Source organism: Scophthalmus maximus, chromosome 19, assembly GCF_022379125.1.
Source record: "Scophthalmus maximus strain ysfricsl-2021 chromosome 19, ASM2237912v1, whole genome shotgun sequence".
NCBI classification, from domain to species: domain Eukaryota; kingdom Metazoa; phylum Chordata; class Actinopteri; order Pleuronectiformes; family Scophthalmidae; genus Scophthalmus; species Scophthalmus maximus.
Window position 1 is genome coordinate 20,093,202 of NC_061533.1, and position 72,089 is coordinate 20,165,290.

A 72,089-nucleotide genomic window follows, 5' to 3' on the forward strand; every position below is an offset into this window, starting at 1 on the left:
AAAATAATAAGAGAATAATTGAGAAAGGGAAAAGAGTAAAATATACAGTGTTGTATCAGAAACCTTGATTCTGTGTTTTACTAGACTTAATTGATTAATGGATCCCTTAATTGATTATTTGGATGATAGCCTTAATTTATGTCTTTAGTGGTAAATAATCAGCATGTGATCATAAAGGGAATGGATTGATGTGTTCAGTGGCTGCACCATGCTGAAAGATCCCAGCTACGGTGGTTATATTAGGTGGTTGGTTTGTCATCTTCATAATGAATACACGTTGACATATCACGAATGAAGACATCTCCAGGACGAGAGCAGCTACTGGGATTCAAAAATCCACGGTCCTCAGGACCGTCAATAAAGTGTTCAATGCCTATCATTGAATTTGCTAAGATTTCGAACATCATGCATTGATGTTTTATCTGAAGAAAATTACTTTGATTTGTATTTATGGTCACTGCCACCTGCTAATTAGTGCCTTAATCCAGTTTCACTGGAGATCATTTTAAACGCACATAGTTTCACATATTTGATCGCATTTGGTTAATTAAGGAAGTTGATCCTATTTTTGAACCATGTATGCCATCTGTTTTCTTTTGATGTTTCATTGTATCCCTGTATATGATGTATCATTTTTATAGAAAACTTAAGAAGTATTATTGGCGATCACAGTCTTTTACTCTGATTAGCTGAGAGGTTTGACTTGATTGCCCGCTTGATGCCTTGCTATGGTCGGAAGGACATTCACACCTTCGGGGGTGCTGTCCTGGAGACTGGACGCTTGTGCGTTGAGGCGGGGTCAAAATTAACTGAGCCTAATGCGCTTTGATTTCTGTTTGCAATGATATTTTTTGTCTTTATTTTCAAGTGCTTCGTGTTTCAAGAATGACACCTGTCCTGGTCCTTATCTTTATTAATGTTTGTGTGTTGAACAAGTCAACAAAAGGGCGGAACTGTTGAGGAATTGTCGTCTATCCTCCCTGAGAAACTCTTAAGATGAGTCTTCTCAGGCCCCAAGAAAAGGTCATCTAATCTATGGCAAGCCGAAACAATCATTTATCAGCGGAAGTTTCTCTCGAGGTGTCATAGTCGCGGGGAGATGATGACATTACTCAAAGCTAAATATACTACAGCCTGTTGATCTGTGTAGCGAACCGGAAGTCTCCTTAGTATTGAGCTCTTATAATAAATACTTCTGCTTAAGACATCCACGGTTTCTGTCTTCCTGAATCAGCATTCACCCCATTGATTATTCCATTTCATCTTGCACTGGAATTTTAGTGTCTTTCCCATTTCCACTCATTTTCTTTTAAGGTACAGTCAGTGTGTCGGATTTAGTAACATTTAGCAGTGAAGTATTGCAACCAACTGAATACCCCTCCCCTCACCACTTACAAGTGTTTGGCAGAACCGGAGGTGGCCTTTCAGGTAACATGAAGAGTTTGCTTTGGCCATTCTGGGCTTCTGTAGAACATGGTGCATCTTGGCAGACTGTGTGGAAGAAGAGCTGCTCCTGGTGTAGATATTATAAAGGACTAATTTCAAGGTAACAAAAAGATTGATAAATATTCTTAAGTTTCTCTCTTCCTCCTCCCAACCAAAAATGTCAAATTATATATACATATATATCAAGCTCATTTATGAAATCAAATGTTTCATTTTCACCAATGGAATATTGCATAGTAAAAATGTAATGACGGTGAATAAGAATTGTTGCAGGGAGGAATAGTTTATTGGTTTTTGAACAACATGGAAATTACCTGAATTATAGTAAAAGACAAATGTCTGACATGTTGATAACACACCTTAAGGGAAAGAAGCCTTCACTTCATCACTTACATTAGTTTGGCGATTCCTTTAAAGGACAGTAGTTTCATCATTAATAGAAACAGGACAAAAAAGCTCATTACAGAACAATTTGAATTGTTTGTGACAATTAAAAATTTACATTATTTACAAGATATGTCAGTGACTTTGTGTCACACATTCATGTCGTAGCTGCACCTTCACTGTACAGGAAACTGTCAAACATGATTTTTTTTAAGCTATAAAAGAAGCACAATAACTGCTTCACTAGTACTGCAACCAAAACATTTCACATCACATCTCTCATTTTCCATCTTCAGGAGAGATAAAGACCTTAATTGTTCTTAAAAATTGTTATTTGTGAGAAACTTACAGAGGTTTAAGAATTGATCAAAGACGATAGATATACATAAACAAATTTAAAAATGTTTTCCTTCACCCACATCATCTCTGGAAAAAAAACGTAGTTCCTTTGCTTGATACAGATGAAAGATGAAAGATAAAGCAACAAATCTTTCACTATAATAATGACAAAATGTTTGATAAACTCAGACATGTGAAAAATTGCAGATTAGACACTTCCCCTTTGTCAAAGGGGTCAGAGGTGAGGGTTCAAGGTCGGCGGTCGTATTCGCTGATCTTCCTCTTGATGTGCGACAGTTTTGACCTGAGATATTTACACCTCTTCTTCTTTATCTGGTAGCCTGGGGACTGCAGAGGATAGAAAATATTCAAGGAATTAGATTTTGTCAAAAAATATATATTTTTCTCTATTTTCAGAGGACTATATTTTAGATAGATAGACAGATAGATACTTTATTCATCCCAAGCTGGGAAATTCAGGACCCTAACCCTACCGGAAAGAACAACACAATTGGAAATCACTGTGTATACATTACCTTCTTGAGATTCTTCAGTCTGGTGTACTCACTCATGGCATCCTGGGATTACAACGATATAGGTTAATTACCTGAGGTGACCACTCAGAGGAATTCACCATCACAGATTCTCAGTCTTTTCTGAACCTTCACCCAATTTTTGCTCCAAATATTAAAATTGCCCCCAGATCAAAAGATGTCTAGACTTGGCAATCGCATTGCCACCGTTTTTGTATTTTCAATCATTTAGGGAATTCCATCAATTACAAACGCATTAGGGTTGCCGTGGTAGTCGGTGTTCAGACGCACACTGATTACATAACTTGCCCACTGTCTATGTCATTTATTTCATATGAATAAACCCATTTGGTTAATTTTTGTGTATCAGCTGAGGCACCCACGTTCATCTAATAAAGAACTCAATTTAATAAAATATTATTATAGTAACTACAGAGAATTAAGTAAAAAAATAAATATAAGGAACAAATAGAAACTTCAACTAGACACACCAAATATAATGCTCTCCTTCACCCAATTCCAACAACATAAATAAAGGAATGCCACATTGTCACTGATCTAAACCTAATTGTATTCATAAACATGACCACACATCGGAGAAAAGTCCTTTGAACAACGGTAGCATAGTCCCATCACTTCAAGCAGATCCTTGAAGATCCTACTGGCTCTGCTACACTCACCAGGAACTGTGGACTGCCCTCAGGGTGTCGGCCTAGCTCTCTGTCCAAGTCAGCCAGGTACTGGTTTATGCCATCCAGCTCAGCCTGCAGGTCCTTGTACTCCTGGTGATCCCGGTCAAACTCCCGTTTGTAGGTCAGACGTTCTTGCTCATCCACAATGGAAGGTAACAAACTGCAGACAAGAACACAATGGGCTAAACCTGTGCAGCTTTTACGCTAATTAGCTATTGGTGGCCTCTATTAGAGCCTCTAATAGATATTTGTGGCGTACAAACACCAAAATATTTTTCGTAATCATCACTATCATTGTCTATCAGATTCTTTAACACTCACGAGCTGAAGTCCTCCTCCTCCAGGTCATCGCCAGATTCTGCACTAGTGTCATAGTCCCTCAGCCTGGGCTTCAGGCCGGCCACAGAGCTGCTTATGTCCGAATCTCTGTGAATAGAATTTTTGATTTATAAATATTGGTTATTGGCTATTTTTCAGACTTATTCAGAAAAGCTTCGGCACAGTGTGAATATAGTGTATTCAGACAATGACACATTTCTTATTGTTTGGTGAACAGAGACCTACTGGCCTACAAACAAACAGCAGGCGCTTGTGAGGTGTAAAGTAGGATCACAGCTTACCCTGGCAGGTAAAGAGGTTTGTTGTGGTCCAGTCGGTCAAGATAGTCCCTTGAACCCCCGACTTTGGCATTATAGTCATTCACCAGTATCTCTGGATCACCAGACACATTGTTCACCTAAACAAGAAACAAGGTCAGACATTTCTCATGACTTTTAGTTACTGAAGATATCGAGTGTACAACAAAACTCACTCGTCAATGTCCCAAAAATGACAAATAATCAGTCTGGTCAGAGCTTTCACTTTGTTCATCTTTACACACTCGTGTGATTTTTTGGGATTTTTCTTTGCACTCTGCTTGGAATCACTGTCACGTTGGAAAATCCCTGTCCTGGCAACATTCTTGATATTGGGAGTCATTACAAACAATCTCCATGTATCACCTTCAGCACTATGCAGTCACTGTCTTGCCCAGGTCCACAGCAAACATGCTCAACACCAACACTATTTATTTTGGTTTAACTAAAATGTGCTGCCAACAGGCCTCTTTTCATTCTCTTTGGCAAACTGTAATCTTGCAGTTTTGCCCACAAAGGATGACTCCATCCTATGTTCTTTGCATAGTCTGATCTATCACTGAAACATGAATTTCCACAGATAATCCCTGGGCCAAGTCAGAATAAACTGTATTTCAGTTTATGTTCAGAAGCCAGCTGATGCTCCTGTGCCCTCCCCCATCTTCATGGAGTCTAACAGTTTGGTTTCTTAATTGTTCAGGCAGCTCCACCAAGTGGAGCCCGTGTTGCATCAGACACAACCCAGGTCCAAACTGAGGAAGCTGTGGTGTTTACAGGTTCCTTTACAACCTTGTTCATTTAATGGAAATCAGAGGTGTGATCACTTTTGTTGCTTTGAGGTTTTCCTGTGTGACTGTATTTACAATGCAGTCCATCTGACATGATGTAAACAAGTCACAAATGATAGTTATAGTTTAGTGATATTGCCCAGGGGTGTTGTTTTGTTGTTTTTTCTATTTAACAATATAATCCTCCTCTCGTTCCTCCAAATTTAAAACATCCTTTCTTAGGAGGGGTGGTTCTGTTTTGGACAGGAAACTTTTCTTTAATTGTAGGCACACAGCTCCACACAGAGTTTTTCATTGTACTTGTCTTCCATAAGTTTTGAATAAAGTTTTCTTTTTCTTAAAGCCTAATGTTAGCGCAGTAAGATTGTCTTAGCACTACTGCTGTTTTCCCCACAAATTCTCCTTGACCTCTTGACATTTTCCATTGAGCAGTTAGGAAAGGAGATTTAAAATATATATATTTGGCCACATTCTACTTTGAAACATTTTACCTTGCTAAAGCAAAAGAATCCACATCAATCTCTGAAGCTTTTTCGAATTTCATTACATAGATATCTTTCTAATATTATTTTTCCAATCCACTGTTTTCTTGCCTGAGGTTTCAGCCAGGTGCTCCTAAGGCTCTTCTCATACTTGTCCTCATTAAGGTTATAGAGACCAGTTCTTAGCATAAGATAAACACTGGTTATTTGAGCCATTCACAAGGACCAACCGGTTCGTCTGCTTTTCCGTGCTTGCCTGAGTACCACTGATACCATTAGTACCTTAGTCTCAGGAAGCCTGAGACAATGCCTCTCGACTAGTATGACTACAGCGAAAGATCCCACACCTGGAATGCAAACTATGCTGGTATGAAAGTAGTTTTCAGGTCAACACTTTTCTTTGTGCCACTGTCCTAAATACGCAAAACATGACAATTGGAAATGTATAAGCACAAGACTTAATAATTAATGCTAATTTGTACATCCACTCGCTAGGATTTCAAAGTGTTGTGTTGTTTAGATGTTGTAGTTATTCACAAGTTTTCAGTTTTATAAAACCTCATCCTGACAGCGCAGCACGTCATGCTACTACTAAGAATGACTTCCTGACAACACCCAGAAACTGCAAATGAACCCTCCTTCCCCTGCACACACACACACACACACACACACTCTCTCACACACTCTCACACACACACACACACACACACACACACACACACACACACACACACACACACACACACACACACACACACACACACACACACACACACACACACACACACACACACACACACACACACACACACACACACACACACACACAGAAGCCAAGTCCTACCCCTGAGATAGCCCTTTGAAGGTGTGTCAGAAAATGAAGATGCACTAAAATGTCCTCTCTACAAGAACAAAAGGCCTTTGCAATATGTAGCCATACAAGTACAGAGCAACATGCAGCCACAACTCACCCACTCCCCGACACTGTTGTGCGGACCATCTGTGATGACCTTCACTTCTTCCCAGAGAATGCGCTCTGGGCCCCAGCGTCTCATCTTTGAGCGAGTCTTGACTGCAAAGACCAGCAGGATGATGAGGGCAACAAATACCAGGAAGCCCAGAACAATAGCGATGGCCTGCAGGAACCACAGGACTTGATGTTAGTGGGGTGAAGTTACATTCACCAACATGGATAGTTATTTCCATGCTAGATTATAAAAAAAAATGGTTGACATCACTCAGGAACAACAGAAATTAAACATTTTAAAAACTCTAAAGCAACATATCTATCTAGATACAATGTTCTGGTTAATAATCCACAGATGAAGTAGCTGTGAGACTCTGTTGCCTGCTATCCGTCAATGTGTTTAAGGACATGAGCAGTGTGCCTACAAATCTTAATGTATCCATGTAGTTTGATGCTACAAAAGCTGTTGACTGCCTGGATGATAAGTGAGGCCTTCAAAAACATTTTAGTGAAGCCTTAGCAATGATAAGGTGAAAGCACAAAGTGAATTAAAGTCAATGGGACTGAAACGTGCTTAACCAAAAAAAACACGAAAAAAACAACAAAATTGATCTTGTAAGACATTTGAAGTTGCCCAGACCTGCTTAGTTCATAACTGTGACATTTAAAATGGAAACACATTTATCTGTGACTCAAATAAATAAAATCTAGGTTTGCTATGCTTTGTTCGGAACTCTAAAAAGTTGTACTGCAAAAGACATCACCTGAACTAATCATATACTCTCCGATTTGATTTTCATAAACTATTCTTCTTAAAAATATCAGGGAACAGGATGATGTGCTCTAATTTATTTGAACATCTGAACAATTTTTGTGTGATTATCTGAGTAAACAAGTTGCTGGATTCACGTTTGTAAAGGAGCTATGCAATCCACTCTGCCTCACAGAGCCCCAAACACAGCCACAGCCTCCTGTCGAAGCATATCTCACCTCCTGGGGCTCCACTACACAGTAATGGTAGAGGTACTGGTTGAGGAAGATGCCCTGAGCCTGGGTCTGTGTCTGGTACTGGGCACACAGCTGGCGGATCTGGCTGTAGTACATAGAGCCTGTGGACTGAGCGGTTGGGTTCACTGCCACCAGGTACACAATGGTGGCGATGATCATCAGAAATGCTAAGATGGCACAGATGATGATGGTTGCTAGATAGAACTTTGGTGAGCGTGCAGCATTCTGCCTCGAAACAACCAACACGAATATGATGAGCACAGCTATAAAGGTAATGCCAGAAATGGCAATGATAAAGCCTTTGCCAGCTTTCGGATCCATTTGCGTTTCTCCATAGCCAGAGCCATAGGAACCACCGCCAATGCCACCACTGCCGCCTCCATACGAGCTGCCGTAACTGCCGCCATAGGAGCCACCGTATGAACCACCGTATGAGCCGCCATAACCCGGCATCAAGCCAGTTCCACCTCCCATACCCATGAGGCTCATATCGTAGTCCCAGGCCATGGTGGAGGCCACACAGGCAAACACAGCCACACACATGATGACGATGATGATGCACAGTATCTTCATCACGCCTGGTGGTGAAGTCCAGCGATAGAAGTGCAACATCTTGTCTCCTGGGTAGTAGGAAAAGGCTGGGTTGGACATGAGCTCACTGTGTCTGTGTCTGCTGCTATGGCTGCAACAGATGGGGACAGAGGAAAATGGTTCAGTGTGTGTTGTAACATTACAGAGTGATATGTCAGCTCCTGGCTCAAAGTCAAGGCCAACATGCATGCTAAATGACATAAATAGAACCCAGCAATTCCAGTAGTGCTGGACAAACCTGACATGAAGTGGAAAACTTTTACTTCTGACTAATTATTTATTAAAAAGGAAAAGTTCAACATGTTGCCTGAAGCCTCATTTGGACAGGACTAAAATTACAGGGGAGGGTTAAAATATTCACTGTGCATCTTGGTAATTTAAATCATTGTTCTGGATGGCATTTTGACCGTGGCAAAATTGCAGAATGTGGTCTATAATACACATGGACATACAATAGGACTAGCCAAAAGAGAATAGCAGTGCCCCCTCGCGCCAACATAACACCAACATTGACACGATACAATTTTTCATTGTAATGGATAACACTTGGGCCTGTATGTTGGTGGTCATCTTTTTGTCCATCAGCTTAGCAAAAACACTTCTGCCATTTTAATTTCCAAGGGCAAAAAACAAGAGGTAATTGAAGCTTTAAAAAGCTTCAATTACCCCTACCTCTCCTAGACTAAGAAATACGGACTGAAAGGGGCTTTAGATCGACATCTATCTCATGTTCAGGGATTATAAATTGGAAAAATGTACATCAAACATATTCAAATTAAAGTGATATTTTTAAAAAGGCAGAAAACATTACATTCAAGAGGATGAATCCATGCATGTGCAATTCTGGAATAAACAATCAATTAATTGACTAATTGTTTTTTTGAGTAAACCAATACTGAAATGCTGAACCAGATCAATCAGGTTGAAGGGCCACCATCACCACATCCTGGGAACAGCGCCGTATCAACATAGTAGTGACTTGTAAAACAACAACAGCTCCACAATGTGTTAATATAAAACATATTTGTTGTGCAGTTTAGCTGTACAGCAAATATAGGTGATACAATCATAACTGGACAGCTTTAAGTGCAGGTGTAAATGAACCCAAGACGCATTTTGGATGCGATCACGGACACATGGACAGCTGTAAGTGGATCAGTTCAATTCTGGCACTAGTGGGACTGACCACTTAGGACCGATCGGCTCAGCTAAAAGATCGAGGTCACGTGTCCGTGATCGCATCCAAAATGCGTCTTGGGTTCAAGACGCAATATGTGAGGTATGAACTGGGCCACTGAGACTTGAGGGTGGCAATGCAGTAGTGAGGCACAGATGTAGGTCAACTTACTGTTTGTTGCCACTTGGTTGGTATGGTGGGGGGCTGCGTTTGTCGCGCGGCATACTGATATTCAACTGGCACTCACCTTGCAAAAAGACAAAGAACATAGAAAGAAAATAAATAACTACCGTTTCATGTTAACCATCGGTATCACAGTCAGATAAACTGTTCCCTGTCATGTAATCCTCCTTGGCCATGTGCGCCATCACATTTCCCACTTAACTCAATACAGTGGCATCTAATGCTAATTTTCAGACCATTTCCCAAACGTCCAATATAAATGTAAGTGAATACCACAATTTTCACAAGCATTTTGACTGTGTATCGCATTTTACATTTCTATTCAGATTGAAAACAAATTCATAGAGAAACTGATTGAATTAGGTAGTGCATCAATGTTTTGATCCAAAAAAGTATAAAGCGTACTGATATGTTGGGCTGGGTATTGCTTGAAAATGTTCAACACTAGTGCCAATATGATGAGTGTTGATATTAATGCTAGAGCACGACTGAAGTGTTGGTCAGCTGATTGTTTCGGTTGATATGAGCCTTTCACAGGCATGTTAGAATCAGTGTTTATGTTTGCATAAATGCCCTGAGATAAATTATTTTATAGAATAAACTACGCAGAAAAGATTAGAGTAATTGATAAGTTTACATTTTCCGTTTACATGTAACATGCACATTTTTACTTAATTCAAGATGTATATATTTGGTTGGATTTGGGTTTTTCATTTTATATACAGATGACAGCCTCCATTCAAAGCTTATCTTCAGACAGTGACCTTCCTCGGCGAGCCGCTGTCCAGATACTCCACCACAGGAAGAGCCTCGCGGTTTGTTTGTGGTGAAACAAAGCAGCAGTATCACTGTGTGGACATATACTGAGACTACCGCAGGCTATATCACTTCAGTGGTCTGTGAGATAGTTTCTATTTACACTTAAAGTTCACACAAAGTGAGCCTTTGAAAATGTTCGCTTGAGGCTGTCCTGGGACAAGACCAGAGTTTAAAAACACAAAATAAAAGGTGCTCCACAAACGTAGGAATAGATGAGTCAATTCCCGGTAAATGTAGTTTAGCCTTTCAAAAGGCGTCGGCCTAATTAAACTTGTGATATTTTTTCGCGAATGCTACTGTTAACTGACCATTTCACAAACACTTTAAATGCTGTAACGCGTCAATACTCTGCACAGTTAATTCGTCTCTGTCACAAATCAAACTTCGTTTACAATATTCATTCATATCTATTTTTTTTTAAATGTTTAAAATTGACCCACCTCGTATGATGAAACCGTCTGATCACGAAGCGAACAGTAGCGACGATGAAGCGCTGAGTGCAAACAACGCAAACAACACAAACTGGGCGCGCGACCGCATCGACTGGAGCGCGCGCTCTCCGTGTACAAAAAGACGCGCCTACAGGTGTGTGCTTGTCACGTGGGTTGCTCCCCAGGTCTTACAGGACTGACCTGTTTCCCCCTCCGCACTTCCACAACAGAAAGAGGAAGAAGCGCCGATCACCCCACACCCAAATTCCCTGCTTTTTTTTTTGAAAATGAGCATAAGTGCCCGTATTTCAATTTTAAAACATTAAAAGTTAGTTATGTTTAAGTAGAATTATACATTATATTATTCACTCAGTGTTGTCGAGTCTATATTTTCAATGTGCATGAAAATAATTGTACAAATTGTAAGAAATCATGCTTACTAACTGAAAAAAGATGTTGGTTATTTTACAAAATAAAAATGTTGGACTCCAACAATTCAAATATGTTTGTGACAAAGTGTAGAGAATATTAATTTGTAAATTTAAATCTAACAGACTTAATAAAAAGTTTTAGTATTTAGGCTGTCATGTAAAATGGCTCCAGTGTTGCAAAACCTGACCCCAGGAAAACAGTGAACCTCATGCTGGGAGAAAACAGTCCTCCAGCTTACATAGGAGGATGACAAGAGTTATTTGACCTTTTACTAGAAATTCATCTTTTCATAAGGGATTTGTAGTACAGGCCACATCAGCTGATGCTTCTTGTGAATAACAAACTAAAAATGTTGGAGTGTTTTTTATAAGTAAAAGTAGCTCTAACACACCCATACGGTCCGATTTCAGTAATTAGACTTCAGGTTTACTAAATCCTGACTCCAGGTGGCTTTTGATGATGCCATGATAGGCATTTACACACCTTTTCCAACCCACTCTCGGAATATTTAATGACATTTTCAATATGTACAAGAACAATACAAAGACTTGTGTGTTATTGGTAAAAACTAAAATTGCTTGTTTGAACATGTTTTAAGCAAATCTATACATAAAGGCAGGTAATTCAATTGTTTTTACCCTTTGTTGCCACAATTTCAACTTTACTGGGGATTAACAACGATAAATTAACAAGGTTTTCTCATAAAGAAATGAAAAACATAAATTCTCAACATACAGCTTTGATGTAATTTGACAGTTTTTAAAGCGGTCCTAACTCCCCTCATCTATTGTTTCTACCCTGAACTAACTAAGCTTGAATGGCAACAGTGAATGTCAAAGTCACAAAAACTGTGCATTAATTTCATGATTAAAGTTTTTTTTAAAAAGACGGTTCATTCACAAAATGAAGTATATAAAAAGGTGCTTCACTGGCACGAAAACGACAAACATTGATCAAGCACACATGAATATACAAATATTTTACAGATGGAGTAACTTTATGATTCAGTAACAGGGTGAGAGACTTCATGGATTCTACCAAGGAGAGTTTTTAGTACAGTCTAAAAATCTGAATCTAAAATGTAATAACATGATAAAAAGCAGATGAACCTCCACCGTATGACAGTGTATCTAAACACAAAAATGAACTGTTAGTTAAACTAACATCCTCAATCTTTAATGGACACCTCTTACTCTTCTCATATACAGCAGCCTTCATCACCATCGACATCAGCCTTTCTTCAAATGATATTTTCAGGAAAGACTTTCGAGCTAACCAGCTTAACCAGTCCCAATTTCTGGGAAATTAGTTGTGGTTAACTGAAGCCAACACAAGTATCCATTGAGCTGTACAAACGTGTCCACTGCACAACAGCCTCCAAAGAGGGGGTTTGGCCTCTTTGATGGAGCCAGTCTAACAGTTGCCTCTGCCTCCACTCTTATTTGCTAAGCTGGGCTACACACATTCCAAACTGGAGACGCAGAGATAAATAGGAACTCATATTCATCTTCTTAACTCTCTGTGAAATGTTCTTTGAAATGTGAAATCTCCACCAGGGTATGCTGTATGCACAACATGGTATAATATAAATAACATCTCTCTGGAAGGAAATTTCTTCCAAATGATGTTTCTACCTGTGAAAATTATTGTTCTGTCAGTCACGATAGTATAACTACAGTAACAGCAGTGATGGCATGTGCACCCTTTTTAATGTGACAATGGCACATCCACAGTTAGCAGTTCTGTGCTTACCAACACTGAGGTCAGTTGTTACCTCAGCACCACTGCTCTGTCTGTGCCAAAGAGCTGGTGGTCTTATTTGTCGCAGACTTCACATGAATTCCAGGTGAGTCCATGGCAGTGTTGAACATCGGTGTTTATTTGCCGCCGTTCCAGTCCGCCACCTTGTTGTACTCATGAATCTTTTGTTTGATATGAGAGAGTTTGTTCTTCAGGTACTCACACCTCTCCCTCTTTTCCAAGTAATTTGGGTCCTGGAAAGAAAAACAAAAATTCATTCAATACATTTCATGTTTTGCTTTCGCTCCCAGTGATGACATTCCTATGCATTGAGGCACAGTGTTCATGGTCGTCGACTATAGAATACAATACATTTGAACTCGTATACATACAATACAAGTTTTTCCTTATGTAGTTTTCAGTAAAAACTACATACATCAATGGACCTGGAAGGAAGGATACGTTGGGTCATGGGAGAAACAACGTAAGTACAGAAAGCCATGTAAGAAGTCATATCAAAGTTCCATGTCAAAGCATAGGGACATTCCACAAATTTAGTATAATCTGAAGTTTAAGCTTTTGTTAATGTTATTTATACATACAGTGGATTCAAAAAGTGTTCACACCCCTTTACTTTTTTCACATATTCTATGTTGCAGGCTTAAAAAAGTAATTCTCCTCCATCCTCAAAATGTCATTATGAGAAAGCAAAAACTGATGGGGTCAAGTCAGCCTCTCCAATGTGCTCACTGTCTGTGAGTTATCTGTTTCCATGAGACACAACCACAGCATTTGTGCACCATCCCTCGTTGATAAGAAGTCCACCAGCACCAGTCTTGCTAGACAGTGAGGATTTCCTGTCAGCTTGGCAGCAAGTTAGCCCGTCCAGTTGAATGGCAGTGTGAGGAATGTTAGGATGTAGTCATGTTTCAATAAAAAACAAACACACAATTGCTGCATTTCATTTTGAGTTTAATGTCAAAGTCGTATTAATTCCAACCTATTATCCAGGGAGCACATGGTAACCAACAGGATAGATTAATATAGCCTTTAGGCAAGCCTGAGTACCTTCAGGAGTGCAACCATAGACTGTATAAAGAAAATGGACATAGTCACTGTGTTCATAAAATGAAGACGATGCAGAAGTTCCTGAGCCTGTATTCTCTGGAATCACCATCAGAGGGTGACTCACTGGTTAGTTTCTATAGAAGTCTATGAGAAAATGACTCTTCTTCTCACTCATTTATAACGTCAGCAAACATTTTCCTGAGGAGTTTATGGTTCAAATCTCTAGGTCCAAGTCTTCTTCAACAAGGCATGATATTAATTTTGTAAATTGTGGTCTCATTTAGAGTCAAATTACACTTACGAAATGACTGATAGATTAAAAATAGAAAAATCAGGAACCTGATGTTTAATGTTACCTTCTTCTTCCACTTTTTTAATAATGCAAAAAAGGAATAAATAACCAGGTGCATCGTAACCGTTCCTGCAGGCTGATGACAACATGGTTACATTCTCCAAGTGTGACTCACCACTTGGAGAAAAAGCACAGAGAATGCCTCACTCAAAATCAGGTACCACAACTGGGTTTTGGTTTGTTACAACTCATGTGACCATGAACTTTTTATTCTCAAGTTGACTTATGCTGTGCTGTTGTATTTTGTGATGATGTGATCTTAAATACTGAAGTTTAACAAGTGGTGGTACCACCTTTCAGTGGTACTGAAAGGGGGATTCAGTTTGGGCACTTTGAAAGGGCAGAAAGCGGCTTTAAACCATTTCATGTATTGTAAAAATCAGCAAATATTTAATCATGGCCCCCTAGCTTTTTCAGTGCTTGAAAACAAAAAAAATGGTGTGGACCGCACCTCACACCACTATGTATGCAGTTTGTAAACATCACTCCCCGACATCTTAAGAGATGTGGTCGCGACAAATGCTATGTGGTAGCGACAATTGCTAAAAAAACGCTACGTATTAGTGCTTCAGTCTCACATACCCGAGGGAGCAGGTCTCCCTCATCACCACCTCATCAACAGTGATTGAGGTGTCACTGGGGACACGCGACCCTGCAGCAGGTATGTTCGTAGGAACGCTGGGGCAGACGGAGAGTCTCGGTCTCAAACTGATCAACTGGCTAGCCAATTGTCACATTTATGGGAGGTGTAATTAACACAAACTCTCTTAGAAACACCTACTCAGTGAGTGGGTGGATTATGAATTACATTTTATGATGATTACTTACAGCTTTCTTCCGCTGATATTCCATCAAAATGCCACTGATCCGCTCCTTATCCTGAAACAAATTAGCATGTTAGTGGACATATTTATGCAGAGTTTATGTAAGTCTGTTTCTGTTTGTCTGTGTGGATTTTGAGATTTGTACCATTTGGCTGGATGGCCGTGAGGGAAGGTTCTGAATCATCTCGTCCATCTCTTCAAACTTTGTGGCCATTGCCTGGACCTCAGAGTGCAGCTCCTTGTACTCAGCGTACTGGTCATTGAACACAGCCTTGTACTGGTCCCTCTCCTCCTCTGAGCGTATGCTGGGGTATTTCCTAGGGAAACAGGACAGAAAACAACACATTGTCTTGGTCTACTGGCTACATTCACACTGCAGCTTCTCAGCAGCAGGGACAGGGAGACTGGTCAGAACAGAGTGAAGGATGAATGCAGCCAAATGTTAAGAGGTGCCCGAAGAAAAACTGCTCCAGGGTGAATGTGATCTGAGCCTGAGGTGACAGTCCACCTTTGAGTATGACAATGATCTGAAACAAACCAAGACAACACTGGAGTCTCCTCAGGACAAGTCTCTGTCTGTCCATGAGTATTCGAGACCAGGTCCAGACTTAAACCAGAACATCTGTGAAGAGAGCTGAAGATGTCAGCTCACAGACACTTCCCATCCAAACTGATGGAGCCTGAGAGGATCTGCCAGGAAGACTGAGCTAATCTGCAAAAAACTAGACTTTACCTTAAGACTCAAAGCTGTAACTGCTTCCAAAGGAGCTTCTACAAAGTACTGATTTAAAATGGTAGTGAGGGATTCTAAAGCAATACACGTTTTGTAAAAATCTGCAATATTTCCTCACACAGAACCGACAGCTAGCGGACCGCTAGCTAGCCAATAATAATTTGTCTGATAGCCGACACAATGTTTTTTGTTTTGTTGTTTACTTGTACGGCTGACAAATCGGTGCATCCCTAGTAAAATCAACAACAAAGAGAGAGACAAGCTTTCTCCAGAATCCGCTAACGCCAATTTTAGGGGCAGTAATAGATATATCCCATGTACATATTGTGAGAGTTTCATCCTTAATATGTGTCACTGTCACAGTTTTGATGCAGGGTTTCTTTGGTGTAAGCTCTAATTCGAGCACTGCGATCTAGGACCAATGTTTTGGCTTGATGACAAAAGAAATCCCCTGTCCACTTATCTTTGGCCACATATCACACAATGTGTAAGGACTACGCAAATGCTTAAAAACTACACTATAGACCATTACAAAAAACAAAATAAATAAATGATCACAGTTTATACGCGTTTAAAAAAATGTGTTTACTTCCTGTGGCGGCTGACCTGTGTGACGACGTGTGCCACATAAACGTTAGCCATTAGCTATCCTGGTTAAAGATTGGATACGGACAAGGAAGGAGTTCAAGAAGTTTAAAGTACATTTTGTCACGAAAACGCGCAAGAAGTGACACAGGGAAATATGCGATACACATGCAAAACAGGAACTGTTTGTCACTTTCACAATGGACGTCAAAAAGAAAAGCAATCAATATTTCGCAGGACACTCTTATGTTGAAAAACACAGGAAGTAGTTTGAGCGGAAGCTCTGTGTTGTGCGGACGGAGAGAAATAACCTGATGTGTTAATATGTGGTTCCGTATTAAAGCAGCTCGGGGTTACGCTCATCATCTGTTGCAGTGAACACGCTAAACATGACAGAAACAAACCCGGTTATGAAAATGACCATTAAAATTAAATTCAAATAAAAACTTACGTGAGGTCCTTGACTTTGACAGTCCATGTTGGCCAGCCATTCGCTTAAGTACTCATACTCCTAAGTCAAGAAGGCAATGGCATTTCATTGGTCAACACTAGGGCTGAAAGTTTTTGGGAAAATATGGAATTGCGAATTTTCTAACAGATATTGCGTTTGCGATTTGATTTGCGATTATAGTAAGCACACGCGCGCACGCACACAAACACTGACAGAATGCGAGATGTGTTAAAGAGGAGAAGGGGAGAGAGCTCTCTCTCTGTTAGCAGTCTGTCTCTTTAACGAGGGAATAGTCGTGGTCTCAGACAACTCTCGTGTGGTTCTGTGCTCGTCACCACTTTCACTGATTTGTTAGCCGTACACTCGTCATGTAGCTGCTGTGGCGCGGTGTCATGCGCTGATACAGATGGTGGTGTAACCCCGTGAAGTAGCAACAGTAGCACGGCTTTTTAAAACCGACGTGCTGTTCCTCTTCGAGACTAAAGTCTCCGCTGTATCAGTTTCCGACTGTTCTGTCGAGCTTGAGGCCATTGCGCAGCAGGTTATAGTGCAGCGTGACTGATGCTTGTTCTTGGAACCGAGTGCTACATTCGTTCGCGTATCACGTGACCCGTGTAAACGCATTCCTTGCAGTTAGAAAATTGCGTTTTATCATATCGCGATTACAAACTTCAGTCTTGTGATTAATCGCGATTAATCACAGCAAATTGTGCGATTAATTAGTTGTGAGACTGACAGCACTAGTAATTTTTTCAAAGCGGATTTTGAGAACCTGCCTACTAGAATTCAAATGTACAGTATGTCAAACAAGTACAAGAAATTTTTCCTATGCAGGGAGAAACATTTTGGGAAGATGTAATACTCACGCCACATAGTCGGCTATGACAACAGGTTTGGGGATGTATCCAGCTGGGATGTGACCTTGAAGGATCTCTGGTTCTATAGTAGGAGCCGCTACAGGGTTGTTTGGGGTATCCATGATGTCTGGGTGGATGGTGGGGAGAGGAGTCTGCTCTGAGGCCCTAGAGCCCGGACCCAACTACAAGTAAACAACCAAAGACATATGGTCAGTTCGTGGACACTGTGTACAAGCCAACGTCAACAAGAACAACAAAAAAGCAAACCCTGATACTTACTATAGACAGTGGGACTGATGATCCAATAGTTCTCATCTAGTTTTTTTGTGAATAGAAGAAGAGTAGGTGTGTGGTTTTTTTCAGGTTTACACAGTCAAAGTTTTATCAGAAACAATTCAATGGCTTATTTTAATTGACCCCACAAGTTTTGTATGAGCAATGAATCAATGTACTTTAGATATAGCGGATCCAGATTTTTAATTTGGGCTGCACCAAATTGCACACACTCATTAGTCTCCTAAATAGGCCTCATTTTCATCAAGATCAAGTGTGTGGTGTTTGGTGTGTGCGTGTTTGTGTGCGCGTGTGTGCGTGCATGCGTGCGTGTGTGTTTGCAGACCTCCTCTGCCAGGCGCTCCTTCCTCATCCTGGCTTCTTCATGCCTCCACAGCTTCAGACACACTCCTGCACTGATGAAGTAGAGCACCATGGTGATGAAGAGAAAGACGATGGCTGCTGTCTGGCCGGCCTCCGTGCGACAAAATGCCCCGTTTATTCCATTATTGAAGACTGGTATGTTGCACAGCCCCCCTCGGGTGGTGTCCCTCACATACACTACCCCTGCTGATATAAAAAGCACTGCCAAGACCAGGTTGATGGAACACTCTGTGAGTGGCCACCAAGAAGAGTCTAGAAGAATGGCTCTGTAGTACATGGACATCCCAAGAACGACCAGAATAACAGTCACTATCCATGCAAGACCAGCCACAACCAGGACAAAAGGAGTTTTGGGGCCTGTGTAGTAACCCCCCCCATATCCACCAGTACCTCCACCAAGCCCCCCGTACAGCTGTGGCCCAGAGTATCCGTACATATTGAACCATTCATTGTCCTTATGAACATAAGCACAGACGCAGGCAAACACAGCCGCTCCAAGCAGTAGCTCCACGCAACCCAAGATTCTCAGCAGGCCGGCCCAGGACTTCATGTAAGCGTAGCGCAGGTGATACTCTTCCACCCGCTCCTGATAGGTCTGGGCTGAGAGATTGGTGGGCACTGAGCTGAGTGCTTCAGCACCCAGCAACAGGCCGTCATGCTCCTTGTTGTAGCTGGCCCCAGAGCTGCCGTTGCGGTCCCAATAGGAACCGGGAAGGGACGGTGATGGAGGGGCAGAGTGGGGGGGTGAGCAGGGGACCCCTCCCGTGGTGTGACAGTTGTCACTCTTCCTGGACGAGGGTGCAGGCGAGTGAGGGGAAGATATAGATGGTGGAGGTATGGCCTTACCCTTGCTGCCACGGTTACTGCTATTGCCACGGAAGAAGTTCTTGACAGAGTCGGGGATGAAGCGATGGACTGGCTTAATGTCCATGGAATCAGAGTTGCCCTCGGCTGGGTCATCATGGCTGGAGGGGGAAAAAGTATCAGGCCCAACAGCTGGCTGATCAGGTAGAGGGGGAGGAGGAAGGGGGTCTAAGCTGACAGCCGGTACTGATCCATGCATGGGGGGCGGGGGCAAGGGGAGATCCTGATCCAGCCATAAGGAATCTACAGGCACCTGGTCATAGTGAGGGATCTCCCGCACTCGGTCGAACCTGGTGACAGAACGAACTCCTATTGAAGACATCCGTGCAGGTCTCTGTGCTCACTGTGAAGAGAAAAACAGAGCTTTCAAACAATCTGCTGCCAACAGATGGGTCCACACTAACTTTGAAGGATACTTCTATTTTATTAAAAGTCAAATCATACTTTATTGTTGTAGCTTTGGACATCATTTTTATTGGTTATGATAACATTGTACCCCACAAAGATGAGATGTAGTTGTGTTTCCAACTTGATTCATCATGTGACTCCCTAAGTTTTTTTTGTGATGTCACAGTTTAAAATGAACTTGGTGATTGAAATAACTGCTGATATTAATGATAAAGCTACAAAGATAAGACCCTATCAACCAGAATTATGCTTTAACGCTAAGACAATATATCACTGATTAACAGGTTAGGTTTTTTGCAAGATGGTTTAGGTTTTGATTGAAAGGTTTAGAGGATGAGATGATTAGGGCTTCAATTATCTGTTATGGCTATGCTAAAAAGTGTTCTCCAACTTTTATTTATTCATTTACTTTGTTTACTTATAGTCCAGCTGTGTTGTAATTATAAATCAATTTGAAACAGTAGTAAAGCTGCAAATAACAATCATTTTAAACGATATTCAATTGATATACTTTAGTTTAGTTTAGTTAGTATAGGTTGCTGCCAACAGGTGTCACTGTTACTACTTTCAAACCTTTAGGCGTCATCCGCCCATTACTATTGTTATGCTAATGAACCTATGCTAAGCTAATTGCTATATCTTGGCTTACTGTTAAATAACGTTGCCCCCTAGTCTATAAAAGCCTGACGAAATGTTGACATGCACAAAAGCTTTCGAGTTAGTACAAAGCAACCAGCCTACCGCATGTACCCACACTAAACCATTATGAAAATTGATAAAATATTTTAATTAAAACCGAGGAACATACCAAATGCAACCTAACTCGTTAGTCGGTTTTCACGTGTTAAAATTGACATCGAACCTGGGGCAAAGTATTAGAACATAGGACACTGACTTACCCGCTGCTGTTTCTCTGTCTGTTTTTGCTAAGTGAAGCAGGTGAAAAACACCCCGTCTGTCTCCTTTCTTTTGTTATCGAGCAGATCCCAGATCCGCGCCGCAGTGAGTGAAACTCACCGGGCCAGTCTGACCTGTTTCGACCTGCCTCACGGTGCGTTCACGGCCTCCTCTCACATCCGACTTCCCAGCTTCCAATTCTTGAGAGATGCACGTTAAATGATTTACTCATTCCATGTATTTTACAGATATGTTGGCAAAACAAATGTTTCAAAATGTAATTATTGTTCATATACTGATCATACAAAGAAGAGAGACCAAATAACACAATTTACAAATTGTCAGGTTCACTCAGCTAGTTGAGGCGTCATGCGCTTCACCCACATTGTTCCTGAATGAACTCATATGTATATCACTTGAATCTTTGGGGAAATACTGAATGTATGTTGTTTAAATTTCAGCCAACATATACTCCCATATGCAAAATAAGTTCTTCCAGTTATTCTGGTGATTTTCTTTTAAACCCATCCACAAATTATATACAGCTAAAAAGTATGTAGATACCCCCCAAAAAACTAAAAAAAACTAAACATCAACAACAACATGATGGCCATACAGAAGTTGCAGGAAAATTATAAATTTGTATATAAATACCCCATTAAATATCATAAGTAGAACGTGTGTTTATCCATTGGGTCAAATTTGCACATGCTATATGCTTGTAAGATAATTTTGTGAGAAAAAATATATCAATCAGTAGAAATCTGAATATGCTAAAAGAAGAATAAGAAGAATCTCTCTTGACCAATCACAGATTCACATTTACTTCCTTATGTTTGGACTTGTCACGCTGTGATTGGTTGAAGCCAGCAGTAACGTTTGAACGTGACAGGAGCTGCTGTTCATCCTCTCAGTGTGCGTCTGCCGGTGTGGTGACAACAGAGACAGAGAAATGGAGATAATTCACGCTTTCCACGTCGTCGCCAGATCCCTGCTGCTTCTGTTGCTCTACTCGATCTGTGAAGGGAGAGAGTCGGAGCTCAACTACGTGACGTGCGGCTCGCTGGTCAAACTGCTCAACACCAGGCACAACGTCCGCCTGCATTCCCACGATGTCAAATACGGCTCAGGTAACAGCCTGTGCACCCACAGTCTCAGTCACAAATATTTATATTTTACATTTTATATATCCATATGATAAACCGGTCCATATAGAGAACAGTATGTTAGATTTAAGTTAGAAATTAGTCAATTTAAAGTTGGCCCAATGGCGATGAAAGAGCGCCGTGTGAATGGCAGGTGAATAGGTAAACAAATAATATAACACAACAATTGAATGAATGATTTATGTTCTTTACCATGTTTGGTTACGCCGAATTTAAGAGGGCATCATATTGATTTGTGAGATATGTTTAGTAAGCCCGTAATGCGTTTTACTTTTGCCCCGCAAGCAGATAATGGTGAAATTTTCATTTCTGTTTATGTAGTTTGGCATTGCGTTTTCCCGTTGCTTGACAGCAGTCCAGATTCTAACCCCTAACCCCTATTCAAACGTGTCATCAATATTCATGTATCTATTTCAACATTTCACCCATGTTGTGGTTTTTAACTCGGCAGTTAGTTGAAATAAATTTCGGGTTTTGTGTTTCTCTCTTACGCTGGCGTCAGCAACGCCAAAAAGTAAAGCTAGTTAATACTGTAATTCTACTATTGACAGTGGTTTATTGGTTATGCAGTATCACAATCATAAAAAACTAAGTAAAAACGTGAAAACCGAGTCTAAAATCTAATCAATGAAAAAAATGTATAGTAATAATTAAATAATAATAGTAATCGACTAAATGTATAGTAAGTAATTTGTGGGGTAGAATTGTGGGACAAATGAGAGAAATTGGCTTTAATGTGCAAAGGTAAAGGTGAAAAAAGAGTGTAATGTGGGTCAATGGTAAATTAACAGTAGTTCAACAGCAGAGTACTGATTGAGATATGCAGACAGAAGAGGAGTGTCTATCTGGATGACCACAGGAAGGAATGACCTCGTGCTCCAACATGCTTCTCACCAGAGACTCTGTGCAGAGGGTGGGAGAAGCTGTCAATTATGGAGAGAAGCTTTGACAACATCCTTCTGCTGTCAGAAGGATGCCGTCAAAGCTCTTGGTGCTAAAGATGATGAAGGACCAAAGCCTCCACAGGAAAAAGAGCCGACCCTGGCCTCTCCTGTAGAGAGACCAAATAGTTGATCAGAGTGGTCAACAGTTAATACACATAAATCTATTCTACATTTGCTAACGCCTTTCTACCGACACCGGTGGTGAGAAGAAGGTACACTCGATGGCTATTTTCTAAGCTCTGTCATATTTCAGTGATATATTTTAACAAAAGCTGCAATTGACACCTCACTGGAGACATGCCATGTACCAGCCTGCTTCAAGACCTCCACCATCATTCCTGTCCCCCAAAAAACAAGGCCCTCTGACCTCTGTGGTAATGAAGTCCTTTGAGCGCTTTGTCCTGTCTTATCTCAAAGACATCACTGACCCACTCCTGGACCCCCTGCAGTTCGCCTACAGAGCCAACAGGTCTGTGGACGATGCTGTTAACATGGCTCTTCACTTCATCAACATCTGGACACTGCAGAAACCTATGCCTGGAATCCTGTTTGTTGATTTCACCTCCGCCTTCAACACAATAATAATCCCTGTTCTTCTACATGACAAGCTCTCCCAGCTGCACGTACCCAACCCCACCTGCAGATGGATCACCAACTTCCTCTCTGACAGGAAGCAGTACGTGAAGCTGGGGAAGCACGTCTCCAACTCTCTGACAGTCAACACTGGCTTCCCTTAAGGCTGCGTGCTTTCTCCACTTCTCTTCTCCCTGTACACCAACGGCTGTACCTCCAGTCATCAGTCCATCAAGCTCCTGAAGTTCACGGACGACACCACCCTCATCGGGCTCATCTCAGGTGGAGATGAGCCTGCCTACAGGTGGGAGATTGACCATCTGGTGGCTTGGTGGAATCTAAACAACCTGGAGCTCAACGCTCTAAAGACAGTGGAGATGGTTGTGGATTTCAGAAGGAATGCAGCCCCACCCTCCCCCATCACCCTCTGTGACTCTCCAGTTGACAATGTGGAGTCCTTCCGCTTCCTGGGAGTCATCATCTCACAGGACCTCCAGTGGGAGCTTAACATCAGCAGCCTCACCAAGAAAGCACAGCAGAGGATGTACTTCCTGCGGCAGCTGAAGAAATTCCACCTGCCAAAGGCAATGATGGTGAACTTCTACACTGCCATCATCGAGTCCATCCTCACCTCCTCCATCACCATCTGGTACCCTGCTGCTACTGCAAAGGACAAAAGCAGAGAAAAGATAGAGAAAGATCGTAGCAGATCCCTCCCACCTCGGACACAAACTTTTTGAAATGCTCCCCTCCAGCAAGAGGTTGAGGTCTGTCAAGACCAAAACCTCCCATCACAAAGACAGTTTCTTCCCTTCTGCCGTCAGCCTCATCAACAAGGCCCGGGACCCCCACTGACACCTCCCTTCCTCCCCCATGGACATTACACATTATATTAACGTATTCCACCACACACACATTTAGCCATCTGTGACCCCGATATTTATTGTAAATTTATTGTAAATAGCGTGAATTTTATTTCATTTTATCTTATTTTATTTTTGTTTTATTTTATTTTATATTCTTTTTCTAATTCCGTGTATATATGTTGACTCCTAAGTGCACCTTAATAACACCAAAACAAATTCCTCATTTGTAACCTGTTACTAACCTGGCAATAAAACTGATTCTGATTCTGATGATACTTGACTATCAATATCGCCTTGGCGCAGTGGACTGTGCTGTGGTCTCTCAGCCAGAAGACTGTTGGTTCAAATTCAGCTTCTGCAAAAGGATTTTGTTTCAAACCACTCGGTCCTATAGAGATGATTAGTCAACTCACTGCAGCTGTGCCAATCAGTGCACCTGTTTCAAATGATCTGTCTCAGCAAAAAGATTTGGTTGCTGTTTTTTTCCGTTTCTATTTTCTTTGTATTTCTTTCTTTCTTGTGTGTGGATGTTGAGACATTCTGTATGAATGCTGCTTCTTTTTTGACTGACAAAATGACACTTATCAATCAAGATCACCTTTGCGCAGTGGATTGTGCTGTTGACCCCAGCTAGAAGACTGTTGGTTTGAATCCCGGTCCATATTATTAATGTCTTTTATTTGTGTCTTTTCTTCGAAATTCTTTCTTTCTTTCTTTCTTTCTTATGTGTGTATGCTGGGGTATTCGATATGAATGCTGCTTCTTTTTTGATTGACAAAATTACACTTATATAGTGATATCAACTTGGCGCAGTGGTTTGTGCTGTCGCCTCCCAGCTAGAAGACTGTTTGTTTGAATCCTGGTCCATATCACTAATGTTTGTTTTTTTTCTCTTTTCTTCTTATTTCTGCTTTCTTTACTTTTTTCTTTCTTTCTGATGTGTGAATGCCGAGGCATTCTGTATAAATGCTGAGTCTTTTTTATTTGACAAAATGACTGATGTATATCGAGATCACCTTGGCGCAGAGGTCTGTGCTGTCGCCTCCCAGCTTGAAAACTTTGGTTTGAATCCAGGTTCACATGATCTGTCTCAGCAAAAAGTGCTTCGCTGTACTTCTTGGCGAACGCAGGGCATGTGCTTCTAGTTCAAACAGGGCCCTGAAAGTGAGGCAGCAACAGTCTAAATGCAAATCAGCCTCATGTGGGTCAGAGGCACACAAAGCTTAAAGAGAGAGACTATGGTATCGGTCATGAATCTGAATCTCATAATGTCTTTGCACAAGAAGAATGATGGCAAATTAAGCATTTCTGGGTGGCACTCGAGCTGGCACAGTCTTATACTTCTGAAGAAAAGAAAAAGAAACGTCACCTACATTATTCTCAGTGGGTTCCAGATGTCTCACTTCTGGACCCCATTGCATGTTGGAAAATATTTATTTTCTAGGCTGCATATAGATTTTTTTCATACACGGCATTAATGGAGGTTACAACTTTGTCATCTGCAGGCCCGTTGAGCAAGAACAATAACTGTCTGTCTCTCTGTCTGTGTAGGAAGTGGACAGCAGTCTGTAACTGGAGTGGAGAATGCAGACGATGCCAACAGTTATTGGCAGATTCGTGGGAAGCCAAAACGTCCGTGTCAGCGTGGGGCAGCCGTCAGGTGTGGTGACGCCATCCGGATCACACACATGAAGACTGGCCGAAACCTCCACACCCACCACTTCAGCTCACCCCTGTCTAATAACCAGGTCAGACACTTATCGCTCACACACCCACTGTTGTAGGTGCGTTGTTAATAGTTTATGGACAACAATGGAGCTATGGCACAGAGGAACAGGACATATCAGGCTTTGGATACGCACACAATACATTCATGGTTGGTTTGTGTCTGCACTTTGTTATTTACTGACAAATCATGTGGGCAGAAAAGTAGAGCTTTTCACCCCCCAGCAGATCTATCTGTTTGTCAGTATTATCACCACTGTACATATCCTTTTTTTTCTTCCCGCCTGTCTGTGGCGTCATTAGGAGGTCAGTGCCTTTGGAGAGAGCGGTGAGGGTGACGACCTGGATGTGTGGATGGTGCAGTGCGATGGCGTCCACTGGGAGCGCGACGAGGCTGTGCGCTTTAAACACGTGGGCACCGACGTCTTCCTGAGCGTGACAGGTGAGCAGTACGGCCATCCCATCCGCGGCCAGCGGGAGGTGCACGGCATGAGCTCCTCCACCCAGCACAACTGGTGGCGTGCCATGGAGGGCGTGTTCATTCAGCCCAGCCAGGAGCTTATACGCCACGATGAGCTCTGAAATCAGCACTGGGACACACAAAGCATGGACGTGTGTGTGAGTGTGTGCACAGTCTGTGGATTCCAATCACATTCCTATCATTGCTGTGGTGGTTTTATAGTTCACCTGGACCAAATGCGGTTATGTGTGAATGATGTGGAATATTTGACTGATGACCCATCTCTGTATATGTGAAGGACTCAGGATGTTCTTAGACAAGGTGGCGGGGTGGTGTTTTTTTTCCCAACAGTTTGAAGAAGATCAGTGATATTGTATGTATTGCAGCCATATGGTTTATATATTCTTCTCCAGTTTCCTCCTCAGAGAAAATTCATAAAGGAGACAATCATGTCTGGGTTTCAATTACTGAAACTAAGATGGTGAGAGGTGTCAAATAAAAACTTAGAGATTTAATGTGTGTTGTGTTTATATCATAGGCTACCTTTTGGGGATACATTTCAGACTAAAGACCAGTTCATTGGTGAAGGCTTGTCCCCAATCAGGGAAAAATATGATTTTTGGATAAGTAGTCAAAGTTAGGTTAACATTTATGGTAAGGCAAGTGTCCAGGAAATGATTGCAAGTTAATTGTGTTAAAAGTGATGAATGATAACATGTTTTTTTCCCCCTCCTGGGGTAAGCAAAGACCTGAGTTTTTATTTTAGCTCTGTATCTTTTTTTAATCCAGTCTACACTTACACCTGGAAATGTAGATCACGTTACCATTCACGAACCCTAGGCATGCGTGTGCCAGTGTAAACGGGAAAAAGATCAGTCTAGCCTGCAGTCACATACTGCAGAGTTGCTCATACCACTAAAGAGAAACAAAAATGAAAAGTATGACGAGGGGTTTATTTTGCTGGAGTGAGGACGAGTGGCAGCTGTTACTGACAGTTGGTGTTTACAACGTTTTGCCTTCACCAATAATTAAGAACCAATCAGGGAGCAATTGCAGGTGACGGAGTCATCATTTCCACTCTTCTCTGGGGTTTTTTCTCATTCACACTACATCGCAGCCCCGGAGTTTTGAAACTAAAACGATGCAAGCAGAATTTCCAAACTTCTCAGTTTAAGGCGCTCAGAAACTTCAGAGTAATGTAGACGGCAGGCGAAAAACTTAGCAATTGAGATGTGTTTAAAAACGTAGTAATGTGGATTTAGCCTGATTAGCTTGGCTCTCATATTCTCACTCTAACCCTAATCAATCTTCAGTCATAAACCTAGCCTCACTAACCAATGAAGGGAGTGAGTATTAGCCAATCAGAGGAAGGGTAGGTGTAATAAGGCTCCCTATTCAGATTAATCCTAAAACTATGTCCACAGTAATGCAACATTGATTTAAATCATTTTACTTGTGCCACCTGTATGCACAGTGTTGCCAAAACCTTACTGTCAGTAACGGCGTCACCATAGTGTTGTTCAACAGAAGAAATCCATGGTCTTACTTTTCGGGATGCATTTCCGTGCTCGTATTTTTAGCAACCAACTTTCGAGTTGACAATCTCCATCCTGTTTACAAAGGCAGTGCACCTGAATTGTCATGTGATGTGTTTTCAGGCGATGAGTGTGGACAGAGATTATTTCTCATACAGAGCAAATATCCTTGTCAGGCATGGGATGACTTTCGTTTTTAAGATGCCATCTTAAAATTAAAACGGAACTTTGACGGAACTTAAGTTTCCAAAAACAAGGAACTATCCTTTTTCTAGATTTCTGTGCTCTGAAAGAAATGCTGAACTGCATGCAATCATGACATTAATTTAGTATGATTCCTAAAAATATGATTAAACTAGAAGTAGAGCGTATGCCTGTGACAAGGCCCAACAGTCCCCTCAAATTCAATCAAGCTGCACCAAATTGTACTCACCGATAGAGATCAGTCCACTCAAAATGCCTGATGTTCATCAAGATCCATGAATTATTCCTTTGGGAAATTTGTGGCAATGTAAAATAATATGCCCTATCTCGCAATGATCAGAATAATAATAACCTACTTGGTGGAGATAATAACAAACAAAACAAAACAAATACTACAAAAAAGCTTCAATACCTGGTGCCGTTACTGCTCACCCTTTCCTCCAGCAGATGGCGACAAGTTACCATATAAAACCCAGACACTGTGTTAAAGCAGGAAGGAGGGGCCTAACTGATCCAAATGTATTTGAATTAAGCAGTGGGATCCTAGAAAAACTGTCCGCTCAGAGAAGGAAATGTGACTAATAATTGCCACCTACACACCGTAACAGTTACAGGTTGTTACCCTGTTAACACAGGTGTATTCATCGTTAATAATGTAAGTTCTTTAAAAATCTTTGAATGTTACATGAATATTCTACATTAAAGACAAAGCTGTAGATTAATGTTCCATTGTGTCTCATAATGATTTCATTCCTTTCAGCCTCTTCATGCATATTATTAACCAAGAAGCCTTTTACCTGACAAATGAGTGTAATTCCTTTGCATTCATCTTCCCTAATTTGAGACATTCATTGGAACCATCTCTACAACTGTTTGTGCAGTTTGAAATGGTAAAAATGTTCTCTGACTCAACTGATGTCATAGAAGTCAGAGGCCTTGTGCTCAGACTGAGCTAATTTCACGTTCTTATCATTTGCGAAATTCCTTTTTTCCCCTTGATTTTTTTCCACTTTATTCATCATCAAACAGTATTAAGTAGAGTGAAATGTGTTCTGTGTGACAGCAGAGGAAAGTGTCTCTGTGAGAACATTATTCTGAATGTCTGTAAATGATTGCTGGTGCGTGTGCTCCTTCTTCCTCCAGTCAGAGGTGCACTGTTACTGCTGCCAACCTTTAATGGGACTTCTGCAGTAGACGGGGTGGGGGGTGCAGAGGGAGGTTCCCCAGCTCTCCACTCATGAGTCCCAGCAGGCCGAGCAGAGGAAATGTACATGTAACCACCCACCTCTGAGAAGGAAGTGCCGTGTTATTCTATTACCTCACTGGTGTTCCTCATGTTTCTACAGCCCTGCGTCTATTTCCACATAAGCTCACTGTTTCACTACAGGCGGCAAGCAGCTCCGCATAACTGAGGGAGGCTGTTCCAGTAATATATGCAGCTGATTGACACTGTGTATGTCATTGTCCTGCATTCGGTTTCTTTTAGATTTGCCATTTTATGGCTGAAGATTTCTATGAAGCAGAAATACATTCAGAAATACGTCGGTTTTTTTATTGCACTTTTAACTTGCAACATATTCCCAAGTTGCTGTTGAATTTAAAACTTAACTCTATTTACCTGCACTGTACAATGTTTAGGGAGAGGGCGAAGGACTATTACAATTAATGTAGAAAAATATATTAACAATTTAATATTGTTGATATATCTTTTAAAGAAAATCATGTATGTATTTTTATGTGTTTTACCTAAGTGAGGGGGAAGATTTCCAGTTCCCTCACACAAATGTAAAGAAAAACTTTTTGTTGCTACATACCAACTTTTTTTTTTTTTTACAAATCTGGGTTAATTTAACCTTCAAAAGGTCCCATCATGATGTAATTAGATTTAATTCACATTTTGTTCTTTTCTTGTGTGTTTCAGGATTGACTAAACTAACTGTAACTAACTCTCCAGCTCAACACTTTCGTCTCTGTCTGCCCACCACTCTAATTGTGTCGTCTTTACTGGGACAAAAATTATGTCACTTCATCTTCTCGGGAGGTTTGTTGCAGTAGTATAACCAGAGCAGTGCATCCTTGTACTGCCTCTGATCTACAGAATAGGAGGGAGGCTCTTTATCCCCCATCAAGCACCCAGTCATCACAACCAAGCACAGAATAAAACACATTAGCATCACCTTTATTGAGGAAATCCTCCCTGACAAGATGTAGGCAGTTAAGTGGCAGTGAGCTGTGGTGCCACCCATGGGTGGTGGTATACTCAGAGGCAGGGTGGGGCAGGTTGGAGGGTGTGATGGTGAGGTGGCGAGGCCCAGCTGACTGATGCCCTTTCATTATTGCACTGCTTGCTGCAGCTCCCACAGTAGTGCAACAGGGAAAGAGTGTCAAGCAGCGGGTGTCTCTTAGTCCTGGTCCCTGGTGACACAGAAGGGCAGGATGGCACCTTCAACAATCCCGTGAGCGAACGTCCTTTTGTGTTCAAGAGTGAATCACAAAAGTTGTTCCGCTATATTTCTGCTCAGTTCAGTGTTAGGTGAATTTTAAAAAATGACAGTTGTACATTTAGATTAATTTAAGTTTAAAAGGGAGAATCAGACAACAACAGAGTGTGACATGGTTTCTTGCATTTTTGCTCTGCAGTTACAATTTATCCAAATGTTTGTCAAACACTCAGTTGTTTTTAACTCTTTGCTGAGGAATGACAACTGTGGGAAACTGAGCTGAGCTGTGTTGCAGAAACAGCTGGATGACGACAAGCATCCGAGGAAAACAGTTTTCAGGTGGCAGTGCAGGTAAAATTTTTTTTAGAATTTATTAATTAACAGTATATGATTTAAATCTGCAGCTTCCAAAACTGATTCCAGTACGGGTGAACAATCTCATGATTTTAAATCGTGATCGGTCTTGGTGACGTTCTTCAAGTGAATCAGAGATCATTTCTGTGCTGATTTGCCAAATGATATCACATTGACTGTGCACAACATGGCAGTCAGTCACTTTAAAAGAGCTACATACATTTTACAGTTGACTTGTTTCTTTCTTCCAGCAATTTGAAGTGAAACAGTTGAACAGATTAACTCCTGTCAATAAAGCAACAGCGCAAACAAATATTCACCTACCTGTAGTGGCCATGCATAGAGTTTTTGATATTTGAGATCTACCTCTGAGATCCATCACAACAGAGGCGACTGGAGTTTTGTTTTTTTTGCATACTGTCTTTAAAGGAAATTGTTCCTGTATAATAATTAAATCCACAGGAGTGAACGATCTCACAATGTTGGTTATCCACAGTCCTGAGGTAAACATCTTTCAAGAAGAAATAGTCCCTATTAAGTCTCCCCTGTGTTCTGTGGAGTATCCATAGTTATAAGGACACGGTTTATGGAAAGAGATGTTCCTTTTTAAATTCTTTATAATTTGTTATAATGTCTTTTCAGTGCTGTCAGTACCAAACACTTCCATTTACCCCCATTGACCCAGAGATAGTCCCCTTGAGGTAAGGCAGATTTTACATATAACAGTGCTGAACCAATCCTTCAGTATTTTCACTGCATTTAAGGAGATTTAGCATCAAAACACCGTTACCAAGGCACCATTAAGCTCCACAAAATGCACTTATACAAGAAGAACAATCAAACCTTGACACACTCAGTTTAAAATTGTCCCTTACACAGAATCAATGCTGTTATCGTAGGTACATTTACACAGAGTAACCTCACTGAATCACAACACTGAGATGACTTTTACAATTAAAACTCTGAGTTTATGGGTTTTTTAAAAAAAGGGATTGGTTGAGTCAAATAGTTATTTAAATTTAAGCAGACAAGCGTTTTAACCTATGAGGTTTTAGATTCATTAGACATAACATTACTGGATGAACACAATAAAGGTCCGCATTTCCCTCACAGCAAAGCTACAATCTTGATCATCGGTGAGATGTGTAGTCAGCAGCAGAATGAAGCTCAGTGTGGTGTCATGGACTGCGCAGCAGCAGCGGTTAAACAGAATAAAGTCTTCTTGATCAGCTGCATTAGAGGAGGACGATCATCCCTCGGAGCCAAGACCCTATAAGCAATATTGCACTACTCTGTCAACTCTCACGAAAGCAGAGGCAATATTGATAGGGTCTCGTCTGCAAGGTGATGTGGCCAAGACAAGACTTCTTATCAGAGAGGGAGAGTCTTGGTCTGAGGCCACGGGCGACCAGCGGAGACAGAGGACGGAGGACCAAACAACCAACCCACAAACACCAAGAGAAGACCAAAACATCAGTGTCTGGAAGTCAGCCTCCCTTTTCATTGTTCGCAGAGCGAGTTTGATTTCTGGCTACAGGCTGAGGTGATGACCTGAGCTCCATGTCCCGTTGGCTGCTACACTGTTAAAACAACTGTGCTGTGATTCTGCAGAAGCCATCAATCTAGCCATCTGTGTTGTTAAGAAACTTTTTTCAATCCAAATTTGCTTTAGACGTCAAATGATAAAAAAAAAAAAAATTCAAAACCAGTTGAAGGAGGAGAACAAACCTGAGGATGTCACCGTCCTTATGGCGACCCTGTGAGACTTAATGTTATTTTGTCACAACTCTCCTTGATTTTAACTTTGAATTTTTGGACAGGAAACTCCTTCAATCTCACTCATACTAGCAAATGTATTAAGAGTTATCTACTGTACATTTTTAATTTCTTAAAAACTGCTCCAATTGTCCCTTAAAATGTCCCTTAAGTCATTTAAGAGTATATCCTTTGTGGCTGCCGTACAGAAATATTAATAGAACCTTTGATAGGGCATTATGTTGCTTTCTCTTTTTTGCAAATATTGAAACAAACATTTTGTTTGCAATCACCTTGTCAACCAGCAGCATTATTGATTTCCTGCTTCAGTTAAGGAGTGTTTTTCTTCTTCATTAATTATATTATTTAAAAAAAAATATGTTACATAAAAATGCATTAAATGGAAGATTTAACACCAACTCAATGCACATTTTGGAAGCATTCATGAGCATACATGTCATTAATCATATGATCAGCTGAGCAGCAGTTACTGTTATTGGCTTAATCAATGTATCTTAGCCCACACTACCACCGCAGAGCTGACACACAGGCCCAGATCTCAGTAGACAAAATGGCACACTGTATCATAGATTTTTTATTTTAAGTTTTCTGCAGGGAATAAAAGCATTTAAAAATATATAAACATTGTCATCTAATGTGTTTGATTGTTTAGATGAATTATTTTGTTTGTTTTATTCCTGCTTTATCCACTACACTATAAAAAAGTCTGCATGGTCTATGACTGTGTATACTTCTCGCAAAAAAGTTTAGAATTTCCTGCAAGATCGATCAAATAATTATTTCAGACAAGTCCCAGAATCCATCTGTGTTTCAGGAAGCAAAGGTCAGGTCTATAGTTAACATTTCATATGAAATGTAAAACATTCACCTCCATTCTGACAAAACTTTCAAGAATATTTCTGTCTCCTGCACACATGATCAAAATGTCTATGCAGTTCACCATGTTTCCATGAATTAGCACTGAGGAAACAGGTGGGTCATATTGAACAGAAAGCTTTTGAGGAGCCTTTGTTACTTTCAGTGATGGAAACACTGCACCCTGACCCTCATTTATACAAAATACTTTGGAGACAACAGACATGATAACCCTTTTTTTTTCTCTTTTAAGAATAGTCAGGGGTCACGCACCTTTGTTTTGCTCTGTAACCACACAAACTGCGCACTTTAGGGGTCTAAAATTCATCTTTTACTAACAAAAAATATGAAATAATCTTTTTTCAATTTGACGAACAAAAATTCAACTTTTCCAAAAATGTTGCATCAAATCCTTTCACTCCACTTCTTCTATACAAGTTCAGTTTTGGTGAACCAACTATGTCAATTGGCAACAGAAACAATGTTACCACACACCTCTAACTCTGTCATTACATCAGACCCTCACAACTTCACATTACATCCTCACAACTTCCTAAGTGACACAGCGACAGTGGAGAGCAAATTGTTCCCCTTTTTTACTTGACCATGATTTACTCATACATGGTGGAATTCACAAAAAGCTTCCATTTATGCACAATTTAACTGGGCATTTTAACTTTCAATACAGTCGTGACCTTGCAATATACCCACCTCAACACACTGTACCAATAGTGTGATTTCACAATATTCTCTGTTAGCTCATGTCTACAGACGCCTCAGAATAACACAGTGGTGCATGCAGATTATATGTGAGATTATAATCCCACTTGTGTCAAAATAAGATGCAGATTAGAGCTGCGACCTACTATTATTTTCAGTACAGATTCATCCACCAACTGTTCTCAATCGATCGTTGGGTCAACAGAATCTGAGCAAATAGTTGGAAAAAGGTCCATCACAAGTTCCCAGAGCTCATTGTGACATCTTTAAATGTCTTTTTTGTTATGATCAACAGTCCAAAACAAACCAGAAGAGGACATTCCATTTTCTAGCCAGATGGTATTCATGTTTTGTTAAATAATGACATGATTTAACTACTTGCTTATTGATTTTCTTCTGATCAGCTAATCAAGTGAAGGACTCACTGGTCCAGCTATGACACAGATCATCTGTAATCAAAGACGCACCAGACGAAAAATGGCCTGATGAAAAACTCAACGCTTTATTCGTTTGAGACAGCGGTTTGTCGTAATTCATACCTGCAGCAAACAAACCTGGAGGAAGATGCGGCGCCGAGTGCTAAGAAGAGATATAAGAGATGTCAAGATAAACATTGTGTGTTGCGTTTATTATGGCCATCAGTAAGGCAGCATGCATTATGGATGATGTTGTGACAGTAGACACTCCCTGATGTCGGCTGGTAGTTCGAACAACAGGATCGTTGTTTCACTGTGGCTCAGTTGCGTTTCCACCTGGATCCACATACTACTAAGCAAGACGGGGCTGCTCTAGTTAACCGCTCAGGAGATGTGTTGATAGCATCTGTGACTGCAGTACTAGTCCTTTCTCCAGGTATTGCCCACAATTCATATATAACCTGTCTGCTCTGGTATTTGCCTGCCAGCAGTGAACAAGGCAAGCTTATGCATGCCAGTGAGTCCCACATCCACACCATACTTCAGGTTTCCCTGCTCCCCCCCAGTCATTCCGATTCGATAACAGGCCACAACCACCTGATGGAGGTTTTGATTGATATCACAGGACCTGCCCTGTGGATGAACAACAAATCCAAGTGTAACGTTCAAATTAAAAGGAGGGAAAACTAAAACCTTTTCCGTATTAAAAAATATGAGTTTGAAAAAAATAAGTTTTAATTAATGTATATTGTTAAGATTTAAATTCTATGGTCTCACATTGAAGTTTGATTTGTGGATTAATATTTAAATCCAAATTTTTTAATTACATGGAAATGGGGTCAAATCTACCAATCAAAGTAGCAGAACAGTAAAACAAAACCAATTTAGTAGTTTTTAACAATTTTTGTTGTTTTCATTTCATGCAATTAATTTGTAACAGAGTTAAAATAAAGCAACAAAACACATGACAGCAAAAATGAAAGGTGCTCTCACTTTCTGGCAGTTGTACCTTACACTCCATCCCTCACTACGAAAATACAGACACCCAACAAACAGCAAATTCCACAGTAGCTTGCAAAACAGTTGCTAAATATGACGCTACAGGCTCCTGTGCTCGCTCACACGCACGCACGCACGCACGCACGCACGCACACACGCCCTGCCCTCCACATTCCTCACAAGGAGCCCCATCCCCCCTATGACCTGCCCCAAATAGGAAACTTACCCCATTTTTCCCACCCACACCATGACTTCTTCAAGCCTGCACACTCAAATTATGCTTTCAAAAGCCGACAGATACAGAGAGAGGCCTATCGCACGGCCATAACAAAATGACTGCAGCGTTAACCTATAGGCTCACACATTCCTTTGCAGGGAAGTCACACACATGCTCTTTTTATCCGAGCAAACTAACACGTTTGAGTAAAATGTTTGTATGCGATAAGCCACTCATATGTACGTATAAAGTTGGAACCAACCTGTTTCCCAAAGTGGACAGTTTTTAATAGATGGCAGTGTTTTTATTTAATTTTTTTAGAGAGACTATAATTTATATTTTTAAAAAGCATATTTATATGTCCTGATAAATGATTAGCAGAAGTCAAACTGCACATTAAAATGGATTAGATATTATTGCAGTCACAATTTTACTTTAATTTAAAATTGCAAGTCCTTTTTATCCCTTTCCCGTTCCTACAGTACAGTGTGACTGGCTTCCACACATTGATTTCCTACAGTCAGTCATTACGATGTGATGTGTGCAAAGTAAAAAGAAAAGTAATTTTTGCAAAAACATAAAAGATATTAGGGTTAAGTTGTGCTTCCATTCCTGATCTGAATGAAATCACTGCCATTTGGTTGAATTTGGTGGAGCAAACAGAAAAGTTAAAAAGCCTAAATCAGCAGGATACTTTTTTTTTTAAAAAGGTGGATTTGATCCCGCGCTTGACAGGATTTTCATAATTTGGGCCAACATGAAGCCACAAAGAAGACACAATACTGTCTAACTAAATGTGTGAAAAGTAGGGAAAGTTGACCTTGCATGTTACTTAATCTGACACGTGGTCTGCGCTGCAAACCAAGACAGCCTCTGAAATTCAGTGAACAAAATGTTCTTTTTTTATAGAAGGCGTGGTCCAGGAGTCCTCTGTCTCCCAGGGTAAAGTACGGCCTAATAATGCAGCTTGGTTGAGTAGCAAAGCCACAGACTCTTCCTGTCATAAATACATCTGGGCTTAGCCACGGTTCCCAAACTGGGGACTTGGGACCTCCAGCGGTCCTTGAGGGACTTTCCAAAATAAAAGAGGGTTTTTGGTTTCGCTCAGTAAAAAGTGCAAATTCAAAAACATTTGGAGAGTTTTTCCCCTTTTAACTGTGTATATGTGGATCTTTAAAATTAAGGAGCTCAAGATTCCATTATAGGAGAACAGCTTCCCAGTTGGATCCCCAAATTGGTGTCAATGTTCAAGTCCAAATTTAATTCATAATTCTCATGATTATTTAGAAGAATTTTTTTTAAAGTAATTACATTGCTACATTACAACAAAACAAGGACCTACATCATGGTTTTTATATCCTCGCCTGTTTCTCTCAATTTAGCAGGATCTGCTGTGCTGATGCTGTAGTGTAGGGCGAAGGCCGAATGCTATGACAATACTATTGCACTGCTTTAGCGGATGGTACAGTAGTGCAACATTGTCAAAGCAGCTGACCTCTGCATGTAGAGACACACACACAAACACACACATAATACAGCAGCCATACCTCACACATTCACCACATACCACGACGAAAAACTGACGTGTCGAAATAAATTAAAAGCCGTGGACACAGTCCGTCGTGGCTCCACGTGGTGCTGTGGCGAAGTAAGCGTCCAATCCATTTAAGGTGACAGAGAGCCAATTCTACATTTTCTTGTCACGTTTAAATAAGATTTGAAAGAAGAGGAAGTGGGAGACGGAGGAGGGGGTGAGGGGAGGAGGAGGAGGAGGAGAAGGGGGTGGGAGTAAGTGTCTGCATGTGGGTGTGTTGTTGGTGGGAGGGGGGGTGTTGTCAGCCAATGCCCTTTTAATATTGCACTGCTCATCAGATTTCACAGTAGTACAACAGAAAAAGGGCCTCGGACAACACGGCTGCTCCTCAGATCTGTCCGCTCTCCATTGAGACACCGCGGCGCCGAGAGCCATCAGCTCCAGCCCGAGGAAAACATGCGGACAGCACGGGGGCCATATACGTGTGAGCCCACCAGAACACTGCCATTACCATGGTGGATGCAAAGCCGCAGCCGTGAAACAACCAAACAGGCTTATTAGGTCCACAGCACAATGCAGTCTATATGGCGGAAAATGCACACACAGGGAAGCCTTGGGTTCTCAGCAACGTGGGGAGGAACTATCAACGTAAATGTGCAACAATTAACTTGTTACTTTACATTAAAAAAAATATATATATATAGCTAATGTTTGATGTATTTCCTGGAGTGGGGGAGGTGAGGTGGTCTTATTTAGGCCTGCTAAAGTCAAAACGAAGCTATTGCTATCTGTGCTGTGGCCTTGCTGAGAGCAGGCAGTGTGCAGGACTTCGCCTGGAGGAAACAAGGGTGGAGGGAACATATATAGGGCAAAGAGCACATTCAGCGATACAATACCAGAAACCTTCATTTAATACCTACTATTCCTGTCCCTTTAGCCAAGGTGGACACATGAAACCTCCTCATTTAGGAAACCGAGGGGTCGGGGCCTGTGTGTGTGTGTGTGTGTGTGTGTGTGTGTGTGTGTGTGTGTGTGTGTAGAGGGGGGGTTGTTATTTCTAATGTTCAGAAGAGAAGTTTACAATCAGCCGTTGTGCTTGTGCACTTTTGTGCACGCAGATATAAATTATTGTTCACATTTATTGTTCACTTTAAAATGCCGCAGTGGCATTTTAAAGGGAACAAACAGAACCACCGGCTAGGCAAGTTAAAACAACTTTTACCCCTTTTACTCTAATAGTGCACATTTAGAAAAAACACAGACTAAAAAAACAGCTGAGAAATGTTATGGCACAATGTAGAATATATTGTGTCAGACTGAAAACATTCCTACAGCAGAGGGACAGCTCCCAGAATCATGGAGACATGTGGGTTTGTGGGGCTAATGTCACAGGGCAGAACTCTGCTATTCTTTGTGAAGCCCTGTAAAGTTGTACATTTTGAAGATGGGCTCATAAAAACACTAGAGTTGAGCCTGGTGTGTGGTCAACAATCGCCACAGTGATTTAACTACACGACTTGACCAATAAAAAGCCTACATTTAAACATAAAAACACCAATCAATAAAATACCAATTGTTGGTTATAAATATGTCTGCTGGCAGCCTTTTGACATCTGCCACTGTATAGGTCTAATAAACATAAACTAACTGGATAAAAACATTACTAGGCTATCGTAATTAATAAGTCACAGGAGGTTTTGCTGGGGTCCGGGGCCCGGCGGACCCCTGGGTGGAATTAGCTAAAATTGATAGTAACCCACTTTGTTTTGATATCTCAGTTTGCTGCGAGTCATAATCACTTGTATGGGAACCCACCTGTCAATCCCACCCATTATCACTCGTGCCCTCACGTGTACGCGCTCTCCCCCCTCTCTCTCTCACGCAGGCACAAACAATAGCTGATATACATTTTTTTTCTACACTACGAGAGCTCGCGGAGCTTCTCCGCGGCCAATCAGACCCACCAACATCCACGTCCGTCTGCGAGCTCCACGCCATCTCCGCCCCGCGGCGGCATCGTTCTCCTCGCGCGGACAGAGGTTCTGGTGGACGGCAACTGGCGGAGGCAGGCCAGTCCGTACAGTTCAACACACAGAGGCAGCACGGCGGAGTCAAGTTGCCACTCGAACGGGGGAAACATCCTGTCCGTTACCGTCTGTCGGCCACACTCGCGGTTAACGAGGCGTAATGGCTCCTCGGCGGCAAAAACGGTATTTCGTCCATTGCCAACCTCGCGGCCTCCCAGCTACGGACTCCATCTTTGACTAGTTGACATTCAGCTCTTGCAGACACACTTTCCTTATTTGCATGCCAAGCCTGCCATTGGTCCGTTTCCCCTCTCGTCTCTGCCCTCATTGGTGGAAAATTTATCTCATCACCTTCGGGATTGGTCGAATACCAAGGGGACGTCATTGTATAGTTTAATTTTAACAATGAACACAAATTCCCTCTTCCATTCACAAGTTCCTCATTACAAGCGCTGCCTGGTGTAATCGTGCTTCAGAGAAACGACCAAAAAAAATAAAATAAACACCAACTGCAGAAGTGAGTTAAACAGATGGTGGAAAGTGATGATGTGGCCTCCTGTCCACACTGAAGACCACCTTGAGTTTTGTGGATACAACCTGTTGATTTCATTGAGTATATAAAAAACTAAACTCCTGCGTGTACAGTGTCAACTGACCACGATGCAGGATACGAAGTGGTTTAACTTCATAAGAGAAGAGTCCTCATTCCTGTTACAAGCCAATGATTGTGACAGGATGCTGCATATTCAGAGGCAATTTCTGAATGTAGGCAAATGTTGTCGCGACATGAGAGGAAGTTTCACTGGGGGAGGTCGTGGTCAGTAGGTCGCAGTCGGGCAGGGTGGGAAAAGGTTAAAGGCGATGGGGCTCACTGGAAGTGCTGCGGTCGATGCTTGGAGGAGGGCAGCGGCCTGTGAAATCTTGCATTCCTGACCAATGGAGCTGAAATAATTGCATTGTCCGGCGGGAAGGTCTCGCCTCCACACCACTACCCATCCCGCCCTTCCCCTGCCCTCCGATTTTGGGAACGGCGGCTGCTCATTTGGTTAGGGAGACCGTGCACGGAGGTGATCTCTCACGTTTGAGGATGCGGGGTAGCCCAGACAGTATATCACATCCGCCAGCTTCTTCAAACTGGAGCCGTTCAGTCTGTGGCTTGGGGCACTCATGTTTCGCTGCCACAGGAGCCCATGGAGCTGCATATGAATCGGTGCCTTTTCCCTCATTCATGTCAACAAAGCCTGCTGGATTCGAGCTCAGGAAAGAAAGGCCTCCACTCCATCTCTCCTCCCCCTCCCCTTATAGCTCAACGGAGCGCAATGCGTTTTATTGTCAAGCAGGCGAACCCTGACTCATAGGGCGTAAAAGCATTAAAGAAGAAGCAAAGTCTTTGCGATGCTTTGACTTTTGAAGACTTTTGGTGCTTGCAACATCACTTTGAAGACACATACTGCTCATGGTGCCACAGTCTGTCCCTCATTAGGCCGCAGCCATGTCCTCTACTTCACTTTCTTCTCTTGGCCACCGTGTTTTCAGAAGAAAACCTGTCTGCCATGACGTGCTTAGGATGCTATGTAAGGAATGCGCGTTCACATTTGACCCTGCCTATGTATGTAGTGTTGCACGCATGCGCATGTGTGCGCGTAAAAGCAGAGGTGCCGACCGAAGTATGTGGGCCCGCAGGAAACAGCCTGCCCATATTTGGCTGTGACAGTTGAGTGACCATGTTGACATGCTGCCCACACAAAAGATCTGAGTTCTGCTCTGTGGGCTTGTTGTTTTTAAGGCTGTTTGTTCAGTACACAGAGGGCTACAAGAAATGGAGAAGAAGAAAAAAATTGAAGACCAGGGGAATCTGACAAATATAAAGAAACAAAACTGGCTGTACGTTTTTACAAACTACAAAACAAGATGTTTCTTCAGTTGAACTGACAAGTATGATAGATAGCCCAACAGCAAGATATACAGGCCTAGATTAAAATAAAACCCTTTCTTTTTATTAGATGGAATCTGTCGTTTCGTAGCATTTTTTAAAATCCAATGATATAGGCCAAATCATTTAATGCAGCCTCACAGACAGGATGTCACATGAATAGATATTGAAATAACTATATGATTTTTTATGTGTTGAATTTGTTGATGGTGTAAAATAAGATTCATCATCATTCATACACAACTGTAATTTTACATTATTACACAGATCCCAAAGTTTAAAAAACAAAACAAACAATTGTCAGGCTGAATTCTCCTGAATTGTATATAGTATTTGTTATAGAGTTTGTTATTGTTAAGGCATAGTATTTCTATTTTATGTTATTTATCTCAGATGCTGTTTCTGTTCTACTTTATTTTATTATTACATTTCTTCATGCAGAAGACATAAAGATTGATAAGTTTTGAAAATTGAAAATAAAAAAGGTCAATCAGTCATATCATCACCTGCATTTCCAAATGTTGATGTTTTTGATCATTTCAGCTGCCTTTATTTGATAGTGAAACAATCTCTTTGTCCCATTAAAACAAGGCCGTTTGTCCTGATTTCTGAAAAGGTGCAGGGTTTCCTCTCAGAAACTCAGCATGTTTTGTTGCATTATATTTCCCTTAAATTAACTCTTAGATAAATGGTTTTAGACATTTTCCTGCACAATAACACTTTCTTATTAATACTTAACTTCCATCACAACAGCCTTATTTTTTTTGCTGCAGCTTTACATCAAATTAAAATATGTTTTTTTCCTGGTATATTTGATAAATTCCTCTTAAATAATTCCAAATGCATGAATATATTTCAAACAAAACCTTTGTACTGAAAGACACACAGAAATTATCTAAATGTAGACAGACTGCATTTTGCTTTGAGCGCAGGCTGTGTCATGCATGGCCAGGGTCCAAACTTGTTTGTCAGTGCAGGCTATAGACAGTGAGTTAATTTTTACTGAACATGTGCAACAGATTGCACAGAGCACAAGTTGACATGCCCAGTGCAACTGCTCACCTTTTTAGACATGTAACTTTTTGCGTGTCCATCAGCCAGACTTCATACATTTGTTTTCCTACATTTTAAGCATACATATATTGAGAGCCTAATTGGCCAAACAGAATAGTCTTAACACTCAACACATTATGCTGCAAAATGCAAACAGTTGTCACTGATAATGTGAATGTTTGTGGTCAGCAGGGCAGAGGATTTTAAATGATTTATTCATGTAATTTTTCTTCATCTCAGTGGTGAGGCTTCAGAAGACCAAACAGGCCTCTGCAAGTGAAGCTGTTCAGATAAGGTCACATGGTAACATGCTTGAAATAGCCATGTTGAGCGAAATGTCTCTATGTTTCGTCGCTGAAAATATCTGCAGCAGCACAACAGGTACTTTTCAAAAGCTGTCAGCCAATCATGAAGATTTAGAGTCTGGAGTTGGTCAGCCTATAGTCAAATGAGGGCTAGGCCATACAGGCATATCCATTAACCCTGGATTTTATGTGATAGTTCTTCTTGTCATAGTTACAAAAACACCTGCCTACAACTGAAAAACAAACCAAAAAATGTCCCCATATTTCAGCAAAATGTGTTTGTTTTTTTAAACCCTTCCCCTCAGAATTGTCTGTGCAGCCTTTCACACAGTTCCGCTGTCTCCTCTTCATTCAAAGTTACCACTTTCCTGCTGAGCATACTCAGTGTTTTGTCGAGTTAGAAGAGGAAAAAGAAGGGAAAAAAAGTCTCAGCAATGTTAGACGTCAGGCACCAATGTGTCACATTGTTGCTCTCAGCCAGTCACAGCTGAAAGAATTCAGACAGACAGCATGTGTTTGTGCTGGCCCAGCCCCTGATGCAGGCCATGTGATCAGTCAGCAGCAGGAGGACACTCCTCTCTGGGAAAAAGACCTAGACCCAGTCGGCGTCAATCAGCTGAAAAAGTGGGCCCGTCACAGCTGGAGGTCCTACTTTACAGACTGAGCAACCTGGGGAATGATTGTATTGTACAGATACTTGAAATAAAGATCAGCTGTGGGACTATCAGATCATAATGAGCCCATTAATTCATATTAAAACACTTGTCTGTTACAAATTGACTCAGCTAAGCGGGACATACGGGTCTGCTGACGTGTTTTTGAGCAAGGAGACCTCAGAGTTCATCTTTGTCCCAAAGACAAATCAGAAAACAATCGACTTTACTGCTATTATGATTGGGATCATCATTTCACAAGTTAAACTCCCTCTGGTAGCAAATGTTCATACTTTGAAAAACCTGGTTGTAATCACACAGGCAAAAACATTTAACAAAATATTAAATGTTTTTGTTTCAAGTTTGCCAATAATAATATGTCAGTAATATTGATCATATTTCAACAATGTCATTTTTTTTGTTATAATGTTTTTTGGTGCACTAATTATTTTTGGGGTATTCACTTTACTCCATTTATTGAGAGATGAAAAAAATATATAAAGCCTATATTTCACAAATAAAAATTCTGCATTCAACATGTTTAAGAAAAGCTATTATTGTTTAAAGGATATTATGCATAATAATTATGCATTATTATGCATTCATTATTAACTATCAAATGTAGAAGTAGTTGTATTGCAGAAAATGTATTATTATTTTGTTATTATATTATAACTGGATTATTATTACCATATGCATTGACTACATTAAGTACTTTATGTGGCAAATTTTATTGTAGGTAGTTGGGAAGAGGCTCATTTTAATTGTACAGTAATATGTTGGGCAGTTAAATCTACAGCAAATAAATTTTATAAATCTATTTAATGTTTTACGTGTAAAATGTCACTACAATGTTTAGTTGTTCAATAAGAAGAATAAAAAGTAAATTTCCTTTGAAACATATAGAGGAGTAGAAGTATTCAAGAAAATAAAATTGAAATACCCAAGTAAAGTGTTAGTACCTCAAAACTTTACTTGAGCAAACTTACTGTATTCACACCACGGAAAAGTGGCAATAATGATAAGGTTCAATCTGGCCCAAAGTAAAGAATTACCACTGGGTTTTATTTCTACTGGTTCTGCGTGCAAATGGAGTTAACACTGGTATGAACTGTCTCTAGGAAACTCTCCCTCCTACATGTTACCAAAGTGCCGGCCATATAGATAAAAGCATTACAACCTTAGACAGTGTGACTCCGCTCTGTGAGACAAAGTTGAGCTTTGCAGGTGGGGACTGACATGTTAGCCCCTCTGGGCTGTTGAGACAGTTCAGTAACCCATACAAACCTGTATACACTGCTCTCGACTTGGCTGCAGCCAAGTGCACTGACTTGGCTGCAGCCAAGTCGAGTGCAGCAGTTATGTAGAGTCCAGTACATAACCACTGCCCTTGACGCGTCCATTACGCACCAAACTGCAGCCTTTACACAGAAGACTGCTGAAGAGACCTTTTGGGAGCTTTGGGACTCACCAGATATGATTCATGTACAGTACCAGTCAGGCCCTACAGACTCAGAGCTTGTTTGGCCTGTTAGCCTGTGGATATTATCCCTGATTCCTGCTGCCTGGTAAACTTATAAAGGACTCACTGCTAAAGGTGAGTCCTTTAAGTTCCACAACTTTTACTGTTAAAAATTGTTTTGCATTTTGATTTTGCTGTTTTTTATGTACTGTCATGACACAGCATGACAGTACATAAGATGGTCGAATTTTGTTGTTTATTTACCGTAAAAATATACCCATGGCATCATCACAATTATCACAGTAAGTTAAATGAGAACACTTGTTGATTTCATAAGATACCAGCTTTATGTGGCCTGCAGCTGCTTAATATTTTGAGAGGATAATGGAGCATATTATTTTACTTCTGCTCAGTACCCACATAACATATTGTTCATTCTTGTAGCCGGAAAAGTGTGCAACATCAAGTACAGGGAAACCCAAAATACTACATTTAGTTTAGTTTGGGATATATTGAGGGAGAGAACTCTGGATCTTAAATCCATTTAGGTGTTTGTTTTTTGTCTTGTCCTGTTTTCACAGAAACAAAGGTAATCTAGTTGGAAATGTTTGCTGTTATTCATTGGGGAACAGAAATACAAAAAAAAAGGACACCAAGGTATAGACTGAGTAGATAAGGAACTCACTTTGGCAGGGTGTTAAATACCAGATATTAGCTGACTTTGACATGATAGAGGCCCTAACAGTTTCCTTTCTAACAACGTCTGTGTAGGAAAGAGGCGAACTTTAGAGCCCATTTATAAGCATTAAATCTGTGTATTATGTTTATAATCTAGATTCTACATATGATATACAGATGTCATTGTAATAGTGATGTAAAGATCAGAGCTCCAAATCCTCTTTCCCACCGGCACAACAATCAACTAACATTCCCTGTCATATTTGCTGGTGTACACTTTTTGTTTTATAGGGCCATCAAAACCATACAGGCTTCTCATTGGATCTGTCTCATTATACAGAACACTTGTAATTAAAACAGACAGATAACAAAACCCTAAGCTCCATCAAAGCCCAAAAAAGGAACAGTGAAGCATAGGTCTCCCATGCCCTTAACTGCAGTAATCCATCTCCTAAAAATGACATTTATATACTCCTAATTTGTCTTGCCAAACTCATTTTAAGGGGAACTTGATTGATGTTCCGTTTTTGTATGTCATACCATTTACAGGGGCTTGCTAGTGCAATACTCAGATAGTGGGGATTGGAGTATGCAACACAGCAGTGGTTAGGCTAAAGCAACAATACAGCTTTGGTAACAGTAAGGTTGGGAAAAGTGTTTTTGTTTTGTACTTGAAGTAACATTTTCTTTGCTATTTCAATATCTTAGTATTTAAAACAACCACCTTTCTGTTCAGAATAACGAGTGAATGAAATTTATAACCAACAAATAAGTTCAAGTTTGTAATTACACCCAAAATGGATTAAATAATGTCTTTTATTTGCCATTGCAACTTACTACTTTCAATTCGCCAACTTATTATTGATAAGGTCAGTTTTGATCCTCCTTTACCTTAACTAAATGCTGTAGGTGTCTATTGTAAGGAAATTAATCAAATTCAATCTACAATATGAATAATTTGCAGATGTGTCAAGGGAACCTTGGAGACATACAAATTACAGAAAACTTAAACTAGAGGCATTTGAATATCTTCCACCACTGTGTAAAGGGCAAGTCTGAGGGCAATAAACCAAACAGGTAAGTGAGGTAAATGTCAATCAAACTCAGTTTGTGAATTAGAAGAAGTCTACTCAGGTATCATACATGGATAAAAAAACACCTGTGTTACATTGTGCTGTATGACCTTAAAGAGACAAAAGACAAAAGCAGTAAAAACAGTAAAGATCTCAAACGTGGATACAAAGCACAGCCTTGTTTATCTCTTTCTCTCTGCTGGGGTGTGATGGACACTGGATGAGTTGCACTGCAGAGGTCACAAGAGTCTTTGGGGGTCCTTATGGCTAGTATCTTACCCCATCAATCTTTGACGAAGCCAGTATAACTTAACAACTTTGTTTCCATTAGATGTAAATGAGTGTATGAGTACAATACACACATTGTATAGTATTATCGCAGATGGCCAACAAACTAGAATCAAGGTGTATTTTGTATTATGTAATTTAATTGTGTTTTTTTTAAACTTTGTTGTAAAGTTCACATCTATTGTTTATATTTGAATTGTGATTACCAATACCCTGGAACAAAATGCTTTCATTAGTTCAAAGAAGTACTTAGTTCATTTTTATAGTGTGTCAGGGGCCCTAAAATGCTCATAATGCCCATCTTGCATCAGAGCAGGAATCAATTAATTTTGAGGTCCACACCTGGTTGTGTTTATTTAGTAATGAACAGTAATGATTAGGAACGCTGCTGTGCCTTGTCAGCATGTTCTGTGTTGATATACAATCATGAAAATCATAAAAAGAGACAATTAAACAATATTATAATAAAAATAATAATATATTATTATATTATACCTCTTTCACACCAAAATTACAGTGTAGACCCGGGTTTTTTAAACGCGGGTCGACCTGCGTTTAATCGGCAATTGGCCACTTTCACACTGTGAGGAGACCAGGGTCTGATAATCGTGTAGTGACAGTTGGCGGCCATATATGGCGGTAGAGAGCGGTGCGCGCCGTGAAACAAAGAAGAAGAACCGTGTAGTAAACAACAGAAAGCATGGTAGCCAGTGAGCCGGTGGTCAACGTTACCTTATATCTTGTACTTGTCACTGTCACTCTTTCAAAGTTTACAAGCTCAGCGCAGTGTTACGAGCCAAGCCTGGTCCTTTAAGCAGGTGGCATATGGGGTTTGAAGTGTGTGTATGAGAGAAGAAGGTTGGCGTTGCACGCTGTGTTTGTGTACGTAGCTGCAGCCACAAGGAGAATGGGCTCCGCACATCATCCATGTTACCGACAGTTTATGGCCACTGTGTAATGAGAGACCGCTTGATGTGGCCGTGTGTGTCGCCGAAGGGTTGAAATAAAGTGCCCCGTTCTAAACCTCATCGATGATCTGGATTGTGTTGGTTGTTACCACCAACGAGCCAAAGCTAGGCTACGCGAGCTAGCTACATACAGGGGATCGCTTTACTACAGTTCGGAGGCTGCGAGCTCGAGAGGTAACAGCAGTTACCGACGGAGGAGTCGAGCCTTCATTGCCTCCGTCATCGCGCAAATTAGCGCGTACACCCGGGTGTGACGTTCACATCAATGCCGATCGGAGGTGAAGCTGATTATTACCTGGGTCTATTGCAGTCATTTGACCCGGGGCTGAATGCCGATTAAACGCTTTCACACTGCAAAAAACGCCGTGTGTTAGCAGGTTTAAACGGGTTTTTTGACCAGTGTGAAAGGGGCTTTATAGTATATATAGTATTGTATTCTCTTCCTCCTTTAAGAAGCATTTCACTGGCACAGGAAACTCCACTAGCAACCAATCAAATTACCTTTCAACACATGACAGTGAACCTATGGTTTCCAGGACCCAGAGCAGTGTCATTTTTCGTGGTTGTGAACCCAGGCTCCTCTATCTTAAAGTCAACACTGGTTTGTCTGACAACCTGTTTTTATCATGTAGACATACAGAAGGATTTCAGCCTACAAGCCACAGATGCTAAAAATCTAGCAAGCTAGCAGGCATACTGTACAATGCAGGAAAAGCCAAGGCATAAACGAGGGAAAAGATGAGACTGTTGGGAATATCAACATTTTCCTCAAAATATAGATTCTGAAGAAAAACTCTAATTGACCAAATTTACAACATATCAACTTACCATCCAATGAAAAATGAACCATTTTTTATAACACCAAACACATCACAACCAGTGAAGTTGGAGAGAACATTTTGAGGTCCGAAGTCGTGAATACTACAAGAGGGGGGTGTTATGGACTCCTGTGAACATGGTGAAATAACCCCATTTGAAGGCAGCATATGATTTGTCTTTACTGTATTGTTGTTTATTTTGTTGGTTTTAGATCAACCAGTGTTGGGAGTAACCTGTAATAGAGGAACACTACTACTTTGTCACCAACTAGTTTTGTAACATGACTTTTTCAAATCAATTAATATACTTGTTGTTTTTATATTCCTGTTAAATGGGACAGCAGTAGACTAAAGTTGTTAGGGTCTTGAGAGCTCCAGTGTTGTCTCCCCTTCCTGCTGTTTCATGTCTGCCCCCTATTTGATGTCATTTTTGCTGGGCGTGGCCCATTCTCCTGCACACCCCTGTTCCTCATTGGCTAATCAATGACTCACCTGACTGCATCATGTAAAGCCCGGCTTTTTTTGCAGTCACACATGCAGGATTTGTCCCGGTGTGCCCGATGGCCAGTACACCACTGCTTGACGTTATTATGTATGACACTGACAGTCAGATTTTTTTTACATTGGAAGATGCTGTAACATGCTACCAAGCCGCTTTGCCCTTAATCTTTAACTGAAATTGCTTGTGTATTATGTTGTGAAATATGCTCCCCTGAATTTCTTTTCCTCCTTTTTTTCAGACAACAGAGCAGTCTTTTAACCATCAACTCCCATAATGATTTGATGACATAAAGCCAGACTTTGCCATGCTGTAATTCTCAGCCTCACCTCACAGTTTAGTCAAACTCCTTTCTGGCTTTCAGCACTGACCTGAGGCCAACTGAGCCTCTCTCAGTCATTCATAACCTTTTCCACCAACAGGGAACAAGCTCTGTTCTGATTCGCACACCTACTTTTAACTTTTAACCGTTCGGAAACAAAACAATCAGTTTGTGACCTGAAAAGTTGGTTTGGAGCTGGCACCAAAATAAAAAACATTTGTCTTCCATGTAGCAGTCTTCTACATCTTATTGTGAGAAGTTGGGCCACTGTTTGTTTTTGGAAGGTGAAAAAATATCTGTAATCATAGAATAAATGCTCGCAGGTAATCGATGCGCCCGCCATCTTGCTACTGTGTTTACTTACGTTGTACCATCCTTAAGTTTTGTTCGCTTTTGATCACACGTCCATGATTATTATTATTCTGCTCAAAATGCAGGCTGGTTCGCTAGAGGGCACCAAAGTTTAAATAACCCTGATGAAACTAGTTCAAGAACAAGTTCCTTGTTGGTGGAAATCAAGTACCAATATGACATTGCAAAAATATGAAGTAGTAGAAGAAGTAAATGTGGCCCCCTGTTACATATGATATTAAATTATCAATACATCATGCATCAGTGTGTAAATATAAGTGGTGCACATGTTTAGTGTAGTCCGATAGTTCCATAGGTCTGAAGGATCACAATAAGTCTGAGGGTTCATGAGATGATAACTGTAATGGGATAAGAAGCAAATCCCATGAATTCTAATTCCTTTTTCTTTTGAATTTTCTCTTATCTATACCTTTTGTGAAATAAGCAGTTGTGATATATAATGTAAAATCTTAATCTGAAAAACACCCATTAACTGCAGCCTTTTTATAACAGTGGTGCTTGACCTTTTTGTCTTTCTAACCCCTTAAAATGAATCAATGTTGTGAGCCCTTATCACATGTCCTTATGGTTAATTTGTTTAGTGTTTTTTGATTTTATATTTGTCTTATTCACAGGACAAAAAAATTGAGAGGAAATCAAAAAATTTTCTCAACATTTTTTTCTTTTACCTTTATCACCCTGTGACAGTAACCTTACAAGTTATTGACATGTTAAATGTTCCATTTTAAGACTTCAAAAAGACAAAGATGGCTGGTTCTGACACACTGAATCAAACATTGATACATAACCATGTTAAATTGTGATGTCCATCTTTTTATATCACTGTTAATTTTTACCTTATTTTTTAGAATAATAACAATAAACAATTACGTTGTTCGTCAAATTCTTTTCTTCACAGGTGTCATAAATTCTTCCTCAGCAGATTAAAGAGAACTGACACATATTTATTATTTTTTAAACAAAACCATTGAATATTTTGGAATGATGGCTATAATTATTTTTCAACTGCATTTTAATTGTCCTTTCAATAAATATTTATTGTGATTCAGAAACGTGTTTTGCCTGTGAACGTTGTTGCTGACATGATTGTCTGAAAGTTTTTATTTTCATTTATTTATTTACTTTTGGACTTGTGTAGACCTATTGCATGTTGGTTGTGGCTCAAATTTATTTCTGGTGTCCATAAGGCCATGCTGGCGCATGTTTATGTGTATGAAACAATAACAAAATATTAATTTATATATATATATATATATATATATATATATATATATATATATATGTATGTATGTATGTATGTATGTATGTATGTATATATATATATCTATATATATATATAGATATATATATATATATACAATCATTCATATTTATTTATGTTAAGACGTGATGTTTTTATTGGTTAGTTGATCACCAAATGATCCCCTGCTGTAGATTAATCTACACAATAAATCTGTGTGTAAAATGATATATTGAGTTGTGACAGGGTCATATGAGAGATACACCACAATTGTGTCACTTAGATGTTTCCTATTGGACGAGCTGCAGGCTTCCTGCTGCCACAGCCCATGCAGGGTTTCACTCATGCCTGCCCCCCATCCCCCTATCAGTGTGTTTTTGAATGGTGTTCCTGCAGAGGGGCGGGGTTTAGCACAATGGCATTCCAGAGGGAGGAGCCTAATATTAGAGCACTGTGCTGCATTCATGTGACATAGGAAGAATGGGAAATCCAGGTGATCGAAGACAAATGCCTTTCAAGTCAGTGTCTCACTTACTTGCTTGCTTCATGGCAGACAGATTTGTCAACACATCTTTCAAAGGTCAGTAAAATAAAAGAGAACAAATGATAGGCCTAGTTACAGGTTGAGGTCAACCCTCTTTTTTTTGCTTTATAATGCAAACTGTGAAATATAACCACACCAGTGTAAAAAAATAATCAGCTGACTTAGTTCACAGTCAAAGTCTGTTAATTCTACTTCCCTTTGTCTGTTTGTGTTTGTAGATTTCAAAGGCTTTTTCCTCAAAATTTGCTTTTTTCTCATACTCTGGGACAGAAATCTTGACTTCAGCAGCACTTTGAAGCTTTAGGGGAGAGGAGGACCGAACAAACTGTGATCTATCATGGATAACCCCTTACCCTCCTCTCCACCACACACTGGACAGACAGCGGAGCTCATTCTCCAAAAACACTGATTCAGTATATTCCTCATTCCTGTATAGTTTTGTGCATCTTACATTTTTTACATCCGTATTTCTTTTATTTTTTATATTTTGTGTTGTCTATCTATCTATCTATCTATCTATCTATCTATCTATCTATCTATCTATCACTTAAATACAGCAGACTTTCAACTTTTATCCCGATCAATTTTTGGAAGCTTTTGACAGAGGCTTTTGTTCATATATCATTCACGGCTTGATTTGCTCCATTTTATTTTCTACTATAAAGTATTTATCCTCTGATTTATGGAGCCACAAAAATAAATATCCAAAATCTCCTCTATAAAAACCTTTGATGCTAACATGTTAACAAAATTCTACAATACATTTTAACACGGCTTTATTCAATATTCTGATTGCTGATCAAGAAACACATTTTTAATTTAACAATGGTGAAGTCACATGGTGTTATCTATTTGTTAGATTATATATTTTGTACTCTCGCTTTAATTGGATGTGTTTATTTTGAAATTAATCCTATGTTACGTGAATGCAACTTAAACCAATGAAGACCTAACCACAAAAAAAACATCTGTCCTCGTTGTATACATTGCAGCCAACCTGCAGACGTATAAGAGCCACGTAACCATAGCAACATGCCAAAATGGCCCATCACTGTACCGCCGCGGAACTATTTTTCTCGGCGTAGTGAGCGACATCGGGATTCGATAACTCTGCCTCTCAGCTGGCCGTTACCTGAGGTTAACTCCGCAGCCGACACTGGTACGTTTAAAAACATCGCAAATTAATTGAATAGCTTGATTGGTCGGTGAATTTTTTGTGGCGAGTGTGTCTGTGAGTGACGAACAACTCACTCCCTTCTTGTTCTGACGCCGCAGAACGAGCCGCCTGTGAAAGGGTTAACTCGGGAAGCGGCTGGACCACACATGTCGAAACGAGCTGAGCGCTGACCAGACCAGTTTACATCAAGCAGAGCTTCATTTATCCCGACACAGGCCAAACTAATGGATTTGACAGGATTAACGCCTTGAATAAAACTATGAAAGGTCAAAAATAATTTCTTTACAGATTCCGCGGCGGGGGATTTTGATGCCAATATGTCCGAATTAATTATTTTTAACGAATTTCAAAACGCCAAGATCCTGGTTCAAATGATTTAGATAATTTTGTCATGTTACAGTTTTTAACATCTGTTATGCACGAAAGACAATAAGGCAATTTATTTTAAGTATTCCCTTATTACAGATATATTTATACCATAATCCGATTTATTAAAAAATGGTTTACATTGTGCAATAAAGATGTTTTTGTTTTGTTTGTTTTGTTTTGCTCAATAAAAAGTAAAAGAACAATTATTTTATTAAAATAATCCTATATAGGCCTATATCACTATTAATTACAAGCTATTCAAATAACAATATATTTATTATACTTTTCCTAATTTTAAAACTAAGATCTTTTAGTAATTTTATAACAGTAATTAATAGGACCATTATTATAAATGCTGCCTGCAACACAAAATTGAATAAAAAAAGGTACAGTAATCTGAAAAGAGTCATTCTATAAATTACTGTAGTTGAATTTATACAAGAACAAAAAAGACAAAAAAGGTGGAAAAAGTAATCACTGACAAGGCTACACTGTGTTAATTCCTTATCAACTATGGTAAAGTGGAGCTGTACACTGAACATCTTATTTATTTGAATAAAATTAATTTCTCCATGCCATCACGAACAACGACTATTAAAACCAGCTGACCTTCAGCCTAAACTCTGTTCTGTTTTAACATGTTATTTATCAGGGGAGTCACATACCTCCTCAATGTCGACATACCATGTAAAACTTCATTTGGATTTTTTATATTTCTAGTATAAATTAAGAATTTATTATAGGGCATTTCTAATACGTGCAGCAATAATCAATTCATATAAAACACATCATTAGACAATGCTACAGGAAAACAAGAAAAATACTTTCCAGGAGCTGAGGAAAAAAAATGCTGCGATGAACATTTAAAAAAAATGTATTTCACCTTTAATTGTATCAACATCAAAAGTAAAAACAACTAATTCCCCTTCATTTCATGATAATTCATAAGCATGCAAACAGCAGCATTTGAGTGCTGGAACAGTTGGACCTGAGTCAGGCATACAATTGGACAGGTATGTACTATGATGTGTTTATCATGCAAAACCTGTATTTGTGAAGTCAGAGTGCTACAGCCATCAGCTCAGTGTCATGGAGTAAGAATATTAAGTTGCACAAACTGGGAAAACCCCCAGTCTGATACCTTAACAGAGCAGTTATTTTCCACATTGGTGTCACAGCCTAGAGCTACAGTGGTGCAAGAGTTGCCCAAATTCTTTTCTGCCTCAATTAAAAAATATCCTGTCAGAAAGTCCTGCATGCAAAATATGTATTTTGTTGAGTGAACCCTGGCCAAATAATGTAAAGTATATTTTCGTTATGTTTCTTCTAACATGCAGAAGGAGTCAAAAAATAGAAGCAGAACAAGATATTTGAATCTATAGAAGTACCTTAAGAGAAATTAACAGTGTAATTGATTAAAGGGGCAGTGAACGATTCTAAAGCAATACCATTTTTGTACATCAACATCAAAAAAAATGGTGCAGACTGCACTACACAACACTGCGAGTGCAGTTTGAAAACATCACTCGTCGACACCTTAAGAGACGTGTTAGCAGGTGGTGCTACAACTCTGGGACTTTGGCCTAGTGTTTAGTGCGTCGGTCTCCCATACCCAAAGTTGTGGGTTCGCAGTAAGGGCAGCAAAATCTTCAACAACAACAAAGAGAGAAACAAACTTTCTTCAAAATTGCTTACTGCCCCTTTAAATGTACAGCTGTATAGACAGGTAGTCAAGAGTGCATACCCCATTCATCCAGAGGTCAGAGGTGATCTGTCACAGTGGAGGGGAAATTTTGTTCAGATAACCCCTGAATTCCAGGTTGGGAGGGGGAGGAGGAGGAAGAGGAGGAGGATAAAGGCAGGGGAAGAGAGAGGTGCTGGAACACAGCAGTATGGGGAGGTGAGCTGTGATGAGTGGAGGTAAAATCCTGCTTAGCATCTCTACCTTCCATCAACCAGTGTCTGGACCCCAAGGGGATTTTCTAACACAATGGACAGCCTCATCCCCTTTGAGCCATGATGATATCACAGAGGATCTATACACCCTCATTTATATCACATCAAGTTGTCCTTGTTGTGCAAGGTGTCGGCCTTATTCTGTAGCAATAAACTTTTGTTCATTGTTCAAGTGAATTCTCTCCTAATTGAACAGTAAAGAAACAGAGCAAAGAATGTATTAACTATTAATAAAACCCAATCTTTTATAAAGGGAGCTTTTAAAGATAAGTTTTTACTTATGCAAGGGTGTATAAATATCCTGTTTAATCAATGAAAGTCTACTAAAAAAAAAAGATAGATTTCATGGATTTGTTCGACCTGTTAGTACTATTGGAGAACTGAAAAAAGAAAAAAAGGTAGATGGTAAGTTTCAGTAGCAGATAATCAACTTCACATCAGATTCTCTTTTCCCCCCCACAACTGATCAAATGACAAAACAAGCTGGGGGATTCCCTGTGAATATGACATGGGAAAACAGAGTAGGCTGTTTCACTCATTGCTGCTGAGCTCACCTCACACCCAGGTAATACAGATCCAGAGTGTAGCTGGATGTACAGCTCTGCAGAGGAGGCACATTGTGATGAACTTTACCTGCAGGTGAGCAGAACTCAAACAGTGTTTCAGTACACTTTGGCCCACATAACTCACAAGATAATTCAGATTAATATAAGGGAAAGAGTAAAAGTAACACCCAAACTATAAACATGCAACACAGGCAGCTTTGACCCTCTGTGATTGTTGTTGTGCACAGTTTCCCTGTATAGTGTGCAATTATTTACTAAGATTTTCATTAGGCTTTACTTTCAATTTGACCTTAAAAATTAAGTGACTCAGATAAACTGGATGAACTGTTGCTTTCATTATAACCTGTATGATCATCTGACTGCATACAGTTATTAACAACTAAACACATCACTATTGCTGAAGATATGTTATATGTGCTAAAAATGTGTTACCAGTTTTGTGTATTTTTCATGTAAAGCAGTTCTAACTTCGCAGTGCAGTTCTTTTTCATAAATCTTCACCATTATTCAGTCAGTATGAGTCATCTCTTACCTTTATACTCGTTTGTTGGCGCAGCCTTATGGAGCATAAGCTCAAAAAAAAGTATTTTATATATATATGTATATATTGTGTATTTTATACACACGTGTGTGCAGCATCAGTTGTTATATGAAGTACCCCAAAACAACATATGTTTACATACAAGTGACAGCATCCTCTGCTAATTATTATGAACTCTGTCGTATGTGGTAAAAACCACATAGACGCCTCTACCGGCGACAGTTGGTACACCCCAATTCTTATTTCGTCTAAAAATATTGTGGGTTTTAAACGCATTGCTGAGCTTATAAACATAAGGGTGATGGTTAGGGTCAGGGTTATATGGCAGAGAATCAGCACAATTACTTTACAGAATGTAAAGAAATCAATTTTTAATACACAAACTTGCTTTTTCAGTTTAGCATTTTGGCCAGTGCCATCTTGGTTTTTTGAAACCAGAAGGAACAATGTTTGGAGATGCGAGGGGTGGGTCTAGCTGAAAACTTTTCCACTGCACGTCCACGTACACCTGCAACTATGCACCTATTAGAAGGTACTAGCTGTCAATCACACGGTATCCACATCCCAATGCATACCATTTATTTTAGTCTAAATGGGACTATAATTTACAAAATAAACATCATGACTTTAAATTGAGATTGAGACATAAACTCCTCAGGAAAATGTCTACTGACGTTATAAATCAAGTGAGACGTAGAGTAATTTTCTCTTTGACTTCTATAGAGACTGACTTATTTTTACAACCAATGAGTCGCCCTCTTTTGGTCATTCCACAGAATACAGGTTTCCAGGACTTCCGTATTGGCTTCACTTTCCGGACACTTCCATTTTTATATGCAGCCTATGGTTTCAAGACTTAAGCAAGGTTCAGCGGCATGTTCTACCCCTGGGTGGGCCCCCATGCCCTGATATTAGATCTTGCATTTTATGTGCATCACAAAGCAAGACAGCAACACAGAAAAAGAAAGACAGCAAGACAGAGATGGGAACATTTGGCCACTTGGCTGGCTTTAACTAGCTTTTCTAGCACTGTTATGTTAAATTCACTTTGCATCGACCACTTTTTTCATGGTTAGGTAATTGTTTAACACAGAAAGAAGAACAGATGTAAACATAACATTGGGCATGTGCCAGATAACATCGTATTGCTAACCTATGGCAGACACTGCTGTGGTTAAGGAGTTAGAGGTTGTAGAGGTTGGTGGACGACTGACTCCCTCAGTGCTGGTGTGTCCTTTGGCAAGATACTGAAATTGGCTTGTTTTTAAATTACCTGACTGGTCTGGCCTTCTTCAGGGTCGCCCTCAGTTCGGTTCGGGTCGGGGCTCTCTGGCTTCCCGACCGGGTTGTTGGCCTGCCCTACTGGTTCCTGCCATGCGCTAAAGCAGGTGCTAACATCAAATCTGTGGAGGATAGTGGTCCTCTTAGTGAGAGGAGGAGGAGAGCGGCGATCACATCCTATAGGTCTGTGTCGTTTGGTCTCAGAGGAGCCTCAGCTCCGCCCACCTGGGGTGTTTGGGGAATAATTTCACTGCCTGGTGAATTCACCCTGCCAGTGGGTCTGTTGTGAGCAATGACAGCAGTGGTGCTGACACAAGTGCACAGGTTAGGGCTTCAACCTGTGGCTTACAAGCTGCTGTGCTATGCTAGTTGTTTGCTCTAAAAAACTATTCTGTTGGAATGGTAATTAGGTGAGCCAGCAGGGGATTGAACCCGCGACTATAGCCTAAAAAAAAATACCATGAATCTACTAACTACAAATTACACACTGAAAGTGAACCTAAAAATTACACTACGCGTCTGCTTGGCAAGTAGCATGAAAAGCCTAAAAAAATCAATTCTGAAAATTGAGGAAAAAATGAATAGTTGAAACCAATAGAGCTTATTAATCAATGTTAATAGCAACGGGGCACCACCCGGAAACCGGGACCAATAACCAAATAGTCAATTCAGTCTCAAGAATTAAAGGTGTTCACTCAAAATGTTCATATCTGGTGGATGAGCATTTATGGAGTGAACTGTGTGTGAATGAGTGTGTGCACAGGCGTGTGCCCGTGAAAAGGGGAGGAGGAACAAAATGGCGGACGTGACCGGGGACGTCAAGTGGTGCCAGAGAAAGGTGGGGCGTGAGACCTCAAGTTAAACGGCGGCTACCTTTAAACATGTGACTCTAACAAAGGAGAGATCGGGGACGAAGTTAACTTTGGACCAGAATCTCTCCAACACCTACAAGTGTGTGTAAATGTTTGTTTGTAGGAAAGCAAAGGGAAAGTGATCAAAGCAGCAGTGAGGCTCATGCGATGATGACTGAGGTCCAGCACCTGGTCTGTGACGCAGGGGCGCAGCGGCTCAGCTGGTGAGCCGGCGCGTCTTTGGTCTTTAAACAGACGACAGCGTGCTGAGTTCAGGAACGATGGCATAGCAACACACAATAGTCCGACGTGGTAGGACACAAATCACAGTCAAGCAACACTGATAATAACGCAGTTATTATAGCAGCAATAAACGGGACGAACTTCACAACAATACACAGTAGGTTAAACTTACTGAAACACACATAAATAGCTTACGTGTGAATACACTTGATGTGTCTGTAATAGTCCATCCTCACTCAGGGAAATTGTGTGCACACAGAACATATATAGAGTAGAACACAGTTGTCCACAGTTTTCTTTGGAGTTCCCAGATCCTTGCTTTTAACCTGGTGAGTGTGTTGTTACTATTACGGAAAGAAATGATTGCCACACCAACAAAAATGGAATATAACACAGTGGAAAAGGGCTGAAAGTCGCCCCTCTGTTCAATCCTCTGTACTAAACACATTGTAATGTCTCCTGATCGATTTCTCTGTTGCATGTTTTGCCCTACATGCTCCTGTCATGTGGGTGTGATCTTGCGTGTACACGCATGTTGCATAGAAATCAATGCTGAAAACCTCCCCGCCTCTGTCTGCATGGGATCCACACCATAATACTCCCGCTGTTCTGCAGCTCCGGATCTGAGCTTGCAATCTGAGCGCCATTCCAAATGGATCCAGCATTATTGGGGGGGAAATGGGAGGATGTTGCCTTAGCAACGGCGCCTGTCGCAGTCGTTAGCCTGGTATAGGAAGAGAGATGTGGTGCAGGCTAATGTACAGTCTACAATGTTCACTTGCTCTGAGCAGCACAGCCTCGATTTGCAGTCAGAGTGACTGAAGAAGCATCTTTTTGTGGGGGATCAACAGCCTGAATGTCATATAAGGTACAACAGGAGCCAGATCAGAGGGTCAGTGAGGTGAAGAACTGAGGGGCAATAAAGAATAAAAAATTTGTCTTTTTCATGTTTTGTAGCATCAAATACTTGTTGTACTGTACCTGCATTGTTTGTTAGTAGACTGCTTGATGAGGCGCTGAGGTTTCTGAGCTGCTGGTGTATAAACTCATGTAGGAAGAAATAAGTTTATCTGATGCTACTGCTGTTATAGCTGTATCAGATGCTCATGAAGGTCAAAGATTACCAAATACCTTTTCAAGATTATTCTCAATTTTTAGAGATATCCAAGAAAGAATATAGGACCAAGACACGGGATAACATGTAACAAATGTCCTGGGCCACGATTCACAAACATAGTTGAGAAGCTAGCAGCCAAACAGAGGCGAACCCCTCCGCAATCAGGGATTTCTAGGCAGCATCTTATGTGCAATAATATGGTATAGAAGTGTGGCAGCTGCTGGTATTAAGTGTCATGTCATGAAACGTGTTAAGAGGAATGTTTAATTTTTGCAAGGGTCTCTTTAAAATGTGGCGACAGCCAACAGTTGAGTTCCTGAATAAACACTTGCCTGATTATCCACTTCTCATCTCATCTCATCTCATCTTCAACCGCTTATCCGTGGTCGGGTCGCGGGGGCAGCAGCTTCAGTAGGGGGCCCCAAACTTCCCTTTCCCGGGCCACATTAACCAGGTCTGACTGGGGGATCCCGAGGCGTTCCCAGGCCAGTGTGGAGATATAATCTCTCCACCTAGTCCTGGGTCTACCCCGAGGTCTCTTCCCAGCTGGACGTGCCTGGAACACCTCCCAGGGGAGGCGCCCAGGGGGCATCCTTACCAGATGCCCGAACCACCCCAACTGGCTCCTTTCTACGCAAAGGAGCAACGGCTCTACTCCGAGCTCCTCACGGATGACTGAGCTTCTCACCCTATCTCTAAGGGAGACACCAGACACCTTTCTAAGGAAACCCAATTCGGCCGCTTGTACTCGCGATCTCGTTTTTTCGGTCACGACGGTGCGGCAAAGCGAGTGCAATACCGCCCCCGCTGCTCCAATTCTACGGCCAATCTCACACTCCATTGTCCCTTCACTCGCAAACAAGACCCCGAGGTACTTAAACTCCTTTACGTGAGGTAAGGGCTCATTCCCTACCCGGAGTAGACAATCCACCAGTTTCCTGCTGAGAACCATGGCCTCAGATTTTGAAGTGCTGATTCTCATCCCAACCGCTCCACACTCGGCTGCGAACTGATCCAGTGAGTGCTGAAGATCACAGACCGATGGTGCCATCAGGACCACATTATCTGCAAAAAGCAGTGATGAGATCCCCAGGCCACCGAGCTGCAACCCCACCCCACCACGACTACGCCTCGATATCCTGTCCATGAATATCACAAACAGGATTGGTGACAAAGCGCACCCCTGGCGGAGACCAACCCCCACCGGGAACGAATCCGACTTACTGCTGAGAACCCGGACACAGCTATTGCTTTGAGTATACAGGGATGGCCCCAAGAAGTGACCCCCTCACCCCATACTCCCTCAGCACGTCCCATAGTATCTCCCGGGGGACCCGGTCATACGCCTTCTCCAAATCCACAAAGCACATGTAGACTGGATGGGCATACTCCCAGGCCCCCTCCAGGATCCTTGCAAGGGTAAAGAGCTGGTCCGTTGTTCCACGTCCAGGACGGAATCCACATTGTTCCCCTTCAATCTGAGGTTCGACTATTGGTCGAACCCTCCTTTCCAGCATCTTGTAGTAGACTTTATCCGGGAGCCTGAGAAGTGTGATACCCCTGTAATTGGCACACACTGTCTGGTCCCCCTTTTTGAACAGGGGAACCACCACCCCGGTCTGCCACTCGTTTGGCACTGTACCCGACCTCCACGCAATGTTGCAGAGACGTGTCAACCAAGACAGCCCCTCCACACCCAAAGCTTTCAACATTTCTGGGCGGATCTCATCAACCCCCGGGGCTTTGCCACTGTGAAGTTGTTTGACTACCACAGTGACCTCCGCCAGGGAAATTGACGATGATCCTCCATCAGCCTCCAGCTCTGCCTCTACCATAGAGGGCGTGTTAGTCGGATTCAGGAGTTCCTCAAAATGCTCCTTCCACCGCCCGATTACCTCCTCAGTTGAGGTCAACAGTGTCCCATCCTTACTGTACACAGCGTGGATGGTTCCCCGTTTCCCCCTCCTGAGATGTCGAATGGTTTTCCAGAAGCATCTTGGTGCCGACCTAAAGTCCTTCTCCATGACTTCTCTGAACTTCTCCCACATCCGCTGTTTTGCCTCTGACACGGCAGAGGCTGCAGCCCTTCGGGCCCGTCGGTACCTTGCAACTGCTTCCGGAGTCCTCTGGGATAACATATCCCTAAAGGACTCCTTCTTCAGTTGGTCAGCTTCCCTGACCACCGGTGTCCACCACGGAGTTCGAGGGTTACCGCCCCTTGAGGCACCTAAGACCTTGAGACCACAGCTCACCGCCGCAGCTTCAGCAATGGAAGCTTTGAACATTTCCCACTCGGGTTCAATGCCCCCAACCTCCACAGGAATGCCAGAAAAGCTCCACCGGAGGTGTGAGTTGAAAATCTCCTGGATGGGGGCCTCCTCCAGACGTTCCCAGTTCACCCGCACTACACGTTTGGGCTTACCAGGTCTATCCAGAGTCTTCCCCCACCCCCGGATCCAACTCACCACCAGATGGTGATCAGGTGACAGCTCCGCCCCTCTCTTCACCCGAGTGTCCAAAACATGCGGCCTCAGATCAGATGAAACGATCACAAAACCGATCATCGACCTTTGGCCTAGGGTGCTCTGGTACCATGTACACTTATGAGCATCCTTATGTTTGAACATGGTGTTCATTATAGACAAACCATGACTAGCACAGAAGTCTAATAACAAACAACCACTTGGGTTCGATTATCCACTTCAGCTTTATCAATTTTGTGTTGTCTGAGTAACCTTTTCTATATTTAGCATCCTAGTTAAAAGTTAGCTTCTGTATTTTACATCAAGTCTGTAGCCATGAAGTGCATATTTAAGGCTTAAACAAGCTTCTCATTTTAAAACTGGTCAACTGAGACAGACACTGTTACACTATTGGAGCTGACTAAATTTGACAGTTGTCATTTCAGCTTCTCTCCAAATTTAGAAGCAATATATGTTTAAAATATTACAACAATTATCATTGTGAACTGCATATTTGCTGTAATAGAATGAAGTTATAGCACCAACAGCCAAAGATCAATTCACTGCCACATGATGGTTTATGCACTTTTGGAAGCTTTCCCTAAACATTATTAAGTTGTTTATGCATATATGTAAAATTCACAGCTCAATTTCAATTGAATTTTATTTTTATAGCGCCAAATCCCAACATACATTGTCTCAAGGCACTTTACATAAAATAAGGTCAATATTACAATATTACAGAGAAAACCCAACAGTTCCCACAATGAGCAAGCACTTGGCGACTGTGGAGGAGAAAAGACTCCCTTTTAACCCCAACCTAACCGGTTGGGGAGAGGAGAAAAACGGGGCAGAAACAGGAGTAGAGAAGAGAGAGAGATAGAGAACAGTTGTATAACCACTGCTTTAATCTCTACCAGACTGATACCTATAATTACAAAAATAATACGGACACTTCTAGATGCAATTATGTTGTTATAATAATAATAATAATAATAATAATAATAATAATAATGACAGATTTGGATCCTGCAGCTCTGGAGTCAGAGATACACTAGGAGAGAAAGAAAATACAGACAGAGATAGTGACATATAATGTATTCATATGGGGGGAGAGAGGAGTTGTATAACAGTTGCTTGGAAGATAAGATGCTCATGATGGGAATTCCCCCTAACATTCTAGGCCTAAAGCAGCATACCTAAGAGATGGTTCAGTAAACACCTGAGCAGCTCTAACTATAAGTTTAATCAAAGAGGAAGGTTTTAAGTTTATCCTTAAATGTAGAGAGGGTGTCTGCCTCCCTGACACAAACACAGAGCTGGTTCCAGAGAAGAGGAGCATGGTGGCTGAAGGCTCTGCCTCCCATTGTACTTTTACAGATTAGACAAGTAGTCCCGAGTTTACAGAGCAAAGTGATCTATTAGGATAATATGGAACTATGCGCTCTGTAAGATATGATGGAGCCTGATTATTAAGGGCTTTGTAGGTGAGGAGCAGGATTTTGCATTCAATTCTGAATTTTACAGGAAAACAATGGAGAGATGCTAAATATGATCAATTTTTTCTAGTTCCTGTCAGAACTCGTGCTGCAGCATTTTGGATTAACTGGAGGCTTTTCACAGACTTATTGGGGCATCCTAACTGTAATGAATTAAAGTAGTCCAGTCTAGAAGTGACAAATGCATGAACTAGTTTTTCAGCATCCTTTTGAGATAGGATGTTTCTAATCTTCTTGATGTTGCGCAGGTGAAAGAAGGCTGTCCTAGAGACTTGTTTTATGATAGGTAGGAGTTTAGATAACTCCGAGGTTCCTCACAGTAGAGCTGTGTGTGCTGAGATCTTTGGGTCAACATATTCCTACCTCCCCCAAAGTCCCCCCTCCCCTCCTACTCGATGGATGGCACGGAAATGCAGGGAGGGGGGATGGTGGTGGTTAGGATGTATTTAATTGATTACCGTCTTCAAAGTGTGGAGGAGGGGTTTGATGAAAACACACACACACACACACACACACACACACACACAGTTCATTCCTCAAATCATCTGCCTGGAGGTCAGGCAGATGATTAAGGTCAGGGAAAAGACCCCCCAACCCCCCAGCCTCATACACAATTCTCTTTTCCAGCTTTCAAGCTCTTGCCCTCAGTGACCGAGTCTAGTGCCCGAGAGCAGTATGGAGTGGATGGATGAATGGATGGATAAATGGATGGATAGCTGAATGAATGTTCCCACAGCTGTGATTTCAGAAATTGAAAATGATGAATCACAGAAATCATTGCAAGGTCATGCAATAATTCTGGTTGGTTTTCCATATCTCTGCTGCCAGTCTTACATAATCCAGATGATAAAATACTTTTAAAATTCATGACTGGGAAAAAAAAGAGGGCATGAAAATCAGGCCCCTTGGTTTGCCAAGATGGTCTTCATTCTGCTGCTGGGATAGGGACTAAAGGGACATTGGTGTATTATTTCATGTCATCTACTGCCATCTGGTGACCACAACTGGGAACAGTCTTGAGCCAGCTGTTCGTCTGACAGAGAAACTTGTTCTCATTTGACAGGTTATTGAATACCATCAGATTGGTTGGTATCTCATAGATACACACATGGTAGCCTTTGTCATCTGTATTCACAGGGTAACACAGGGACACACAGGGTTTCCAGTTGACTGAATTATTAACCTATTGTACCTTTGACAATGTAATAAATGCTTTGAGCTTAAACATTCCCAGAGGAGAGCTCCAGTAACAAATAAAATGAAATATTTTTTTTTACTGTCATGTAGTTGTTGTTGTAACAGGAGAAATTACGATGTTATATATGAAATATGCAACAAATCTCAAACTGCACTATCATTTTTTTCTTATAATGCACAACAGCCTACTTTGCACTGTACTTAATACTATACATAACATTTGTATTTTATATTGTATATAGAATTTGTTATTGTATATAGTATTTCTATTAGATTTTGTTTACCTTAGTCTTCTATTCTTATTTTATTCTTATTGTATGAGTTGCAGCAGGCAGTGGGCGTGGGCGTGGTCTTCCATTGTTTCTGTCTGGGCTTGCGCACCTGTTCCTGATCAGTTCGTTATCCTCTGCTTAAAGTCCGTAGCTCTTCAACTACTCGTCGCCAGGTTGTTCAGTCTCCTCCATGGTACAACACTTGGCCAGCCAAACTTGTAATTCTCAGAGGAGACTGTTTCAGACATCAAGTGTTGCTGCAGCATTGAATAGTGTGAGACAAATTACATTTCAGCAGGTAAGCCTATTCTATTAGAGCCCCAAATTAAAATTATGAACTTGTAAATGGCCAAAATATTAGCACTTAAGTTAAATCAACAAACCAATTGGTTTGGTTTAGGAAACGATCATGGTTTGGGTTAAATTCACAACCTTCACAACATTAATTGCACTGAAAAATCTTTCTGGCAGAATTGGCACAGTTCCACACGCGTTCCACATCCACTAAAGTTGCCCGGTGACTATAAAAAGCCATCATCAATGGAGCTCCGATAGTACGAATCATCATGGCAACCGAGTCAAAAACAAGGTTCTCCTACGTCACGCTGTTAGAGTTGGAGATACGACTTCATGCTTAAGGAGAAAATAAACACATGTAGGGTGTAATTGTTAGTGACACTGTCACTGTAAGAATAAAGTGCAGATAGGTAAAGCAAATGGTTTTAATCCACATGTTAAACAAAGAAAACATCAGCCCTATTTCAACTTGTTGTACAGAAAACTCCCGTTCTGCTGGAAATAAGGCTGGAGAATATTATTCATATATGTGGTATATTGTGAGAGAAACTGTAAAGTTCTACCAAGTAGTCGTCGGGAATGAAAGCATCTATACGAGGTCTGAACATACTCTCTGACGTGAGGCTACTGACCTACAGTTCAAGTTCATTTACTTTCTGGAACGGAAAACGAAGAGTTTCCCTCTTTTCAGGGTGAGTTTTGCTAAACTCAGAGTTTTAGCAAAATCTGCTTTCTGGAATAGGTCCCAGTCTCCTAAGTTAAAAGTATTTGTTTGTTTACAGCACCTATACACTTTTGATCACCTTGACATCGCATTTTCAGAACAATTAATACAGGCTGAAAGAGAAGCACTCCTGTTTGCAAAATGCTCACAAGACATTAAACACATGCAAAAACAAATATTCCCTCAAACACCACAATTTGTGGTAGGGTGAATATATTCTTTCAGTCAATCATCATGAAATGAACAACAAAACACAGCCATCAATATAACCTGTTCAGCCTGACTGTTATTTATGCTATATGCCTGTGCCAGTTATTACATCATTATAGTGTGTGCCAAAAAAGACAAGCAAGTATATCACAGCACAACTGAATCACTGTCTCCCAAGATGATTTTACTAGAGATGTAACTCTGCTGCACTATGTACCACTTTATATCGTTTTTGGGATGCCCTTTTGAAATACAATAAAAAGAGAGACATTTTCTAATTAAGTTTCATTCATTTGATTCTTATATGCAGGTCTTTATGTTCCCATGAACTGTCTTTGACATGTAAGACCTTGAAAAATGTGAACATTCACTATGCTTCAGCTTTTGTACTGCACAAGGGCATTTAGGACTTTTTACACTACTTTCATGCCTTTGGCCTCTTTGGTCCATGTTTGCAAAGACACACACACGTGGCACTTGTTATAGGTGGATAAAGAGTGATTACTGAATGAAGATTTGTGCAAAGCAGCTTTACTTAGGTGCATTAAAGATTCTACTAAAGCAAGGTGGCTGTTGATAGATGTTTTCCTTTTGTATAGCATAGTTGAATGAATAAAAGATAGAGAATCTTTATTTGAGATCTTTGTTAACTGTTTTGAGAGAGGGTGTAAAAATGTGTTTGAACCCAATAAAAAATTGTTTGAAAGAGAAGACTTCTACTCTGCTAAGAAGGTGATAATGACAATCATCAGTTTCATTAATGTGCCATAGCAACCGAGAAAAGTCATCCCCTACTGTTAGCTTTTTTGTTGTTGTTAGCTAATGTTAGCAAATAATGGCTAATACATTCAGACAAAATACACATTTTAAAAAACACAATGCAGTATGGAGACAAAAACTTAAGAACACACTTGGGACATTTTCAAATGTGCTGATATGTAATTGTATTTACTTTGGTATTGTATGTTTTCAATGTCTACAAATGTAGTCAGACCAAAATACAATTTGAGACAAATTACTATTTAATGCCTGCAGTCAATGCCGCCAAAATGTTTGTTTGAACAACAACAACAAAACAATACAATGACTTGGACCTGATGGAGTATGAACATCTTGTATTAAAGCTGCAGTTGGTCGTATTTGCAGAAATACCTTTTTTTCATATTTGCTGAAACTGTCACTATATCCTGGAAGAAGTGTGTGAGACAGATCATATGTGACGGATTTAGTTCATCTGGCACCCCTACTGTCTTTAATGTCATTTGCAAGAATCCACCACGCCCAAAGAAAAATCTCAAATCACAGCCAGGGGGCGTTCTCCGCTCGGTCAATCATCCAGGTATGAGCTGCGCAGCGCGACTCAGTCCCTTTGCACATACTCACCCGCTTGGTCAAGACCAAGCTGACGTCTTAGCAACGAGGAGCTAGCAGCAGAAGCGGAGTTAGTTTGAAACACTGTGGCAGAGAAACGCCAGCCTTTCAGGCTTGGCTCGGGCCCTAATAATAATTCCAACAGATTCAATAGGATTCTCGCCAGCCTTACAGGCTATGGCTCGGGCCCTAATAATAAGATGAAACAATACAAATACAAGAGGGCAGAACTAAAGGCTCCCAGAGGCTTTTTTGAAGGGTGTCGCATGATACATTTGCCTACCAAATTTGGTCCATCTACATCGAATTTAAAGGTCGGGGCCGTGACTTTGAAATGTTGTATGGGGCACTATTGAGCCATTAAAAATTGGCTTGATAGTGAAATAAAAAAAAAATTGAATTTGGGACATCAGGAACTGCCACACTTAACATGTCTGCCAAGTCTCGTGATCTTCTATGCACCCCAAGTCCCTCAAATACATATTCATATTTAATGGCGACAATGCATCGCCATGGCAACAGCGTTCATTATATCGTCAAACATTTCACAACATTACATCACCAACATCTCACAACTTAGTAGACCAAATTTGAGGTGGATCTGGTCAACCTGCAAGGCAGAGGTCATGAAAGTATAACACATGTTACTTCCTGTTCCCAGCAGGTGGCGCTATGACATTCGGTCAATATTGACATGCAATTGTGTTGAGAGTGGGACTGTTATCATTCCTGAGAGAGTTGGTGAAGATACGAGTACATGGAGTGGATTTATAATAGTCTGATGTATCATGGCGGCACATCAATATTCGCTCCAGGCCACGGGGAAGGCATCAGACGAAACATCACTGATGTCGCCACATGACATCATCAAAGTGTTTTCTGAGGAAGTTTGAGATGGATCTGGTCAACCTGCAAGGCAGAGGTCATGAGAGTATAACAGATGTCACTTCCTGTTCCCAGCAGGTGGCGCTATGACGTTAGGTCAATATTTCGGAAAAGGTATTTTTTTCTGTAATTTTGAGGACCGACCTTTTAAATTGCTGGGATAATGAGGTGCAAAACTAAGTCACAAATGTCCCAAATTTAATCTAATGAAGGACTAACTCAACCAGAACATCATGCATTAATCTGATTGATTTTCATTCACTCACACTTTAAGCTCCTGCAGCTCATAATCTCACTTATGAATTATAGACATTGACTAGAAAACCCTAGGTTCCTTTTGTATCCTATATGTATATCAGCTAAACAACATTTAAAATAATTTAATTGTACAGTGATCAACACAGAAGACTGCATCAAGGCAAGGGCAATTTATGAATTAAACAATATGAAAACAACCCCTGGCTGAAAGAGAACCTCACAAAAGGTCAAATTTCCCGCTCCCACTTATTCGCTGAACAGATGAGAGTAAGTACCTCCACTTTACAGAGTGAAAAAAAGACAGTTAATAATGTGAGGATATAAATAGAGGCAGGACCAGGGCTGGACACACACTGTCAAGAGTGAGATGTTTTTCCTCAACAAACCTAATGTAGGTATAATCGAATTTCTGACAAGGGTTAATACAAAACATACTCTGTGTGTGATATGAATAAGTGTTATAGTAAATGTGCATTGCAGGTAGTATTATGTATGGCAATTAAAATGCTAGATCGTTTTTTAATTAATTGTACAATAATTGTCATTATTTCTTCTTGTATTTCTTGTTTTTCATTATTTTTCCTGATACCTGCAGCATATTACATTGGACTCACATTATATCAGTTTTATGAAATACTGATTTACAGGAAGGCTACGGTAAATCTTGAGGTGGATGGTCGACAACAGCAGAAGACACTTCAGAGTCTCCAGAACACTGGATACCAGGCAAGAGCTAATAAAGAACTGTCATGGGTTCTTGCATCAGCAATTCAAATAGGCAGATTATCTTTTCTAGGTGACAGATCCAGAGGGGAGACATAACTGGAGCAGAAGTGGAGCCATGCTGATCAAACTGACATTATTTTTTTGTTTGCAGTGTGGCTGGGCTTAAGGAGCAGTTTCCCACAGTGAATCTACCTATTCCTCACAGAGTGAGTAATCCTGACCTAGTTTCAGCCACAGAGCACCAGTGTAACTACACTGAAGGTCAGATTTTGTGTTTTCCATGACAACAGCCCCTCTCGCCTTTACAATGACACCGGTGGAAAGCACGCTGACACGTACACACAATTGGCAGTGTTCATCAATAAAGCTGGGAGAATCAACCCCATCTATTCACTCTGCTTTTGTTCATTCGCCTCCAGACCAAACAATCACTGCACTTTCAGCTCCTGCACTGTCAGAGAGAAACAGCCCTCTCATCTGTCACTTACTCTGTCTTCCTGCTGTCTGCTTTCTGTTCTCCGAATCTCTCAATGCTCCATCCTCTCCGTCATGCCCAAATACACATACATTGCGTTGTAATGTTTTTAATTGTAATGTTAAAAACTACAATTTAACGTTCATCCAAACACAGAAGACAGGCTTTGTCTTCTAGAATTTTAGATCTGATAGATGCAGGTATTTGTTAACTTTCTTCTTGGGTTCTTCCCTGTCAAAAGCCCAAAAGACCATCCAGTACTTACTGATCTGTACCGTGTTGTTTTCTGTCTGAATAAATCATGCTGGCTATATCTTTGGCATGCTTGAACATGTGCATGCGTGTCAGCTGCTGAAAATTGTCCACCCAAAAAAGGCATTCTTTTCTTTTACTGTTTGAGTAATGTAAAAACTATGTTACTTTTTAACTAATCTACACATTTGTAAATATTTATATATACCAGATTTTAAACAATGTTTTATTTAAAGATGCTGTATTGTGGAATATTGATGTCCCGAGGAGAGAATTAAGTCACACTCCGTGTGTGTTGTGGTCCAAACTTCTTTGTTCTTTGTTTTGGTTGCTGGTGTGGACGTGCATAGTGTATGTGAGTCCCTCCCTATGAAACCAATGGCCCTCCCCAGTAAAGCTGTTGGCCATGCAACCAAAACAATGACCTAAAAGACTCTAAAACGAATGTTAATAAAAAAATATTGATCAGCACAGCGTTTTTGTTTTTAAAAGTACTTTAAACATTTGAAATTGGGAGTGACATACTTCGTCCTATACCTTGAGCGAGAATTAAACATCTGTATATCTGTATTTCATCTTTGTTCTGTTACGGCCCCAGGGCCTTTGTGTCTGTGTGTGTTGTGTGTTACAGGATTGCCAGATTGATGACACCAGGGGTTGATTGGGAATTGGGGGCAGCTGGCCAGTTCTCTCCACTTCCCATTTAACCTGTCCCATCTTGCCATTTGGTGGTTCCCTCTCCTCCTGGCATCATGTCTGTGTTAGGTAGTTGTCTTTCAGTAGATATTTTGTTAACATTTTTTGCTTAATGTACTATTATCTCAGTTATTGTTAAAATAAGATGTTTTCTGTTTTTAGAACTACGAGTTTCGCTTCTATTTTGTGGTTATTATGGTCCGCGAGCCGTCCATAACAAGTGGGGGCTCGTCCATTACTGAGAATTAAGTTGTAAGTAGTGAAGATTGATGCTTTCGCTGTAGAAGCAGTGTTTGTAGTGTTAAGGTACAGCGTTGTTGTTTTTGTAAAGTTTTCGTCTTTGCTGGTCGCCGGCACGGGTAGATGACGTGGTTTCCCTGGGCTGATGACGTCAGGCCCAGAGATTCCCTTTTTTGGCACTTGTAGAAGCTCGCGTAGGTAGGGGTGTTTTCCGTTGATTCTGTTGGACTGATGCTGGGATGTCCAAGCACTGGCCAAAGGAAGGTAAGTTTTGACCATAATCCTCAACTGTTGTTGCTATAGAGACGATGCCACAAAACCGTTTTCACATTTTATTTGAAAATTATTCATAATATATGTACAAATGGTTCAGTGATATCCTATAAAAAAACTCATGATTGAACATGATTAATAAATATGTGAACTACAAAAAAATGTTGATTGTATCATATGCTGTGTGTAGATTCATATGACAATGACATCCTCAAATTGCCTTTCAAACTCTTATCGGCTGTATGTTATTGACTGATGCAGGTTCATGGCACATTGCAAATAGTCCATATTTTGTTTGGTTATGAGAAATTCATATGTTTATCAATTGAATAGTAATGGTCATTGTAATAGTAATAGTATTATTGAGATTGAGCCTCTAAAGGGGTCAGTGGAAAGTAAGTTTGGGCCATGGCTGTGTGGATATTATGGCAAAATTAAAACTTTGTCGTATGACTTCTCAAAATACATGGTCTCAATCTGGTGAGTAACAGAATGTCAGTCAGAAGACTGTAAGTACCCCCTGCTCTGAACTGCTGACCTTTTTACCTTGACCACAGGTAATTTTTTAATGCTTGTCATTTAGCCACAGAAGGGGCTACATACTTGGGAGCAATTATTATAGAGCTCTAGACGTCAGCTATGTCAGTCATTTAAGAAATGTATATTGAAAATGGGATCATGTAGATGTTTCCCACTATCTAACCCCCCTACTTTACTCTAAATTAAGTATTTACATATTTTAATTCAAGAAAAAGGGGTTAGGGTTATTTATAAAAAATATATTAGAA

At 40.7% G+C, this 72,089-nt stretch overlaps 2 protein-coding genes across 2 annotated transcripts; one reads left to right on the forward strand and one right to left on the reverse strand.

Annotated features, from left to right (window-relative positions):
• Positions 1-1,710: 1,710 nt before the first annotated feature.
• LOC118314299 lies at positions 1,711-20,491 on the reverse strand. The gene is made up of 15 exons (XM_047329219.1): positions 20,346-20,491; positions 18,137-19,381; positions 17,527-17,699; positions 15,037-15,208; positions 14,896-14,946; positions 13,716-13,811; positions 12,812-12,901; positions 10,485-10,537; positions 7,257-7,956; positions 6,271-6,435; positions 4,015-4,130; positions 3,716-3,820; positions 3,383-3,554; positions 2,706-2,747; positions 1,711-2,517 (listed from the first exon to the last, which is right to left on the reverse strand). The coding sequence occupies exons 2-15, from the start codon at positions 19,358-19,360 to the stop codon at positions 2,419-2,421; spliced, it is 3,258 nt and encodes a 1,085-aa protein (XP_047185175.1). The 5' UTR covers positions 19,361-19,381; positions 20,346-20,491; the 3' UTR covers positions 1,711-2,418.
• Positions 20,492-21,201: 710 nt separating this feature from the next.
• On the forward strand, positions 21,202-26,592 carry sdf2l1 (stromal cell-derived factor 2-like 1). The gene is made up of 3 exons (XM_035640675.2): positions 21,202-21,473; positions 25,444-25,640; positions 25,921-26,592. The coding sequence occupies exons 1-3, from the start codon at positions 21,296-21,298 to the stop codon at positions 26,197-26,199; spliced, it is 654 nt and encodes a 217-aa protein (XP_035496568.1). The 5' UTR covers positions 21,202-21,295; the 3' UTR covers positions 26,200-26,592.
• Positions 26,593-72,089: the final 45,497 nt, after the last annotated feature.

Excerpts from the sequence above, each read along its gene's own strand:
- LOC118314299 (XM_047329219.1), bottom strand. The coding sequence starts at position 19,360 with ATGTCTTCAATAGGAGTTCGTTCTGTCACCAGGTTCGACCGAGTGCGG. Across the intron at positions 17,700-18,136 it reads AGGAGCGCCTGGCAGAGGAG|TTGGGTCCGGGCTCTAGGGC; the intron begins GTCTGCAAACAC and ends GTTTACTTGTAG. Across the intron at positions 15,209-17,526 it reads GTCATAGCCGACTATGTGGC|GAAATACCCCAGCATACGCT; the intron begins GTGAGTATTACA and ends CTGTTTCCCTAG.
- sdf2l1 (XM_035640675.2), top strand. The coding sequence starts at position 21,296 with ATGGAGATAATTCACGCTTTCCACGTCGTCGCCAGATCCCTGCTGCTT. Across the intron at positions 21,474-25,443 it reads CGATGTCAAATACGGCTCAG|GAAGTGGACAGCAGTCTGTA; the intron begins GTAACAGCCTGT and ends CTGTCTGTGTAG. Across the intron at positions 25,641-25,920 it reads CACCCCTGTCTAATAACCAG|GAGGTCAGTGCCTTTGGAGA; the intron begins GTCAGACACTTA and ends TGGCGTCATTAG.